Source organism: Triticum urartu, chromosome 2, assembly GCF_003073215.2.
Source record: "Triticum urartu cultivar G1812 chromosome 2, Tu2.1, whole genome shotgun sequence".
Lineage (NCBI taxonomy): Eukaryota > Viridiplantae > Streptophyta > Magnoliopsida > Poales > Poaceae > Triticum > Triticum urartu.
In genome coordinates this window covers 707,715,291-707,777,937 of record NC_053023.1, presented here as the reverse complement: position 1 = coordinate 707,777,937, position 62,647 = coordinate 707,715,291, and the positions used below count along the sequence as shown (strand labels likewise).

The window sequence follows — 62,647 nt, the reverse complement described above, 5'->3', positions numbered from 1 at the left end:
AATCTGCAAGTTGTTCCTCAAGGTTTCCTCGCCAACCTTCAAGTCTCTCCTACCTTGGAAGACCAGATTCGCCAAGCTCAGCTTCTTGATGCTATGGTGAAAAAGGTGAAGATTGGGATTGCCAAGAGTCAACCCAAGTACAAGTGCTACCACCTTGATGACAAGGATACTCTCTTCTTCGAGGATCGTATTGTTGTGCCCAAAGGTGACCTTCATAAAGTGATCATAAACGAGGCTCACAATTCTCTCCTCTCCATCCACCCTGGGAGCACGAAGATGTATCAGCACCTCAAGCAGGCTTATTGGTGGACTCGAATGAAGCGCGAGATTGCTCAGTTCGTGAATGAATGTCATGTCTGCAGAAGAGTGATGGAAGAACACCAAAGGCCAGCTGGTCTCCTCCAACCTCTTGCCATTCCAGAATGGAAGTTTGACCACATTGAGATGGACTTCGTGACTGGGTTTCCAAAGTCCAAACGTGGCAATGATGCTATATTCGTTGTCATCGAGAAACTCACTAAAGTGGCTCACTCTCTACCTATCAAAGAGTCAATCACTGCAGCTCAATTGGTGGAACTCTATACCTCTCGAATTGTCTCTCTGCACGGTATTCCACAAGTGATCTCTTCAGACCGTGGCAGCATCTTTATCTCCAAGTTTTGGGATTCTTTTCAGAAGGCCATGGCACCAACATCCGCTTCAGCACAGCTTTCCATCCTCAAACTAGCGGTCAAGTCGAGCGTGTCAACCAGATTCTTGAAGATATGCTCAGGGCTTGTGTGATCTCCTTCGGCATGAAGTGAGAGGACTATCTTCCATATGCTGAATTCTCCTACAACAACAGTTTTCAAGCAAGTTCGGGCAAGGCCCCATTTGAAATTCTGTATGGCAGGAAGTGCCGTACCCCTCTCAACTGGTCCGAAACCGGCGAACGTCAACTTTTGGGAAATGACTTAATCACAGAGGCAGAGGAAATGTGCAAAGTCATTCGAGATAACCTCAAAGCAGCCCAATCCCGCCAGAAGAGCTACTATGATAGTAAGCACCGTGATTTGGCTTTCGAGATCGGAGATCATGTTTACCTCCGCGTCTCTCCAATGAAAGGTACTCGTCGCTTCGGTATCAAAGGGAAGCTTTCCCCTAGATACGTGGGCCCTTTCAAGATCGTCAGCAAGAGAGGCGATCTCTCCTATCAACTCGAGCTTCCTTCAAACTTTGCAAATGTGCATGACGTGTTCCATGTCTCTCAGCTCCGAAGGTGCTTCAAGACTCCTGACCGCACCGTCAACTTCGAGGACATTGAGCTCCAAGAAGATCTCTCTTATCGTGAGCACCCCGTTGCTTTTCTTGAAGAGACTGAACACAAGACTCGCAACAAGTCAATCAAATTCCTCAAAGTCAAGTGGTCACACCATTCCGACCGTGAAGCTACCTGGGAACGCGAGGATCACCTCCGTTCTGAATACTCGGCGTTCTTTCAGTGCTAGATCTCGGGACGAGATCCTTTCATAGTGGTGGAGTGTTGTAACACCCCGGATATGATTTTCCCAATATGTACTCCAACTCATGCCGTTTCCGGCGTTAAGTTATTTTATTTTCTCGGGTTCAGCTTTTTGCCTCCGTGTGCTGTTGTCGTTGTCATGCATCTCATATCATGTCATCATGTGCATTGCATTTGCATACGTGTTCATCTCATGCATCCGAGCATTTTCCCCGTTGTCCGTTTTGCATTCCGGCGCTTCGTTCTCCTCCGGTGGCCATTTCTACCTTTCTTTCGTGTGTGGGGATTAAACATTTCCGGATTGGACCAAGACTTGCCAAGCGGCCTTGGTTTACTACCGGTAGACCGCCTGTCAAGTTTCGTACCATTTGGACTTCGTTTGATGCTCCAACGGTTAACCGAGGGACCGAGAAGGCCTCGTGTGTGTTGCAGCCCAACACCCCTCCAAGTTGGCCAAAACCCACCAACACCCTCTCCATCATCTAGAGCGTTCGATCACGATTGCGTGGCCGAAAACCGCACCTCATTTGGACACTCCTAGCTCCCTCTACCTCTATATAAAGACCCCTCCGAATTTCTCCTTCTCCTTCCCCCCGAAACCCTAGCTCCACTCATCATCGCGCACCGCCGGACAAAACTGCCACCGACGGACACGTCCGGATCCACCCCGCCGCCGCCACGTGGCGCTCCGCCATTCGCCCGCGCCCCCGTGACCACATCGCCGTCTCCCGCACGATGGGCCCGCAAGGCCCGTCCGGGGCCCTCCCCGGCCCGGCAGCGCCGCCCGCCTGCCGCATCACCGCGCCGCCCGCGCCTTCGTCTTCTCCGGCCGTGGCGCCCCAGCGCCGCCTCGCCTCCATCACCGGCGGCATGCGCCACCGCGCCGCAGCGAGCCCCGCCGGCGACCGCCTCGTCCTTGGCGGTAGGAGCCGCGCCGCCACCGGCCTCCGCCCCGACGTCCTCGCTCCGGTCGCCCTCGTCAACTCCGGCGAGCAATCCGGCCATCCTCGAAGTCCATGCCGCTGCTACAGTAACCGGATCTACATCTGGAATTTGGATCGGTTGACCTTTTTGCCCGAAACCCTAATTATTTGGCTATGTTCATCGCGTCGTAACTTTGCATCCGTAGCTCCATTTTGGGCATATAGCATATCAAAATGTTCGCCTCAGAGAGCACATCATTTCATCTCATTGCATCATTTTCATTTGAGTTCATCTTGATGCCCGAAATGCTGTTAGAAGAATGCTTTTTGAGATAATTGGCAGATCTGCTGCTCCAATTAGATATTTGTCATTTTTGCCATGATTTTTGTGTGCATGATATGCCCCTCAGCTCTACATGAGTTTTCCTATATGTTTTGCCATCTATCCAGAGGTGCAACCCATGTATTTTTGTAATGTGTGTGGTGACTAGCACAAGCTTGCAAAGTGGTGCATTCGTTAATGCTGATTTCAGGGACTTAGCATTTCCACTAAGTCCTTGATCTGTTTATCTCAATATGCCATATGTTCATGTTGTTTGCTAGTGATCCGTGCCTCTTTTGAGGATGGTCAATAAGGATGTTTTGTTAATCTTGTAGTGCTCTATCCATCCATGTATTTTTTGCAATTATGGAGCACCCTAGCTTGAGTCAATCGAGCTCTACTTTTTCCATTTCATGAATCTGGGCATATTGTCTACTTGTTAGCAATTTTGCCGAGGATGTTGTAGTTGATCCGTGCTTGCTATGCTATTGTTCTTGCCATGTCTAGCTTGTATAATGTGTATTATTGATGGGTGTATGCGTAGATTGTCATGACTTGCTCTGTAGTGAGTGCATCGAGCTCGCAAACATGCCTACTTGATATTTGATTTGCATGCTCCAGTTTTTCACTAAGTCTGTGATCTGATTATGTTTTTGCCATGTTCACATGCTTGCAAATGTATTTTCTGATCCCTTTTAGCTCAAGGTCACTAAGGGACTTTTGTTAAGCTCTTTGAGTAGCTCCAATCCATGCTTTACTTTGCCATGTTCAGGTCCTGTAGTATATAGTTTTCATGCTCCAAAGTGTGCTACCTGATCTGAAATTCCAGACAAGTATTAATTTCACTAAGTCTGAAATCTGTTTACCAAATGCATTTTTGCCATGCTTATTTGAACCTGTAAATGGATGAATTGGCCGTAGCTCAGTGTTCCTCTTTTGTTAAGCATCATGAATGGATCCCTGCAATGTATTTTGATGCCATGTTTGGGTGTTTTAGCATGTTCATCTTGATGCATTTAGATGGCTACTTGCTGCAAATCGCAGACCGTTGTCATATTTAAATTGCTTGCCATTTCCAAACCGTAACTCCGATTCCGGCGTTCTTTATATTGTTTTCAAGCGATTTCATCTCACCTTTCCAATGGAACACTTGGATTTCCAAGTTGAGGCCAGGTTCATGCATTCCTTGTCAAATCTTGCATATGCATCGCATATCGCATCCCGCATAGCATACCATGTTTGCATCTTGTTGTTTGAGTTTGCACGTGGTTGATTGTGTCCTTGTTGCTTGTTTGTCTTGTTTGGGTAGATCCAGGAGACGAGTTCGCTAACGAGGAGCCCGTTGAGTTTGCTTTCGAGGATCCAGTCAACTCTGGCAACTTTGTAGGCAAGATGATCATACCCTCGAAATCACTACTATCTTTGCTTTGCTAGATGCTCGCTCTTTTGCTATGCCTATGCTACGATGCCTACCACTTACTTTTCATGCCTCCCAAATTGCCATGGCAAACCTCTAACCCACCATGTCCTAGCAAACCGTTGATTGGCTATGTTACCGCTTTACTCAGCCCCTCTTATAGCGTTGCTATTTGCAGGTGAAGATTGGAGACCGTTCCTTGTTGGAACATTATTTACTTGTTGGGATATCATTATATTATCTTGTTATCTTAATGCATCTATATACTTGGTAAAGGGTGGAAGGCTCGGCCTCTCTCCTAGTGTTTTGTTCCACTCTTGCCGCCCTAGTTTCCGTCGTATCAGTGTTATGTTCCCGGATTTTGCGTTCCTTACGCAGTTGGGTTATAATGAGAACCCCTTGATAGTTCGCCTTGATTAAAGCTTTTCCAGCAATGCCCAACCTTGGTTTTACCATTTGCCACCTAGCCTCTTTTTCCCTTGGGTTTCCGGAGCCCGAGGGTCATCTTATTTAAACCCCCCCCCCCCCGGGGCCAGTGCTCCTCTAAGTGTTGGTCCAAACAGAGCCACTTGCAGCGCCAGCTCGGGGCAACTCGAGGGTTGGTTTTAGTTGTACGTAGTGTTCATCTGAGTGTGCCCTGAGAACGAGATATGTGCAGCTCCTATCGGGATTTGTCGGCACATTCGGGCGGTGTTGCTGGATTTGTTTTAACTTGTCGAAGTGTCTTGTAGAACCGGGATACCGAGTCTAATCGGAATGTCTCGGGAGAAGGTCTATTCCTTCGTTTACTGTGAGAGCTTGTCATGGGCTAAGTTGGGACTCCCCTGCAGGGATTTGAACTTTCGAAAGTCGTGCCCGCGGTTATGGGCAGATGGGAATTTGTTAATGTCCGGTTGTACATAACTTGAACCTTAACTTAATTAAAATGAATCAACTGTGTGAGTTACCATGATGGTCTCTTCTCGGCGGAGTCCGGGAAGTGAACACGGTGTTGGAGTAATGCTTGCCTCAGGTTGTTCTCTAGTTATTCGTTCGCGCTTTGCCTTCTCTTCTCGCTCTCTTTTGCGGACAGGTTAGCCACCATATAAGTTAGTCGCTTGTTGTAGCTCCACATATTTACCTTGCCTTACCTATAAGCTTAAATAGTCTTGATCGCAAGGGTGCGAGATTGCTGAGTCCCTGTGGCTCACAGATTACTTCCAAACCAGATGCAGGGCCTGATGACTCCGTTCCAGATGACGCGCTTGAGCTCAAGTGGGAGTTCGACGAGGACTCTCGTCGTTACTATGTGTCTTTCGCTGATGATCAGTAGTGGTGCCCAGTTGGGGCGATAGGGACCATGTCGCATGTTGGGTTCATCTTTCATTTTGGCGCCATAGTCGGGCCATGAGTGATTGGTTGATGTAATGCTATTTATGTACTCTGATTGACGTGGCGAGTGTAAGCCAACTATGTATCTCCCCTTTTATTATATATATATATATATATATATATATATATATTACATGGGATGTTGTGAAGATTGCCTAACTTGCGACATTGCTTTCAATGCGGTTATGCCTCTAAGTCGTGCCTCGACACGTGGGATATATAGCCGCATCGAGGGCGTTACAAGTTGGTATCAGAGCCTTCCCCGAACTTAGGAGCCCCATTGCTAGATCGTTATTAGCGACCGAGTTGTGTCTAGAAAAATGTTTTGTGTCATTTAGGAATTATATATCAGAGAGTTTAGGAATTATTTTTACTCCCCAGTCCCTTCATCGCTCTGGTAAGGCATACTGACGTAGAGTTTTGACTCTTCTCTTCTCAAATTTCACTAAAAAAAATTTAGGATCACGCGGGTATCTTGGAATCGTTTCGATGGTTTTGTAACGAGAACATTGTTCTTGGTGCCTCCTATCTTTAGGGGTTGTGGCAGTGTCCCGGGGAGTTGAGCTCCAAGGTGTTGTCATCACAATTTTATCGTTGCAGTTCTGGAATACCTGAGTTTAGTACGCCGACATCGAAAATCTCTTTCATGCAGTTCGTTGGTGAGATAACCTCGACGCCACCCAGTACTGGGGACGGAGTTCGGGAGTATCGCCATAAATTGTATAACGGATGCTTTTCGAAGGTTGAGGTAGATGTTTTCCGAAGTTTTTCTCGGTTATGTGTTGAAGGATGGATACAGCTGGATGTAGGATTTGCTAGATTTGGGTGAGATATTATGCTTCCCCTGTATCCCCAACACCTGATTGCATAACCGGAAAGGTTCGGGAGTTTCATAGGTGGGAATTCCTGTAGCTCTAGTTCTTCTTCCACGGATATTTGGTTTGAGATTGGGATTTCTTACCGAGTATTCGTTCTTGATCCATACCTTGTTGATTTATTCCTCTACCTAAATTCTAAGTGGCTTCTCAATTTATGGATATGTGACCATTTCAAGTGGAATGCATTCGTTCATTTTATTTGGATGTGAAGACTATATGTTGCAATTTCTACCCGTTTGATTCAACTTCATTTTAGCTGTCAATGTGCTAACGGTTGTCACCCTCTTCAGGATGGCTCCCGCTAAGAGCACCAATCAGAATCAGAATCAGGATCCGCCACCACCTCCACCTCCTCCGGAGGCATGGCAAGCTGTGATGGCTGCAACCAATGCAAACACACAGTTGATCATGCAAATTCTTCAAGAGCGCTATCAAGCGAACCAAGGCAACAATCAGAATCACTTTGCTACACTCAACCAGTTCCTTGCTAACGGGCCAAAGACTTTCAGCAATTGTGTTGAGGCAGCTGATGCTGACGATTGGCTCGTGGATCTGTGCAAGCATTTCGAGTGCAGTAACGTCAGGCCTGAGGACTTTGTCAAGTTCGCTTCCTTCCAACTCAAAGACCAAGCTGCAGAATGGTTCCAGCAGTACAAGAATTCTAGAGGAGGCCGTGTGATTACCTGGGATGAATTCCGTCAAGATTTCAAAGCTCATCATATCCCTCAGAGCGTGGTTGAAAGAAAGCGTGAGGAATTCCGCAACCTGAAGCAAGGCTCTTTGTCTGTCTATGACTACAACAAGTTGTTTCAGAAGCTCGCCCGCTTTGCTAAGAAGTACGTCCCTGATGAGAAGAGTATGATATACCAGTTCAGGGCTGGTCTCAGAGAAGAAATCCAGCTAGCTCTTGTTCTCTTTGAGCCCTTGAGGTACGATGAGTTCTACAACATGGCATTGAAGCAAGAGACTGCTCAACTGAGTTGTGATCCTTCCAAGAAGCGAGTCAGAGATGCTACTCCTTCTTCCTCTACTCAATTGGCCAAGCAGCAGAAGTATTGGCTTCCTCCTCCTCCGTTCCGTCAGCCGTATCAGAAGAGCAAAGGTGGCAGTGGATCTTCCCCCCCCCCCCACCCCGGCTTTTAGAACAAGACTTCATCTCAAGATCCAAGATCGAGTGCTCCATATCACCGTCCGCTTTCAGAGGTCACGTGCAACAAGTGCCAACAGAAGGGTCACTATGCCAACAAGTGCTTCAACTAGAGACGTCTTCCTCCTCCTCCTGTGAGATCGGGAAGTATAGTTGTGGTAAAGCATAACCCCAAGCACGCCAAGGTCAATTTGCTGAATGCAGCTCAGGCAGAGGACTCGCCAAATGTCATCATGGGTAACCCTCCTGTTAACAATATTCCAGCTAAAGTTCTTTTTGACACCAGTGCATCGCTTTCTTTTATTTCAACACCATTTATTGCCAAGCATGATTTTGTGACCGAAATGATTCCTGTCCCGTTGAAGATTGTGTCTCCGGGCAAGCAAATGACTTCTAACAATTGCGTCCCGGATGTCTCTATCACGTTGGGCGATTACAAGTTTCTTTCTTCTCCGGTGGTTCTTGGTAACTCGGATATTGATCTTATTCTCAGGATGGACTGGCTTTCTAAGCACAAGGCGCATCTTGATTGTGCAGCCAGGCAGATTCAATTGACTTATTCGTCTGAGGATGTAATTGTCTTTGCCGCTCGTGATGCTACCATCCGTCTGTTTTCTCTCAATGAGAAGGGTGAACTGGATGCCATCTCGCAAATTCCAGTCGTTTGCGACTATCAAGACGTCTTTCCAGAAGAGCTTCCAGGAATGCCTCCGCACCGGCCAGTTGAATTCGTCATCGATCTTGAGCCTAGCACGGAACCGGTGTGCAAACGTCCTTACAAGCTCGGACCTGAAGAGTTGAAGGAGCTGAAGAAACAACTCGATGTTCAAGAGAGAATGGGTCTCATCCGACCTAGTTCTTCTGCGTGGGGTTGTGGTGTTCTTTTTGTGAAGAAGAAGGATGGAACGGACGGACTTTGTGTTGACTACCGTCCATTGAACAAGAAGACTATCAAGATCAAATACCCACTTCCCAACATCAACGAGCTGTTCGAACAACTCAAAGGTGCCCAAGTATTCTCCAAGCTTGATCTCCATATGGGTTATTACCAGATTCGAATCCGTGAGCAAGATATTCCCAAGACGGCTTTCAGGACAAGCTTTGGTTCACATGAATACACTGTCATGTCTTTTGGCCTCGTCAACGCTCCTCTGACTTTCTCTCGCATGATGAACTTCATCTTCAATGCCTACACCAATGACTTCGTTTTGGTCTATCTCGACGACATTCTGGTCTTTTCAAAGAACAAGGAAGATCATGCCAAGCACTTGCGTTTGGTACTCGATAAGCTCAGGGAACACAAGTTCTACGCCAAGTTCTCCAAGTGCGAATTTTGGCTCGATGAGGTTCTTTATCTTGGTCATATCATCTCTGCCAAGGGCATTGCGGTGAATCCTGAGAAGGTGTCTGCAATTATGAAATGGGAACCACCTCAGAACGTGAAGCAACTCCGTAGCTTCCTCGATCTCGCAAGCTACTGTCGAAGATTCATTGAAAACTTTTCTAAGATCGCGAAGCCTCTCTCAAATATTCTCCAGAAGCACGTCAAGTACGTTTGGTCTCCGGAATGTGACATCGCTTTCAACACTTTGAAAGAGAAATTGGTCACTGCTCCAGTTCTGACTCCTCCTGATGAATCCAAACCGTACGAGGTCTTTTGCGATGCCTCTCTCCAAGGTCTTGGCGCAGTGTTCATGCAAGAGAAGAAAGTTGTGGCTTATACCTCTTGCCAGTTGAAGCCCAACGAGAAGAACAACCCCACTCATGACCTCGAGTTGGCGGCAGTTGTGCATGCTCTTTTGACTTGGAGACATCTCTTATTGGGAAGAAAAGTGGACATTTTCACTGACCACAAGAGTCTCAAGTACATCTTCACTCAGCCTAATCTCAACCTTAGGCAAACTCGATGGGTCGAAATGATTCAAGAGTATAATCCGAGTATCGAGTATACTCCAGGCAAGGCTAATGTGATTGCTGACGCATTGAGCAGGATGGCTTATTGCAACAGTCTGATTCTCAAGCCTTATCAACCCGAGCTTTGTGAAGCTTTCCGCAAACTTAATCTGCAAGTTGTTCCTCAAGGTTTCCTCGCCAACCTTCAAGTCTCTCCTACCTTGGAAGACCAGATTCGCCAAGCTCAGCTTCTTGATGCTATGGTGAAAAAGGTGAAGATTGGGATTGCCAAGAGTCAACCCAAGTACAAGTGCTACCGCCTTGATGACAAGGATACTCTCTTCTTCGAGGATCATATTGTTGTGCCCAAAGGTGACCTTCGTAAAGTGATCAGGAACGAGGCTCACAATTCTCTCCTCTCCATCCACCCTGGGAGCACGAAGATGTATCAGGACCTCAACCAGGCTTATTGGTGGACTTGAATGAAGCGCGAGATTGCTCAGTTTGTGAATGAATGTGATGTCTGCAGAAGAGTGAAGGCAGAACACCAAAGGGCAGCTAGTCTCCTCCAACCTCTTGCCATTCCAGAATGGAAGTTTGACCACATTGAGATGGACTTCGTGACTGGGTTTCCAAAGTCCAAACGTGGAAATGATGCTATATTCGTTGTCATCGACAGACTCACTAAAGTGGCTCACTTTCTGCCTATCAAAGAGTCAATCACTGCAGCTAAATTGGCGGAACTCTATACCTCTCGAATTGTCTCTCTGCACGGTATTCCATAAGTGATCTCTTCAGACCGTGGCAGCATCTTTACCTCCAAGTTTTTGGATTCTTTTCAGAAGGCCATGGGCACCAACATCCGCTTCAGCACTGCTTTCCATCCTCAAACTAGCGGTCAAGTCGAGCGTGTTAACCAGATTCTTGAAGATATGCTCAAGGCTTGTGTGATCTCCTTCGGCATGAAGTGGGAGGACTGTCTTCCATATGCTGAATTCTCCTACAACAACAGTTTTCAAGCAAGTTCGGGCAAGGCCCTATTTGAAATTCTGTATGGCAGGAAGTGCCGTACCCCTCTCAACTGGTCCGAAACCGGCGAACGTCAACTTCTGGGAAATGACTTAATCACAGAGGCAGAGGAAATGTGCAAAGTCATTCGAGATAACCTCAAAGCAGCCCAATCCCGCCAGAAGAGCTACTATGATAGTAAGCACCGTGATTTGACTTTCGAGATTGAAGATCATGTTTACCTCCGCGTCTCTCCAATGAAAGGTACTCGTCGCTTCGGTATCAAAGGGAAGCTTCCCCTAGATACGTGGGACCTTTCAAGATCGTCAGCAAGAGAGGCGATCTCGCCTATCAACTCGAGCTTCGTTCAAACTTTGCAAATGTGCATGACGTGTTCCATGTGTCTCAGCTCCGAAGGTGCTTCAAGACTCCTGACCGCACCGTCAACTTCGAGGACATTGAGCTCCAAGAAGATCTCTCTTATCGTGAGCACCCCGTTGCTATTCTTGAAGAGACTGAACGCAAGACTCGCAACAAGTCAATCAAATTCCTCAAAGTCAAGTGGTCACACCATTCCGACCGTGAAGCTACCTGGGAACGCGAGGATCACCTCCGTTCTGAATACCCGGCGTTCTTTCAGTCCTAGATCTCGGGACGAGATCCTTTCGTAGTGGTGGACTGTTGTAACACCCCGGGTATGATTTTCCCAATATGTACTCCAACTCTTGCCGTTTCCGGCGTTAAGTTATTTTATTTTCTCGGGTTCGGGTTTTTGCCTCCATGTGTTGTTGTCGTTGTCATGCATCTCATATCATGTCATCATGTGCATTGCATTTGCATACGTGTTCATCTCATGCATTCAAGCATTTTCCCCGTTGTCCGTTTTGCATTCCGGCGCTTCGTTCTCCTCCGGTGGCCATTTCTACCTTTCTTTCGTGTGTGGGGATTGAACATTTCCGGATTGGACCGAGACTTGCCAAGCGGCCTTGGTTTACTACCGGTAGACCGCCTATCAAGTTTCGTACCATTTGGACTTCGTTTGATGCTCCAACGGTTAACCGAGGGACCGAGAAGGCCTCGTGTGTGTTGCAGCCCAACACCCCTCCAAGTTGGCCCAAAACCCACCAAAACCCTCTCCATCATCTAGAGCGTTGGATCATGATCGCGTGGCCGAAAACCGCACCTCATTTGGACACTCCTAGCTCCCTCTACCTCTATATAAAGACCCCTCCGAATTTCTCCTTCTCCTTCCCCCCGAAACCCTAGCTCCACTCATCATCGCGCACCGCCGGACAAAACTGCCACCGACGGACACGTCCAGATCCACCCCGCCGCCACCACGTGGCGCTCCGCCATTCGCCCGCGCCCCCGTGACCACATCGCCGCCTCCCGCGCCGCGGGCCCGCAAGGCCCGTGCGGGGCCCTTCCCGGCCCGGCAGCGCCGCCCGCCTGCCGCATCACCGCACCGCCCGCGCCTTTGTCTTCTCCGGCCGTGGCGCCCCAGCGCCGCCTCGCCTCCATCGTCGGCGGCCCGCGCCACCGCGCCGCTGCGAGCACCGCCGGCGACCGCCTCGTCCTTGGCGGTAGGAGCCACGCCGCCACCGGCCTCCGCCCCGACGTCCTCGCTCCGGCCGCCCTCGTCAACTCCGGCGAGCAATCCGGCCATCCTCGAAGTCCATGTCGCTGCTACAGTAACCGGATCTAGATCTGGAATTTGGATCAGTTGACCTTTTTGCCCGAAACCCTAATTATTTGGCTATGTTCACCGCATCGTTACTTTGCATCCGTAGCTCTGTTTTGGGCATATAGCATATCAAAATGTTCATCTCAGGGAGCACATCATTTCATCTCACTGCATCATTTTCATTTGAGTTCATCTTGATGCCTGAAATGCTGTTAGAAAAATGCTATTTGAGATAATTGGCAGATCTGCTGCTCCAATTAGATATTTGTCATTTTTGCCATGATTTTTGTGTGCATGATATGCCCCTGAGCTCTACATGAGTTTTTCTATATGTTTTGCCATCTATCCAGAGGTGCAACCCATGTATTTTTGTGATGTGTGTGGTGACTAGCACAAGCTTGCAAAGTGGTGCATTCGTTAATGCTGATTTCAGGGACTTAGAATTTCCACTAAGTCCTTGATCTGTTTATCTCAATATGCCATATGTTCATGTTGTTTCCTAGTGATCCGTGCCTCTTTTGAGGATGGTCAGTAAGGATGTTTTGTTAATCTTGTAGTTCTCTATCCATCCATGTCTTTTTTTGCAATTATGGAGCACCCTAGCGTGAGTCAATCGAGCCCTACTTTTGCCATTTCGTGAATCTGGGCAGATTGTCTACTTGTTAGCGATTTTGCCGAGGATGTTGTAGTTGATCCGTGAATGCTATGCTATTGTTCTTGCCATGTCTAGCTTGTATAATGTGTATTATTGATGGGTGTATGCATAGATTGTCATGACTTGCTCTGTAGTGAGTGCATCGAGCTCGCAAACATGCCTACTTGATATTTGATTTGCATGCTCCAGTTTTTCACTAAGTTTGTGATCTGATTATGTTTTTGCCATGTTCACATGCTTGCAAATGTATTTTCTGATCCCTTTTGGCTCAAGGTCACTAAGGAACTTTTGTTAAGATCTTTGAGTAGCTCCATGCCATGCTTTACTTTGCCATGTTCAGGTCCTGTAGCATATAGTTTCTATGCTCCAAATTGTGCTACCTGATCTGAAATTCCAGACAAGTGTTAATTTCACTAAGTCTGAAATCTGTTTACCAAATGCATTTTTGTCATGCTTGTTTGAACCTGTAAATGGATGAATTGGCCGTAGCTAAGTGTTCCTCTTTTGTTAAACATCATGAATGGATCCCTGACATGTATTTTGATGCCATGTTTGGGTGCTGTAGCATGTTCATCTTGATGCATTTAGATGGCTACTTGCTGCAAATTGCAGAGTGTTGTCATATTTAAATTGCTTGCCATTTCCAAACCGTAACTCCGATTCCTGCGTTCTTTATATCGTTTTCAAGCGATTTCATCTCACCTTTCCAGCGGCACACTTAGATTTCCAAGTTGAGGCCAGGCTCATGCATTCCTTGTCAAATCTTGCATATGCATCGCATATCGCATCCCGCATAGCATAACATATTTGCATCTTGTTGTTTGAGTTTGCACATGGTTGATTGTGTCCTTGTTGCTTGTTTGTCTTGTTTGGGTAGAGCTGGGAGACGAGTTCGCTAATGAGGAGCCTGTTGAGTTTGCTTTCGAAGATCCAGTCAACTCTGACAACTTTGCAGGGAAGATGATCATACCCTCGAAATCACTACTATCTTTGCTTTGCTAGATGCTCGCTCTTTTGCTATGCCTATGCTACGATGCCTACCACTTGCTTTGCATGCCTCGCAAATTGACATGTCAAACCTCTAACCCACCATGTCCTAGCAAACCGTTGATTGGCTATGTTACCGCTTTGCTCAGCCCCTCTTATAGTGTTGCTAGTTGCAGGTGAAGATTGGAGACCGTTCCTTGTTGGAACATTATTTACTTGTTGGGATATCATTATATTATCTTGTTATCTTAATGCATCTATATACTTGGTAAAGGGTGGAAGGCTCGGCCTCTCGCCTAGTGTTTTGTTCCACTCTTGCCGCCCTAGTTTCCGTCATATCGGTGTTACGTTCCCGGATTTTGTGTTCCTTACACGGTTGGGTTATAATGGGAACCCCTTGATAGTTTGCCTTGATTAAAGCTTTTCCAGCAATGCCCAACCTTGGTTTTACCATTTGCCACCTAGCCTCTTTTTCCCTTGGGTTTCCGGAGCCCGAGGGTCATCTTATTTAAACCCCCCCCCCCCGGGCCAGTGCTCCTCTAAGTGTTGGTCCAAATAGAGCCACTTGCAGCGCCAGCTCGGGGCAACTCGAGGGTTGGTTTTAGTTGTACGTAGTGTTCATCTGAGTGTGCCCTGAGAACGAGATATGTGCAGCTCCTATCGGGATTTGTCGGCACATTCGGGCGGTGTTGCTGGATTTGTTTTAACTTGTCGAAGTGTCTTGTAGAACCGGGATACCGAGTCTGATCGGAATGTCTCGGGAGAAGGTCTATTCCTTCATTGACCGTGAGAGCTTGTCATGGGCTAAGTTGGGACTCCCCTGCGGGGATTTGAACTTTCGAAAGCCGTGCCCGCGGTTATGGGCAGATGGGAATTTGTTAATGTCCGGTTGTAGATAACTTGAACCTTAACTTAATTAAAATGAATCAACTATGTGAGTTACCGTGATGGTTTCTTCTCGGCGGAGTCCGGGAAGTGAACACGGTGTTGGAGTAATGCTTGCCGCAGGTTGCTCTCTAGTTATTCGTTCGCGCTTTTCCTTCTCTTCTCGCTCTCTTTTGCGAACAGGTTAGCCACCATATAAGTTAGTCGCTTGCTGCAGCTCCACATATTTACCTTGCCTTACCTATAAGCTTAAATAGTCTTGATCGCGAGGGTGCGAGATTGCTGAGTCCCTATGGCTCATAGATTACTTCCAAACCAGATGCAGGGCCTGATGACTCCGTTCCAGATGACGCGCTTGAGCTCAAGTGGGAGTTCGATGAGGACTCTCACCGTTACTATGTGTCTTTCCCTGATGATCAGTAGTGGTGCCCAGTTGGGGCGATCGGGACCGTGTCGCATGTTGGGTTGATCTTTCATTTTGGCGTCGTAGTCGGGCCATGAGTGATTGCTTGATGTAATGCTATTTATGTACTCTGATTGACGTGGCGAGTGTAAGCCAACTATGTATGTCCCCTTTTATTATATATATTACATGGGATGTTGTGAAGATTACCTAACTTGCGACATTGCTTTCGATGCGGTTATGCCTCTAAGTCGTACCTCGACACGTGGGAGATATAGCCTCATCGAGGGTGTTACATGTGGGCCCCTGGTGTTGATTCTTTTGCCAATATTTTTTATAAATTCCAAAAATATTCTCTATGATGTTTCAGGTCATTCCGAGAACTTTTATTTCTACACAAAAATAACACCATGGCAATTCTGCTGAAAACAACGTCAGCCCGGGTTAGTTCCATTCAAACCGTGCAAGTTAGAGTCCAAAACAAGGTCACAAGTGTTTGGAAAAGTAGATATGATGGAGACGTATCAACTCCCCCAAGCTTAAACCTTTGCTTGTCCTCAAGCAATTCAGTTGACAAACTGAAAGTGATAAAGAAAAACTTTTACAAACTCTGTTTGATCTTGTTGTTGTAAATATGTAAAGCCAGCATTCAAGTTTTCAGCAAAGATTATGAACTAACCATATTCACAATAACATTTAGGTCTCATGTTTACTCATATCAATGGCATAATCAACTAGTGAGCAATAATAGTAAATCTCGGATGACAACACTTTCTCAAAACAATCATAATATGATATAACAAGATGGTATCTCGCTAGCCCTTTCTGAGACCGCAAAACATAAATGCAGAGCACCTCTAAAGTTCAAGGACTGACTAAACATTGTAATTCATGGTAAAAGAGATCCAGTCATACTGAATGTAAACTAATAGTAATGCATGCAAATGGCAGTGGTGCTCTCCAACTGGTGCTTTTTAATAAGAGGATGATGACTCAACATAAAAGTAAATAGATAGGCCCTTCTCAGAGGGAAGCAGGGGTTTGTACAGGTGCCAGAGCTCGATTTTGAAATAGAGATAAATAATATTTTGAGTGGTATACTTTCATTGTCAACATAACAACCGAGAGATCTCGATATCTTCCATGCTACACACATTATAGGTGGTTCCCAAACAGAATGGTAAACTTTATACTCCCCCACCACCAACAAACATCAATCCATGGCTTGTCTGAAACAACGGGTGCCTCCAACTAACAACAATCCTGGGGGAGTTTTGTTTGCAATTATTTTAATTTAAGCATGGGACTGGGCATCCCGGTTACCAACCACTTTCTCGTGAATGAGGAGCGGAGTCCACTCCTCTTGAGAATAACCCACCTAGCATGGAAGATATAGACAGCCCTAGTTGATACATGAGCTATTCGAGCATACAAAACAGAATTTCATTTGAAGGTTTAGAGTTTGGCACATACAAATTTAATTGGAACGACGGGTAGATACCGCATATAGGAAGGTATGGTGGACTCATATGGAATAACTTTTGGGGTTTATGGAAGTGGATGCACAAGCAGTATTCCCGCTTAGTACAAGTGAAGGCTAGAAAGAGACTGGGAAGCGGCCAGCTAGAGAGAGACAACAGTCATCAACATGCATTAAAATTAATCAACACTGAGTGCAAGCATGAGTAGGATATAATTCACCATGAACATAAATATCGTGGAGGCTATGTTGATTTTGTTTCAACTACATGCGTGAACATGTGCCAAGTCAAGCCACTCAAATCGTTTAAAGGAGGATACCTCCCTATCATACCACATCACAACCATTTTAATAGCATGCTCGCATGCAAGGTAAACCATTATAAACTCCTAGCTAATTAAGAATGGCATGAGAAACTATAATCTCTAATTGTCATTGCAAACATGTTTCATTCATAATAGGATGAATCAGGAACGATGAACTAATCATATTTACAAAAACAAGATAGGTTGAGTTCATACCAGCTTTTCTCATTTCAATCAGTCCATCATATATCGTCATTATTGCCTTTCACTTGCACGACCGAACGGTGTGGATAATAATAATAGTGCACGTGCATTGGACAAAGTCGGAATCTGCAAGCATTCAATACAAGGGAGAAGACAAGGTAATATGGGCTCTCGGTTAAATCAACAATAGTGCATATGAGAGCCACTCAGCATTTTCTTCATGGTCTTCTCCTCTCGACCCCCAAAGAAAAGAAATGAAACAAAACTATTTACACGGGAAAGCTCCCAACAAGCAAAAGAAGAACGAGAAATATTTTTGGGTTTTCTTTTAATTACTACTACGGGCATGGGAAGTAAAGTAGCTAAAAGCTACAACTAATTTTTTTAGTTTTTATTAAGGTTTTTCAAACACACAAGAAGAAGGCTTAGAAAAGAATTAAGCTACCATGGATAGTACAATGAAACAATATGAGCACCAAAAATTCTCACGAGTGTGTGGAGATGAATGTAATGTCGGTGAGAAATACGTACTCCCCCAAGCTTAGGCTTTTGGCCTAAGTTGGTCTAGGGCCATGGCTCAAAGCTTCCCTCTCTGGTGTACGAAGGAGTGTCCTCTGGATGCCACAGGTTGGTGATCTCCTCTGGATCCCACTGATAAACAGACTATCAATAAGGATCAAGGGGTGGCTCGGGCTCGGGCTCTGGAGCTGGTGTCAAGCTCCAATATGCATGAACGGCCTCCGGCAAAACGAGGTACATGCCTGAAAATATGTTAAACAAAGAGGGTGCATGCAAGGTAATAATCTCACAGTAATTTTTATCAAATATCAATTTATATTTAAGCATCTTCTTCTTATCTTTAACAATGAAATCATGTGCTACCATACTCTTATAATCTGGAAAAATAGGGGGCAGCAACTTTTCCTATTTCTCATAATGCCTAATAGGTATCCTAAAGTGTGCAGCAAGGCGCGAAGCAAAGATGCCTCCGAAGATGGGACCCTTTGTTCGGTTCAGATTTAATCGTTTAGCAACAATAGCGCCTAAACTGAAAGTGGTATCACGTAACAAAGCATGGCGCAAAATAACAATATCAGGGGTGCTGAGATTTCCACTGTTCCCGTGACCAATCAAGCATCTACTAGCAAATATTGCAAAGTAACATAGAAAAAGAAAATGTATGCTAGTAATTCTTGCATCAGAAACTTTCCTCGTTTCCCCTACAGTAATTGTATCAATAAACCCCTCCACATCATTACGATGTGGTTCCTCTATGCTGCCTACAAAGGGGATCTTACAGACTCGGCAAAAATCATATAGTGACATCTCCTTAACCTCGTCATATAAATGGAATTCCACTGAAGGTGGTGATTTCTTAGCATGAAAGTAGAAATTTTGCATGAAAATATTAGTGAGGAGGAGATACTGTTCGCGCTGGTCGCGGAGGAAGTCGATGAGGCCTGCATTCTTAGCCAAATAATAAAAGTCCTCATAAATCCCGGTTGCTCTCAAGAACTCATCACAAGGCCATTTGCATGACCGAACCTCCATAGTGCGACGGAGATTATATTTGGGATTCTTATTCTCTTCACTTTGCTTATCCTTCGAGCTTCGGCTCGAAGAGCCCCTCAACAATCTTTTCATCATTTTCTTTCTCTGAAAAATTTCTAAAATTTTTAGTGACTCAAAATAAAAGTGAACCAAACTCAACAAGATTGATAACAACCACTCCTACAAGTGCCTAGAGGCTGTATCATGCATTAAAACTACTTTTGACCATATAAATTTGACATGCAAGCTCAAGGACAGGGTCACCTAAGCAGCAAAAATTTGCAATAAATAAAGCACTAGAACAAAAACTAATTGGACCATTGGAGGAGTCACATGCCGAAGAACAATCACCAAAGCAGTTTTTTGAATGGAGCTTTGAGCTAGGAGATCGAAAATGGCAGCAAGATGAGCTTGAACTCGGGTTTGAGCTGGTGGATGATTTTTTCTGGAGGAAGACGAAGTGTGTGGGTGCAAGAATAAGTGGAGGGGGCCCACGTGGGCTCCACGAGGCAGGTGGCGTGCCTAGGGGGTGGGCGCACCCTGGACCCTCGTAGTCAGGTGGTGGATTCCCCAGGTGTGTTCTCAGTGCCAAATATTCTTAAATATTCTAAAAAATCATATAAAATTTTCAAGACATTTGGAGAACTTTTATTTTCGGGGTATTTTTTATTGCAAGGATAATTCAAAAAATAGATAGAAATACTATTTTTTTTCTTTATTTAATCTAAATAACAGAAAGTAAAAGGAGGGTACAGAGAGTTTTGCTTTCTAACTTCATCCATATCATGCTCATCAAAAAGGAATCCATTAACAAGGTTGATCAAGTCTTGTTAACAAATTCTTTTCGAACAACATGAAACCGAAGAATTTTCGAATAACACTAAGTTACCTCAACAGGGATATTCACGTCCCCAACAATAAGAATATCATATTTCTTCTTGACAGTAGGAAGAGGAAATTCAAAACCACTAATAGTAAACGTTGAAGTTTTTCTAATAGAATTAATGCTGTGGACTTGAGGTTGTTTCCTCAGAAAGTGTACCGTATGCTCATTACCATTAACATGAAAAGTTACATTTGCTTTGTTGCAATAAATAATAGCCCCTGTAGTATTCAAAAAGGGTCTACCAAGAATAATAGACATACTATCGTCCTCGGGAATATCAAGAATAAAAAAGTCCATTAAAATAGTAACGTTTGCAACCACAATATGCACATCCTCACAAATACCGACAGGTATAGTAGTTGATTTATCAGCCATGTGCAAAGATATTTCTGTAGGTGTCAACTTATTCAAATCATGTCTACGATATAAAGAGAGAGGCATAACACTGACACCGGCTCCAAGATCACATAAAGTAGTTTTAACATAGTTTCTTTTAATGGAGCATGGTATAGTTGGTACTCCTGGATCTCCCAGTTTCTTTGGTATTCCACCCTTAAAAGTATAATTATCAAGCATTGAGGAAATTTCAGCTTCTTGTATCTTTCTTTTATTTGTGACAATATCTTTCATATACTTAGCATAAGGATTCATTTTAAGCATATCAGTCAAATGCATACGCAAAAAGATAGGTCTAATCATTTCAGCAAAGCGCTCAAAATCCTCATCATCCTTTTTCTTGGATGGTTTAGGAGGAAAAGGCATGGGTTTCTGAATCCATGGTTCTCTTTCTTTACCGTGCTTCCTAGAAACGAAGTCTCTCTTATCATAACGTTGATTCTTTGATTGTGGGTTATCAAGATCAACAACAAGTTCAATCTCTACATCATTGTTATTGCTAGGTTGAGCATCAGTATGAACATCATCATTAACATTATCACTAGGTTCATGTTCATTACCCGATTGTGTTTCAGCATCAGAAATAGAAATATCACTGGGATTCTCAGGTGTGTCAACAACAGGTTCACTAGAAGCATGCAAAGTCCTATCATTTTTCCTTTTCTTCTTCTTAGAAGAACTAGGTGCATCAACATTAGTTCTCTGAGAATCTTGCTCAATTCTCTTAGGGTGACCCTCAGGATACAAAGGTCCCTGTGTCATTTTACCCCCTCTAGTCACAACTCTAACAGCATTATCATTTTTCTTATTATCTAATTCACTGAGCAAATCATTCTGAGCTTTAAGCACTTGTTCTACTTGAGTGGTAACCATAGAAGCATGTTTACTAATAAGTTTAAGTTCACCTTTAACTCTAGACATATAATCACTCAAGTGTTCAATCATATACGCATTACGTTTCACTTGTCTACCAACATAAGCATTGAAGTTTTCTTGTTTAACAATAAAATTATCAAACTCATCCAAGCATTGGCTAGCAGGCTTATTACGAGGAATATCACCTTCATCAAATCTATAGAGAGAATGTACCTTTACTACCTGTGTCGGGTTATCAAGACCATGTATTTCTTCAATAGGTGGTAAATTCTTGACATCTTCAGCTTTAATACATTTTTCTTTCATAGATTTCTTTGCCTCTTGCATATCTTCGGGACTGAGAAATAGAATAACCCTTTTCTTCGGAGTTGTCTTAGGAGTTGGTCAGGAAGTGTCCAATCATTTTCATTACTCAACATATTATTCAATAGCAATTCATCTTGATCAACAGTTCTTTCCCTGAAAACACAACCAGCACAACTATCCAGGTGGTCTCTGGAAGCATCGGTTAGTCCATTATAAAAGATATCAAGTATTTCATTTTTCTTGAGAGGATGATCAGGCAAAGCATAAAGTAATCGGACAAGCCTCCCCCGAGCTTGTGGGAGACTATCTTCTTCAATTTGCACAAAATTATATATTTCCCTTAAGGCAGCTTGTTTCTTATGAGCGAGGAAATATTTAGCAGAGAAGTAATAAATCATATCCTGGGGACTACGCACACAACCAGGATCAAGAGAATTAAACCATGTTTTAGCATCACCCTCTAATGAGAATGGAAATAACTTAAGGATAAAGTAATAGTGAGTTTTCTCATCATTAGTGAACAGAGTGGCTATATCATTTAATTTAGTAAGATGTGCCACAACGGTTTTACATTCATAGCCATAAAAAGGATCATATTCAACCAAAGTAATTAACTCACGATCGACAAAGAAATCATAATCCTTATCGGCAATATAGATAGGTGAAGTAGCAAAAGCAAGGTCATGTTTCATTCTAGCATTCAAGGATTTATCTTTCAGCTTAGCTAACAATTTCTTAAGATCATATCTATCATTGCAAGCTAAAAAGTCTCTATCAGTTTCTTCATCCATAACATAACCCTCAGGCACAACAGGCAATTCATATCTAGGGGGAGAATCTTCATCATCACTTTAATCAATATTATTAGTTTCAATAATTTCATTCTCTCTAACCCTAGCAAGTTGTTCATCAAGAAATTCACCTAATGGCACAGTATTATCTAGCATAGAAGTAGTTTCATCATAAATCTCATGCAAAGCAGAACTGGCATCATCAATAACATGCGACATATCAGAATGAATAGCAGGTGTAGGTGTCACAAGTTTACTCATAACAGAAGGTGAATCAAGTGCATAGCTAGATGGCAGTTCCTTACCTCCCCTCGTAGTTGAGGGATAAATCTTGGTTCTTTCATCTTTCAAGTTCTTCATAGTGATCAACAGATATAAATCCCAAGTGACTCAAAGAATAGAGCTATGCTCCCCGGCAACGGCGCCAGAAAATAGTCTTGATAACCCACAAGTATAGGGGATCGCAACAGTTTTTGAGGGTAGAGTATTCAACCCAAATTTATTGATTCGACACAAGGGGAGCCAAAGAATATTCTCAAGTATTAACAGTTGAGTTGCCAATTCAACCGCACCTGAAAGACTTAATATCTGCAGCAAAGTATTTAGTAGCAAAGTAATATGGAAGTAGCGGTAATGGTGGCAAAAGTAACAGTAGCAGTATTTGTAGTGATTGTAACAATGGAAACGGAAAAGTAACTAAGCAAAGATCAATATGTGAAAAGCTCGTAGGCAATGGATCAATGATGGATAATTATGTCGGATGCGATTCCTCGTGCAACAGTTATAACATAGGGTGACACAGAACTAGCTCCAGTTCATCAATGTAATGTAGGCATGTATTCCGAATATAGTCATACGTGCTTATGGAAAAGGACTTGCATGACATGTTTTGTCCTACCCTCCCGTTGCAGTGGGGTCCTATCGGAAACTAAGGGATATTATGGCCTCCTTTTAATAGAGTACCGGAACAAAGCATTAACACTTAGTGAATACATGAACTCCTCAAACTACGGTCATCATCGGGAGTGGTCCCGATTATTGTCACTTCGGGGTTACCGGATCATAACACATAGTAGGTGACTATTGAATTGCAAAATAGGATCAAGAACTCACATATATTCATGAAAACATAATAGGTTCAAATCTGAAATCATGGCACTCGGGCCCTAGTGACAAGCATTAAGCATAGCAAAGCCATAGCAACATCAATCTCAGAACATAATGGATATATACTAGGGATCAAACTCTAACAAAACTAACTCGGTTACATGATAAATCTCATCCAACCCATCACTGTCCAGCAATCCTACGATGGAATTACTCACGCACGATGCTGAGCATCATGAAATTGGTGATGGAGGAAGGTTGATGATGATGATGGTGACAGATTCCCCTCTCCGGAGCCCCGAACGGACTCCAGATCAGCCCTCCCGAGAGTGATTAGGGCTTGGTGGCGGCTCCGTATCGTAAAATGCGATGAATCCTTGTCTCTAATTTTTTCTCCCCGAATGTGAATATATAGAGTTAGAGTTGAGGTCGGTGGAGGCTCAGGTGCCCACGAAACAGGGGGCGCACCCAGGGGGGTGGGCTCGCCCCCCACCCTCGTGGACAGGGTGTGGGCCGCTGGTGTTGATTCATTCGCTATTATTTTTTATAAATTCCAAAAATATTCTCCGTGAAGTTTCATGTCATTCCAGAACTTTTATTTCTGCACAAAAATAACACCATGGCAATTCTGCTGAAAACAGCGTCAGTCCGGGTTAATTCCATTCAAATCATGGAAGTTAGAGTCCAAAACAAGGTCAGAAGTGTTTGGATAAGTAGATACGATGGAGACATATCAGCTCACGTGAAGAAAGAGGTCGGTCGGCGTTTGTGGCGGCTCGCATGCAAAAAGAGGTCGGTCAGTGCATCGTGGCGGAGGGTAGCAACGCATGCAGGTAGGCTAGCTATGTGCATGCATAGTAGGCTAGTTGGACTTGTCATGCATGCATAACAGGCTTCTATCGGTGCGGTGCATGCATGGCCCAACATTCTAACCACGGCCCAATGGGCGAACAGCGACACCGTCCGACGCGACCCCACTCATCATGACCGGGCGACACAGTCAGCGCGGCCCAAGTAGTCGGAGTTAACGGTTAAAGCACTGACACGATGGCATCCACCGTTTGTGACCATTTCTGAGGGTTTCAGACAAGAGAGTGGGGAAAAGTGAGCAAATGTTAATAGTATGGGGATGAATGAGTATGGCAAAGGAGCCAGGGGCACAAATGTAAAAATCCCTTAGTTATTTGCTACAGCTTTCTTCATGTCAAGTATCAGTTCCTCAAACCATGAGATAATGCCACTCTTGGATACCAGAGGAATACTTTATGTGCTATCAAACATCACTTTGTAATTGGGTGATCATAAAGGTACTCTATAGGTATTTTCAAAGGTGTTTGTTGGGTTGCATGGATTGAGACTGGGATTTGTTGCTCCATGTGACGGAGAGATATCCCTAGGACCTTTTGGTAATATAACATCACAATAAGCTTTCAAGCATGTGACTAATGAGTTCAGTAATGGGATCTTGTATTACGAAACAAGTAAAGAGACTTGCCGGTAATGAGATTGAACTAGGTATGGAGATACCGACGATTGAATCTAGGGCAAGTAACATATCACCGGACAAAGGGAATTGCATACAGGATTGATAGAATCCTTGACATCATGGTTCAACTAATATGGGCATCCAGGTCCCGCTATTGGTTATTGACCGGAGAGGAGTCTTGGTCATGTCTACATGATTCTTGAACCCGTAGGGTCGCACACTTAACGTTCGGTAGCGCTAGGGTAGTATTGAGATATTAATAGTGGAAATTATGAAGGTTGTTTGGAGTCCTGGATGGGATCCGGAATGTTACGAGGAGCTCCGAGATAGTCCAAAGGTAAATATTTGTATATGGAAAGTTGTTATCGGGGTTCCAGAAAAGTTAGGTTTTTTCGGTATTGTACCGGGAAGCATCCAGAAGGTTACAGAGGACTCTGGAGGGTCCGGAAGTCCGTAAAGGGTTCCACCACATCCCATACAGTAGCATGGGCTGGAGGGGGCACCCTAGCCTTTTTGGGCCAGGTGCATCAGCCCCTACAAGGCCCATGCACCTAGGGAAGGGAAACCCTAATGGGGAGGCCCCTCCACTTGGCTAGGAGGGCACTCCTCCCCCTTGGCCGCTGCCCCCTTCCTTGGGAGGGGGATAGGGATATACCTCCCCTCCCTCACCCTTATATATAGTGGGAAGGCGCAGGGGGCATCCAACCCTTCTGCGCTTGCCCCGTTTTTCTCCTGTTACTCCTCCATGTTCAGTCAGCGTTCGGTGAAGCCGGAATTCCGTTGACACCACCACCACCATGTCGTTGTGTTGGTTCAGATCTCATCTACCTCATCTCCCTCTCTTTTTGGATCAAGAAGGAGAGGACGCCACCGAGCCGTACGTGTGCTAAACTCGGAGGTGTTGTCTGTTCGGCACTAGATCAGATTGGATTGCGATTGGATCGTGAAGAGTACGACTACATCAACCGCGTTACGACGCTAATGCTTTCAGTCTACAAGGGTATGTAGACACACTCCCCTCTCATTGCTATACTTCTCCATAGATAGATCTTGGGTGTTCATAGGAATTTTTTTTATTTTCGTGCTTTGTTCCCCATCAGTGGTATCATGAGCTAGATCTATGCGTAGATGTATATGCACGAGTAGAACACAATGAAGTTGTGGGTGTTGATGTTCATATTGCTCACTTCCTTTTTCTTATTTGGATTAGGTGTTATTGTGGGATGAAGTGGCTCATACTAACCTTACTTTCCACGCACAAGAGACCGGTTCCACTAACTCACATGCAACTTGTATTGCATAAAACTGGCATTGCGGGTGTCTGTCTCTCCTACTTTAGTTGAACCTGATTTGACAAAGGCGGTCCTTGCAGAAGGTTAAAAGGTAACTTGAATATAACCGTTGTAGTTTTTCTTAGATAAGAACGGTTCTTACAGTTTTCCCTAGCAGCCACGGAAAAATTGCAACAACAAAGTATTGGAAGTCTAACTTGTTTTTGCCGGGTATGTTGTGAAGTTGTATGGCCAAAATGTGATGTGATATATGTTGATGTATGAGATGATCATGTTTTTTAATAGGTTAACGATGTGCATGTCGATGAGTATGGCAACCAACCGGAGCCAAAGGGTTGTTTTTAATTTATTGTATGACATGTGTGTCAATGATTTAACGCCATGTAATTGCTTTACTTTATCGCTATGCGTTAGCAATAGTTGTAGAAGCAATAGTTGGTGGATGAAACACGTGACGACAGAATGATGGAGATCATAGTGTTATGCCGGTGATGATGGAGATCATGCCAGGTGCATTGGAGATGGAGATCAAAATCACAAGATGATAATGGCTATATCATGTCACATATATCTATTACATATGATGTTTATCTTTTATGCATCTTATTTTGCTTAGGATGAGGTAGCATTACAAGATGACCCCCTTCACTTAATTTCAATATAAAAGGTGTTCTCCCCAAGTATGCACCATTGCAAAAGTTTGTCTTTCAAAGTACCTCATGATGATCGGGTGTGATAGACTCTACGTTCACATACAACGGGTGTAAGCCAGTTTTACACATGCAGAATACTTGGGTTAAACTTGACGATCCTAGCATGTACATACATGGCCTCGGAACACAGAGGAATGGAAGGTCTAACATGAGTCATATAGTAGATATGATCAACATGGAGATGTTCACCATCGATGACTACCCCATCTCACGTGATGATCGGACATGGGTTATTTGATATGGATCATGTAACACTTAGACAACTTGAGGGATGTTGATTTAAGTGGGAGTTCACTAGTAATTTGATTAACTGAACCAATTATCGTGAACATAGTCTAAATGTTTTCGCAAATTATGTCAAGCTCTCTTGGTAAGTGGAAATCGGTAAGGAAAAATTTATATTACGTGCTGAAATTTATTGTCACTTGTTACTATGGAAGACAATCCTTTGAGGGGTTTGTTCGGGGTATCTTCACCTCGATCGGAAGCACAAAGAGTTGCCCCTCAACCTACTGCACCTACTGAAAATATTAGTTATGAGATTCCTTCGGGTATGAAAGAGCAACTACTAGCTAATTCTTATGCAGGAGACGGAAGAACACATGCCGATATGCATTTGATACATGTGGATGAAATTTGTGGATTGTTTAAGCTTGCAGGTTTGCCCGGAGATGAATTCAATATGAAGGTTTTACCTTTATCTTTGGGGGAGAAATCACTGACATGGTATAGGCTATGTGATGATATTGGATCTTGGAACTGGAATCATTTGAAATTGGAATTTCACCAAAAGTCCTATGCATCTAGTTCATTGTGATCAGAATTTATATATATATATATATATATATATAGGGTCACGCTATTCGTCACCCTGGGTGAGGAATAGTTATTCTTCACCCCCCCTCTATTTTACCATCAATACACCGTAATTTTACGTTCCGTAAGTTTTGTCTTATTTCTGACGCAAAAAGAGACCGTAAGAAATATATAATCGCCGTAAAAAACATTTTATGTTATGTAAAATTATAAACGTAAAAACATATTCTAAAATACACATAAACTGCAAATTTTCTTGTCTTATGACCTATATTTTTATTTACTTATGTCAAATTTTATGTAGTGAATCAATAGAAATGTAACTATTTGAATTTCAAACGTAATTTAATTATGAAATGATCGTAAGATTACCTCGGGTGAAGAATAACTTATTCTGCACCCTGGGTGATGAATAGTAACACTATATATATATATATATATATAATTTGTCTCATGAAGGAGAAGGTATCGCTCTAGCTTGGGGGAGGCTTAAGTCAATGTTATATTGATGCCCCAATCATGAGCTCTTAAGAGAAATTATCATTCAGAATTTTTATGTTCAGCTTTCTCATAATGATCAATCCATGCTCGATACTTCCTGTGTTGGTTCTTTAATGAAGAAGACTATTGAATTCAGGTGGGATCTTTTAGAAAGAATTAAACATAACTATGAAGACTGGGAACTCGACGAAGGTAAAGAGTCAGGTATTAAGCTTGAGTATGATTGTGTTAAATCTTTTATGAATAACGATGCTTTCACAAGTTTAGCACTAAATATGGACCTAACTCTGAGATAGTAGCCTCTTTTTGTAAATCATTTGCTACTCATGTTGATCTCTCTAAGGAGAAGTGGTTTACACCTATTAGAGAAGAAATTAAAGAACCAGATATAATTAAAGATGAAACTATTATTTACAATGTTGATCTAGTTCTGCCTACTGCTTATATTGAAAACTCACCTTTCCCTGTCACGATAAAGGAACATGCTAAGGTATCAACACTGGTTCGCAAAAGCAATATTAAAGCACCTAAACCCTCTGAACAAATTAAAGTGGAACCTAGTGTTGCTATGGTTAAAGATCTCTTGGTCGATAATATTGATGGGCATGTTATTTACTTCTGTGATGAAGCTGCTAGAATTGCCAACCCCGATGAAAATGATAAACATAGACTTGTTGTTGGCATGCTTGTCGTCTCAGTTAAAATAGGAGATCATTGCTCTCATGGCTTATGTCATTTAGGTGCTAGTGTGAGTGCTATCCCTTTTACTTTATACCAAGAAATTATGAATGATATAGCACCCGCTGAAATAGAAGCCATAGATGTCACTATTAAACTTGCTAATTGATACATCTCCAATGTATTTACAATTTTTGATTGTTTCATGTTGTTATATTATCTTTCTTGGATGTTGTACAATCATTTTATAATCATTTTATATCATTTTTGGGACTGGCCTATTGACATAATGCCTAGTGCCAGTTGTTGTTTTTTGCTTGTTTCGTACATCGCAGGAAATCAATATCAAACGAACTCCAAATGCAGCAAAACTTTTTGTGGAATTTTTATGGACCAGAAGACACCCAATGGGCTGGAGAAGCACCTGGGGATGCCCCGAGGGAGCAAAACCCACCAGGGTGTGCTTGGGCCCCCACGCGCGCCCAGGTGGGTTGTGCCCACCTCGGTGGCCTCCCGCACCACCTCTTTGCTCTATAAATACCCCAATATTCCAGAAATCCTAGGGGGGTTAATGAAAATAATTTCCAGCCACCGCAAGTTCCAGAAACACTAGATCCAATCTAGACACCATCACGGAGGGGTTCATCATTCTCATTGGTGCCTCTCCGATGATGTGTGAGTAGTCTTTTGTAGACCTATGGGTCCGTAGTTCGTAGCTAGATGGCTTCCTCTCTCTCTCTCTTGATTCTCAATACAATGGTCTCTTGGAGATCTATTTGATGTAACTCTTTTTACGGTGTGTTTGTTGGGATCCGATGAACTTTGAGTTTATGATCAGATCTATGTTTTTTACATGAAAGTTATTTGAGTTCTTTGATCTCTTATATGCATGATTACGTATAGCCTCGTATTTCTTCTTCAAATCTTTGGTTTATTAGGCCAACTAGATCATTTTTTCTTGCCATGGGAAGAGGTGCTTTGTGATGGGTTCGATCTTACGGTGCTTGATCCCAGTGACAGAAGGGGAACCGACACGTATGTATCATTGCTATTAAGGATAACAAGATGGGGTCTATTTCTACATAAATAGATCTTGTCTACATCATGTCATCGTTCTTATTGCATTACTCCATTTCTCCATGAACTTAATGCACTAGATGCATGCTGGATAGCGGTCGATCTGTGGAGTAATAGTAGTAGATGCAGGCAGGAGTCGGTCTACTAATCTTGGACGTGATGCCTATATAATGATCATTACCTAGATATCATCATGATTATTTGAAGTTCTATCAATTTCCCAACAGTAATTTGTTTACCCACCATTGCTATTTTCTCGAGAGAAGCCACTAGTGAAATATACGGCCCTCGGGTCTCTTCTTTATTATATTTGCCTTCGCGATCTATTTTTATTTGCTTTTATTTTCAGATCTATTAATACAAAAATACAAAAATACCTTGATGCTTTTCTTTTATATTTATTTTATCTCGCGATCCCGCGAGATCTATTTATCCAATCCACTACAATTTTACCTATCTTTTTACCCATGAGGAATTGACAACCCCTCTCTTACGTCTGGTTGCAGGTATTTGTTCTTTGTGTGCAGGAGCTGTTTATGTGGTGTTGCGTGGTTCTCCTACTGGTTCGGTAACCTTGGTCTCATCACTGAGGGAAATACCTACCGTAGATGTGCTGCAGCATCCCTTCCTTTTTGGGGTAATACCGACGTAGTTCAAGCTGCATCAAAAGGAATTTCTGGTGACGTTGCCGGAGAGGATTCGTCACCCGTCAACTAGCCAATTTCTGGCGCCATTGCCGGGGAGACATCATCAACATCTACCAGTTTCCTAATCAGAAATATCCTCTCCTTGCAATTTACATTATTTGCCATTTGCCTCTCATTTTCCTCTCCCCCACTTCACAAAAAATTTCCGTTTTATTCGCCCTCTTTTTCGTTCACCATTTTCTCGTCAGATCTGTTTTTGAGTGCAATCTTGTTGCGTAGTCACAATGACTCAAGAGAACACCAAGTTGTGTGATTTCTCCAATACCAACAACAATGATTTTATTAGCACTACGATTCCTCCTCCCGCCACTAGTGCGAAGTCTTGTGATATTAATACTGATTTGTTGAATCTTGTTATGAAAGATCAATTTTCCGGCACTCCTAATGAGGATGCCGCGTCCCATCTTAACACATTCGTGGAATTATGCAATATGCAAAAGAAAAAAGATGTGGACAATCATATTGTGAAGTTGAAATTATTGCCGATTTCTTTGCGAGATTGTGTAAAAAATTGGTTTTCTTTTTTGCCTCGCAATAGTATCGATTCTTGGGATAAGTGCAAAGATGCTTTTATTACTAAATATTTTCCGCCTGCAAAAATTATTTCCCTTAGAACCCAGATCATGAATTTCAAGCAACTTGAACAAGAGCATGTTGCACAATCTTGGGAAAGGATGAAATTAATGCTAAGGAATTGCCCAACTCATGGGTTAAATCTTTGGATGATCATACAAAAATTTTATGCGGGGTTGAATTTTGTTTCTCATAATCTTTTGGATTCCGCCACGGGTGGTACTTTTATGGAAATTACTTTGGGTGAATCCACCAGATTGCTTTATAATATTATGGCAAATTATTCGCGATGGCATACCGAAAGAGTTCCTACTAGTAAAAGAGTTAATTCAGTTGAAGAAATTTCTTCTTTGAGTGAAAAAGTTGATGCTCTTATGAAATTGTTGGTAATAAAAGTGCTCCTATTGATTTTAATGATGTTCCTTTGTCTACTTTGATTAAGCAAAATAGTGATGCCATAGATGTGAATTTTATCTCGCGAAATAATTTCAATGACAATGCTTATAGAGGTAATTTTAATCCTAGACCTATTCCTAGTAATTCCTCTAATAATTATGGCAATCCTTCTTATAATAATAATAATAATAATAATAATAATAATAATAATAATAGGAACACCTCTGATCTTGAGAATAATATTAAAGAATGTATCTCTCCATAATAATAAAGCACGGATTGAGTCTCCGGGTTCACCGTCGCAGCAAGTTTGCAGAAAGGTCCTTGTGCTTTTTGGTAAATGAACCCGCAGTCCCTATTTGAGTGGATCTGAGAAAACGTTTTTTTTTGCAAACTAATCCCTGCATTTTGTAAAAATTCCTTTCGCTCTCCTTTCTTCTATCTTATCCTCTTCATCGCACCGATGGCTGCCCCTCCCCTCCCGTCGGCTCTCTCAGCGTCTCCCTCCCCTGCCCTGGCTCTGGCTCCCCCCTCTACCTCCAGCCCTCTCGGTCCCTTCTCCGTCTCCGGCCTCCCCAGGCCCCCTGTAGGCGCCTAGGCGCCTAGCGTCCTCCACGGCTGCTGCCAGCGCCTCCACTCTCCGTTCCTCTTTGTTGTGCACGGCAGCAGGAGGGGCCCTGATGGGAGCGCGCTTCTGCCCCCCGTCGCGGCGCTCCCCTCGCCGACCGCGTTGAGAGTACACCTGCCGGTCTCAGTGTCCACCTCAAACGCCCTGATCCACCACAAGGACACCCTGATCTACAAGGCCATCCCGGTGCCCATGCCCGACGGCAGGGCGATGGTGGCCGTCATCTACTTCCAGCCGCACCGCCAACAGTGGGCCACGGATCGACCCGGCAAGAGCACCTGGAAATCTGTGAGGCCGAGCAACATCCTGGTCATGGTGGACCTGGCGCTCCACCGCGGGCAACTCTACGCCAACACCCGCTTCAGGGTTGTGTACGTCTTCCTAGAGTTGCACGGGCTGGGCTCCGCGTCCCCGATATCATCCCGTCCGTGATGCGAAGGCCAACCTCGCGCGTGGAGAGCAACTTCCTCGTGCAGACCCCCGGCGGTGGGGCGCTGATCCAAGTGGAGCTCGTCGAGGCGGCCGTGGGTGAGGAGTTCATGGTTCGCGTGCTGGACGAGTGCGGTGGGACATGGGAGGAGGAGGACGACATTGGCAACGTTGCGGTGCCCATGGACGCATCCGGCACGGTGGCTGTGTCCACAAGGGAGTGCCCCGGGCTAAGGCCCAGCACCGTCTACTACAGGGACATCAACAGTGGTGAGACACGGGTTCGGGCGTACAGCCTCGCCGGCAAGCACAAGAAGGTCGAGGTCGTTGAGTCCCTCTCCAGGGCGAAGGGAAACAAGCGGTCGTGCTTCTGGTTCACGTCGCTCTATTCATAGTGATAGTGAGTCCTGATCATGATCAACGTTCGTTTTTAGCCTGATCGTCTGATCGTGATGCAATGTCTGCGAGTTGTGCAATGTTCATCGAGAGTCTGTAGTATCTCTTTGAGCACAACTTATTCACCTAAACCTTCTCCAGTTAAGCGGCACTCCAGATTTGACAAAGATGCTCTTAAAAATATAGATATGATTAACATTTTAGTCTTGTTCAGTTTGATTCATACTGCTTCTATATGATCACCTGTAGGAAAAACTGTCTATGCCAATGGTGGGCTCTATGCCGAGTATTATTTCAGAATAACTATGTGGACTTTCTTCTTTACCATTTGTATGACCCTTTTTTGTATGATTACTTTTTGCATAGTAAGCTCTTCCATGATTACTAATAGTCTAAACGTTGTTTTATTCTCCAGGTTGTTTGCATACTTAAATAGACAGTCATACACACACAGACTTGCTTAGTTTGGTCTCTTTACATATATCACTGTTATTTCCTTCCACAAACACTTTTTAGATTCATTTTGACACACTTCTGACTTTCTGAGTGTTGTCACACATAATGACTGCGGTTCGCGCAACATGTAACCATTCCAGTTAATGTTAATTGAGAATTGTTGTTTCGCATCACACTAGCAAGATAGGAACACAAAAGACAAGATTAGTATTGCAATACTTTTTTATTATGTGCGACGGCACCCATTTTTGTTTTTTGTCACAGACACATCAATCTGCATATAGGATGTGGCATTTGACCTTGATAACATCAAGAAATTGTCAATGGGCTGCACTCAAGCCAGAGAATTGGCCTTTGCAGGTGCTTATCTTTTGTTATTGTCTTCTTACACTATCTAGAATGTTACTAGCATTAGAACTGTCATTAACCCTACTGCTATCCTTCTTTCCTTTTAACTTAACCTTGACAGAGGCAAACAAACATGTTGATGATGTGGAAAGATGTCAAGCACATTCTTCAGAATGATAAACTATTGGGTGACAGAGTGGAGAAAATCGTCAAAGAGTGTGATGCCTACACGAGTTCTACAAGAAAGTAGATGTATCTCCCCACAAGGAAATGGCGGTGGTTGATATCGACAAATAATGAGAATTCCATGATGAAAAAGATGTAGTGACATGTTGGAACTGCTAAAGTGAGGAGTGTCCAGTAGGTCCCTAAATGATCCTAATAACCTCCTCCAGTCATGTTAATCTTTTGATGAGATGGAATTGGCATTTGGTTGACGGATCCTTAAAGCACTTTTTTTGTTGCAAATCACTATGTAGTTTACCAATATTTTATAGTTCTTTTATTGCAGAACATGGAAAAACCTATGATATAAGCCTTCTGTAGCAATGCACCGGTATTTAGCTCACAAAGAAGTGGCAAAAAGGCTAGAGTGGTGGAGGCAAGAAAATAATTTTGAGTAGCCAACAAAGAAAAAAGCTCTTTGTGAAATCAGAATAAAGTCAAAAATAGAGTGCTTCATTTCATACAACTGTTTCTTGTGTTATTACTTTCATAGTGAGTGCAAGTTTGCAATCACATATATGCAGAGGTCGGCTACTAATGGGTTCTAGGTTGCCGGGAGTGAGGAAATTATATTAGCCAAGGAGTGAGCCCTCTATTTTGTGGTGTAGCAGCATTGTCTATTACAATGTACATTCTATTATTTTTCCTTCTCTTTTTATAATTGCAACTGAAGGAATTTTTGCTAAAATAAATTGGGTGCATTACAAGCTTATGTTGAGTGTGTTAATTCCTATCATTTTGTTGTCATGGAGACCTGAAAAATGACATTTTTCTTCCATTTCCCTGTTCTTCATTTCCAGATCTGAACCGTGTTGTTGCTTATCAATTCTCACATCCATTTTTATCAGTTCACAAGGATGTGCATCCCTTCTTACATGGGGAACCAAATAACAAGAACGGGCAGAGCAGGCTTCCAACCTCCTCGAAGGAAGACGATTATGGTGCGTGACCTCAAGCAATTGTTAGTTTAGATTGGTAACAATAATTGAAAATCCTATATATTGATTTTGTTTTGCAATTAGCGGTACTAAATATTGCTCTAGGCACAAGAATAGTGGAAGGTTGCCGGTTCATAGGAAATGTAGTTCTTTTTGTTTCCAGCATGTTAGAAGTTGCATGTGTAGAACTAATGAAGTCGATAATCCAATTATGTGCCAGTACCTTCAAGTGCTGGTTTATTTGTCTTAGTGTCATTGCTCTTTATGTCACTGGAAAAAATAGCGCGCTATAGCGCCGCTAATAGCACACTATAGCGTGTAGAGAATTACCTCGCTAAATTAATTTATGTACAATGTCTCGCTAATAGCACGTTGTAGCGCGCTATACCACACTAATAGCATATTTTCAGGGCCCGCGCTATTTTTTTCATTTTGTAGAGACATGGTTTTCCTCATTCTTAAGTTATTTTCCTTCGCAACCAACATTGTTTTTCCAAGGTTGTGATAAAAATGGATGAGGTCGTCCTTCTACAAGCCATCATGAGGTGTTATATGATCTTTGTTACATGGCATGACGTTCAAGGAAGCAAAGGCACTCTGAGGTTGTCATTTGATAATTTTCATACTACGGTTTTTGCATAGAATTATAATGTAGCAAGTAATTTCGGCCTATGGTCATCTTTTTTATATCAAGATGAATACCTGATAATCCAAAAAAATAAGAGAAAAGCAAACTCATTCATTGTGTAGTTTTTGCTGATATACATTTTACCTTGGCGTGTCGTCTTCGGATAGCACCGTATGGATGTTGGCGTGCCGCATTGATGGACGTTTGTATGGACACATGAACTTTCTCTCCCGTTACAACGCACGGGCATTTGTGCCATATTATATATATATATATATATATATATATATATATATATTATATATATAGGGTCGCGCTATTCGTCATCCTGGTTGAGGAATAGTTATTCTTCACCCCTCTATTTTACCATCAATGCACCGTAATTTTACGTTCCGTAAGTTTTGTCTTATTTCCGACGTAAAAAGAGACCGTAAGAAAATATATAATCGCCGTAAAAAATATTTTATGTTATGTAAAATTACAAACGTAAAAACATAGTCTAAAATACACATAAACTACAAATTTTCTTGTCTTATGACCTATATTTTTATTTTTTTATGTCAAATTTTACGTAGTGAATCAATAGGAATGTAACTATTTGAATTCTAAACGTAATTTAATTATGAAATGATCGTAAGATTACCTCGAGTGAAGAATAACTTATTCTGCACCCTGGATGATGAATAGTAACACTATATATATATATAGGACAGCACTATTCTAATCCTGGGATTAGAATAGTTATTTGGATCACAGCAGCCCCTATATAGGGCCCGACAGGGCCCTCCCAAACTTATGAACTGCTGTCGGCCCGGCAGGATCCACTGGATCCCGAGGCTCCCCGACAGGATCCACCTGATCCCGATCCCGAGCCGCCCCAGCCCCCCTCCTCCCCTCGATCCCTCGACCTTCCCCCGTGGTCACCGCCGATCTTCGCCGGATCCGCCGCCTCCCCCCGTCTCCAGCTCCTGGCCGGCCGGATCCACCGCCTCCCCCCGTCTCCAACTCCTGGCCGGCCGGATCCGGCCCCTCCCCTCCTTCCCCAGATCCTGGCCGACCACCGCGTGAGCGAGCGACGGCGGACGCCGACGCGAGGGAGCCCGCGTCACCTGGACGCGGCAAAGCCGCCATGGACTTCCGTAAGCCGCATCCTCCTTCCATATTCACCGCCGGACGCATTGGTAGAGAAGATGACAGCCCCGACGCAAGCTATGGCGAACGGTGTGGTGAACGGGGCAACTCCGTAGCGAAGGCGGCATCGGAGGCGCCTTCAAATCCAGCAGCGGTACCTGAACTTCCTCCCACTTGTCGCCTTCTTCTTCAATCTTCCCTTGCCTGACCTTCTTGCTTCGTGTAGATGAACTTCACGCCCTATGCAAGTCATGGATTGCCATGCGGTTCCTCTCCTAGCTCTCCGACAAATTGCTCACAAGGTGGCCTATCAGCTGCTGGAAAAAGGTTGGCCAAACTTCTAGCCAGGGTATGGTTGAACTTCTTCCCTCTGCTTGTTATTTTCTTACTGCCATGAGAAGTTCAGGTGGTGTGTAGCACCAGTCCATGAGAAGTTCAGGCTGCCAAAAATAGTAGTAAATCTGCCTGAACTTCAAATCCATGAGAAGTTCAGGTACATCTATGAGCATCAGTCCATGGGAAGTTCAGGCTGCCAAAAATAGTAGTAAATCTGCCTAAACTTCACATCCATGAGAAGTTCAGGTACATCTGTGAGCATCAGTCCATGAGAAGTTCAGGCTGCCAAAAATAATAGTAAATCTGCCTGAACTTCACATCCATGAGAAGTTCAGGTACATCTGTGAGCATCAGTCCATGAGAAGTTCAGGCTGCCAAAAATAGTAGTAAATATGCCTAAACTTCACATCCATCAGAAGCTCAGGTACATCTCTGAGCATCAGTCCAGGCTACAAAAGCTTTTTTTAAATCTGCCTGCTGTAACATGTGAAGTTCATGTAGTCTGTGAGCATCAGTCCAGGCTGCAAATAGCTTTATATATGAGAAGTTCAGGCTGTGAATAATGCTAAGTTTAGTTAGAAAGGTATAGCCAGATGTAACTTGTGTGCTAATAAACATTTTTTTTCTTTTTTGACAGGAAGACGAGAGACGCATGAAGAAGCTCAGAAGTTCCCTGCAGCAAGTACTCAATCCCAAGCCCGTACGCGTTGCACCGACCCCCCTCCCCCCCTGCTCGGCCTCGCGCTACCGCATTTTTCAATAGGCCCATTTAAAACCTAAAATAGCAAACATAATTATAATTAAAGAAGTTCAAATAGAAAAGATATAGAAGTTTGGGACAGTTATTCAATGAAGATCTTGAGCATTTTAGAAAACAGACCCCGACCTCGCTGCTTTGAATGGTAAAGAGCCTCTGCAAAGCATTATCTAGAAAAATTGAGCAACTCTCCCTTCTAATGCGGAAATAAAGGTGAACAGAGGCCTATCAGAACAGAGAACCAACTTGGGTCATAAACGAACTGCTTTTGTCCGTTGTCATTCCAAGAAGAAACATCCATTATCGTCCTTCAATACCACAACAACAACAATTACAGTAACGTAATTAAACACACTTGATACTTATTCATTGTATTGACATGTATAATCAGAGTACAGTTGTAACATACTTGTCAGTATCAAGTAATTTCACTGCAGCCTCGAAGTAGTCAAAGAAATCTGGGGAGATCTCCATGTCATTTGTTAACCAATTAACCATGGAAATGAGATGGCATGCGGAAACATCTAAGAACAAGAACCATCAAGGAGATCAGACCTTCCAGAATGATTACTCGGCGGAAATCATGCTTAATGAATAGCTCATCCAAGGCCCATTTATAATGGTCTAAGTTAAGAAACATCATTAGGACAAGAACCGGTCATATCATCAACTCTAAAGAAAACACTCATCAATTCAGGACCACCTACTAGCTATCTTGTAATATGCAACTTTTTCTCTTGGTCTTTCAGTGCGCACAGGCTCAGGATCCACATGCTGCAACACATCAAAGGCAAAAAGAACACCGAGTTCTAGCTAAACAAAAACAAATCTACACTGAGTAATAGATTTTTTCAAAACCTCAAATTAACATTTTAAAAACGATTAGCATACAGAAGTTCGGGATAGTTATTCACTGAAGATCGAACAACTACTATAAGTACGAAAACATACTAGAAAAAATAAGAAATATACGCATATCCGTAGGCCAATTACATGGTTGCTCATGGGACTATCAAAAAAATCCAAAGCAATGCAAAAGAAAGAAAATAACATAAAAAAGAAAGAAACACATAGGGCTTGCTCCATTACCTTGCAAAGAAGGAAAACAGAAGTTCAAGTATGAACAGTACAAAAGTCCAGCTTGTACAACAACCCTTAGATGATCTGGAAAAAGTGCATGCATACTTGGACTAATCCCATGATTGACCACGAGACAAACTCTAAAAATAATATCTCAAGAACTAAAATTATAAAAAATGAAAAAAAGAAAATATATAGCACCATGCACCTTTGCCTTGCAAAATATGGAATGCAATGTGGAAAACCAGAAGTTCAACCATTAATTAGAAAGAAGTCCAGCATCTACTGAAGATAGTGGATCATCAAAAATAACAAACCATCGACTGAAGTCAAGCATCTACTTACAGCACAGAAGTTCAGGTGCGAAAGTTCTAGCAGTCCAGCTTGTACAACAGAACGAAAATTGATTGAAACAACAACCCCAATTAAATTTGGTTCCTAGATTTAATCGTTTGGGTCAATTCCGACACGTCAAAAGCCATTTTGAATGTCGTCATACTCTAGATAAAACTTTCAAAAAAGATCCGCCATCAATCAGTGCGCTCGAACAACAAACCGCGATGGGAGGCAGAAAGTGCAATCCGCAATTTCTAAATGAATGAGCCAGCCAAATCGAATTAATGAAACGGGGAGGATTCAACCGCCATTTCAAACGTCATCATGCTCCGGATAAATAAGAAAATGATCCCCATCATACTGTCCCTCGAACAAAAAACCACGGCGGGAGGCAGAAGATCCAATCGCCGGATTTCGATTTGTATGAGCTCACATATTCAAATTAACAACATGGGCAGCATTTTGTCTCACTAATGCACACAAATCCACACCCAATTTGAACAGAAAACCTACAAATCTACAACAGCGGCCGAAATCAATCCCGCAGACGAAGAACAGAGGTGGCGGAACACCAAATCGAATTCGTTCGAAAATAACAAAAAATCATGAAGTAAACTCATACCTAAACCCAATTCCCATCCTATTAGGGATCCTAGAACATCCAGTACATGCAAAACACTTGTGACAGACCCATGTTCATCACCGCCCGAGAGCAAATACGCCAACGAGCTAGATTTCTAATCAAAACAAGCATTTAGATTCTAAAAACCGTGTAAACATTACACTTACATCGCCAACAACACGAACGATCAGAAAAACTCGCAGTAGAAGGCATGGTTGAGAGGATAGCCCGAAGGTCGGGTTCGTATAGAGGGAAGGTCAGGCGCGTTACTCAGGCAGTTCAGGTTGTGATCAGAATATTATTCTGATCCCTTGATCAGAATAGTGTTTATATATATATATATAAACGTCCATGGCACTCCAGCGGGGCGCGGACCAGAGAGAAGAGAAAGGGATTACAGAAAGGAGAGAAAACGAGGCGCAGCTCCAGAGCTCACTCACCTCGCTGGTCTGACCTTGCTGGGCGACAATGACCCGAGAAGGGGAGGCACGGGAAGACTAAGGGCGCGCGCGGGTGAGGAGGATCCAGGTAGTAGAAGAGGGCAGTCTGCAGAGAAGATGGGCGCGTAGGGCAGGTCCTAAGCGATGGCGAGCTTGTGGATAAGATAACACACGCACTGCTCGCTGGGCTAGATGGCTACTGGCTTTTTAAAATCAAACTTAGATGTTGTGGCCGCACCGATTAGAAGCTCCTGGATGTCGCTCTACGTGCTAGCATCGAGTACAATTAGTTCTTTTTTATGGACCGAGTACTATTAGTTGGCTGCTATTTGTTTGTACGACCATGGTTTAATGTTCATGCCTATCATATCTTATGAATGCATTAATAGTTACAGTAATTAAAATACATGTGAATGGAGTTTAAATAATTTGGTACTCCAAAAAGTTCCAAAAACTAAAAGAAGAGAACTTTAAATCAAATTTTTAATAAATCATAAAATGTATGTGGATTCAAAAAAATCTTCGCAATTTTGGAAACAAATGTTTGGAAAATAAAAAAATGTTGATATTTTTTCTAAAAAGTTCATGTATTAAAACTATTAATGAAATTGACCAAAATGTTATTGGTGATACATCATTATTGTCTTTGGAGATTATGATTTTTTTCCTTCTCCCGTTGCAACGCACGGGCCTTTTTGCTAGTCAATACTCAAAAAGTTTTCAATGCTACAATACAAAAAAAGTTGAATAAGATTGATGATATCTCTAGAAGTATTGATAGAATTTCTCATGATGTAGAAAATCTCAAGATGAAAAATTTTGTGCCTAAGGTTGAGGAATCAATTAAGGCTCTTTATGTTTCTATGGATGAAAGTAAGAAAAGAACCACTATGCTTGGAGCTAGAAGAGAATTTTTAGAAAAAGCGTTTTCTAGTGATTGCTTTCATAAAAGTAGTGAAGATCTTAAAATGATTGGTGTTTCCTCTATTGATTCCTTGTTTAGTAAGATTAAGATTGATAATAAAGGGACTAAAGAAGATTCAACTTTAGCTAGAAGACGTCCCCATAATTCAAGCGTGAAAATCTTGTTGAAAAAATTGATAAAGGTGGGTTTGAAGAGGTCAAAACTTTAACTAGTGATGTGCCCACTCTTTTGGATTACAAAGACTTTAATTATGATAGTTACTCTTTGATTGATTGTATTTCTTTGTTGCAGTCCATGATAAACTCACCCCATGCTTATGAACAAAATAACACTTTTACTAAACATATTATTGATGCTATGATGAAAGCTTTAGAAGAAAAGTTAGAATTAAAGATTTTAGTTTATAGAAAATTGCATGATGAATGGGAACCTACCATCAAAGTCAAGATTAAAAATTATGAGTGTTTTTCTTTATGTAACTTGGGTGCTAGTGTTTCTACAATTCCCAAATCTTTATGTGATGTGCTTGGTCTTACCGATATTGAAGAGTGTTCTCTAAATTTGCACTTGGCGGATTCTACTATTAAAAAACCTATGGGAAGAATTAATAATGTTCTTATTCTTGAAAATAGAAATTATGTGCCCATATATTTTATTGTTCTTGATATTGATTGCAATCTGTCTTGTCCAATTATTCTTGGTAGATCGTTTTTACGTATTATTGGTGTCGTGATTGATATGAAAGAAGGCAATATTAAATTTCAATTTCCACTAAGGAAGGGTATGGGAAAATTCCCTAGAACTAGAATTAATCCACCTTGTGAATCAACCATGAGGGCATCATATGGATCTAGAAACAAAGATGATAATACATAGATCCTTCGCATTATGCCTAGCTAGGGGCATAAAACGATAGCGCTTGTTGGCAGGCAACCCAATGAACAAAATTTATTTTTGTCTTTTTTCTGTTCTTGAGTGTTTGCACAATTATGCTACTGTTATGATTGTGTTTTCGTGTTTTAATTAGTGTTTGTGCGATGCAAAGCCTTTGGGATCATGTTGGGTGATAGTTGATTTGATCTTGCTGAAAAACAGAAACTTTTGCGCCCAGAAAAACAATTTTTCATTTTTAACAGAGGCGCGATAAAACACTAATTGTTTTTGCAGAAGATTAATATAAAAATTTATCACGTTGTCCTAATTTTTCGGAACTTTTGGAGTGACAGAAGTATTCAAAATTTCCAGATTGCTACAAACTGTTCTGTTTTTGATAGATTATGTTTTCTTTGCGTTGTGTGCTTGTTTTGATGATTCTATGGTTTCCTTTGAAGAGTTTTTGCCATAGAAAAGTTGGAATATAGTAGATATAATTCAAAAATAAAATATGAACGGGTTTGCAACAGTACTTATAGTAGTGATTTTCTTTCTTATACTAACGGATCTCATGAAGGTTTTGCTGAGTTTTGTGTGACTGAAGTTTTCAAGTTTTGGGTAACATTACGATGGATGATGGAATAAGGATTAGCAAAAGGAAAAACTTGGGGATTCCCATGGCACCCCAAGATAATTTTCAAGAAGTATCAAGCAACTAAGCTTGGGGATGCCCTCGAGTGGCATCCCCTCTTTCTTCTAACGACCATCAGTATTTTACTTGAAACTATATTTTTATTCGTCACATATTATGAGTTTTGCTTGGAGAGTCTTGTATGATATGAGTCTTTGCTTGTTTTGCTTTGTATTTTTAGTCATGAATCCTTGCTGGACACACCTATTTGAGAGAGCCAAAATTATGCTATGACTTGTTAGAATTGCTCTTTATGCTTCACTTAAATCTTTTTGAGCAATGGAATTGCTCTAGTGCTTCACTTATATCTTTTTGAGAACAGTGTGCTTTAGTATTTTTGAAGAAATGCTCTCATGCTTCACTTAGATTTATTTGAGAGTTAGTAAAAAATTTAAGAAATTCTCTATTGCTTCACTTAAAATATTTTGAGTGAAGAAAAAAAGTATGCTCATGTTCTTCACTTAGATTTGTTTGATTTATCAAAAGCAACATATGAAACTAGTCTCAAAGTGATAGATATCCAAGGAGGATATAATAAAAAGTTTCATGAAGATCATTGGATAAAATAAACTTGATTCCTTGTAATAGTTTTGCGATATGTTGATATAATATGTGAGTCATGTTGATGAGTAATTATGCGTTAGTAAGAATATTGGTGTTAAGGTTTGTGGTTCCCTATGGAAGCACGAAAGTCAATAGTTATGCAATGAAATTACATCCTACTTGTGGTGCATTATTCGGTGTTAGTTATTCTTAATGCTCGCTTATGAGATTTTTCATTTCTTGGTTGGATGCTTCTCAATCTTTTGCTAGCCTTCATTTTGCACTAAGTATGATCACTACTTGTGCATCCAAAACACTTTAAACCAGTTTTGCCACATGAGTACACTATACCTACCTATATGCGGTATTCTTTTGCCGTTCTAAGAAAATTTGTATGTGCCATATCTACTTTTCAAAATAAACTTCTCTTTTGTGGCTTGTACCGCTCATGAAACGGTAGGGGGTGGCTGATACATTTCCATGCTAGATGAGTTATTCTCAAGATGAGTGTTTATTCACTCGTCATTACACAAGAGTATGGCAAAGGTATTAGGGATGCCCAGTACCGAAATGAAAAATGAATTTACTTTATGTTGTCAACTAATAAATTCCTTGGAAAGTGTTGGTATGGAAGGCACCCGTGGATGCGGTTAGCCATGGAAAGTGAAAGTATGGTGGAAAAAGGAATAAACTTTATTTTCTGTTTGGGAACCGCCTATGATATATCTAGCATGGAAAGTATTGGTAACTACTTCATTGTTTTCGTTGACAGGAAAAGCATGCCACCCAAAATGTTTTATCTCTGTCTTTTTCATTTTGAGCTCTGGCACCTCTACAATTCCCTACTTCCCTCTGCGAAGGGCCTTTCTATTTACTTTATGCAATTTTTATTTTTACTTGAGTCTCCATCTTCTCTTATAAAGCACCAACTAAGGGGCACTATGATTGTACTTGAGCATTGGGTGTAGCTAATATACGAGTGTGTTTCATGAATGGATCAATGATTGAGCATATTGGGCTAGGGATAACTTGCTTTAGCGTTGATATTTTGAAAGACATGGTTGCTTGTTGATATGCTTGAGTATTAAAGTCCTCATGTCAAAACTAGACTATTGCTTTGAACCATATAAAAGTCCAATTGTCCATGCTATAAAGAAAGAATATGTGATGAACATGTTAGGCAGCATTCCATATCAAAAATTCTGTTTTTACCATTTACCTACTCGAGCACGAGCAGGAATTAAGCTTGGGGATGCCGATACGTCTCCAACGTATCTATAATTTTTGATTGTTCCATGTTGTTATATTACCATTCTTGGATGTTTTAGAATCATTTTATATCATTTTTTGGGAATAACCTATTGACATAGTGCCCAGTGCCAGTTGTTATTTTTTGCTTGTTTTTTACATCGCATGAAATCAATATCAAACGGAGTCCAAATGCAGCGAAACTTTTTGTGGAATTTTTATGGACCAGAAGACACTCAATGGGCTCCCAGGCATGCCCATGTGGGTTGTGCCCACCTCGGTAGCCTCCTGCACCGCCTCTTTGCTCTATAAATACCCCAATATTCCAGAAAACCTAGGGGAGTCGACGAAAATCAATTCCAGCTGCCGCAAGTTCTAGAAACACCAGATCCAATCTAGACACCATCACAGAGGGGTTCATCATCCTCATTGGTGCCTCTCCGATGATGCGTGAGTAGTCTTTTGTAGACCTATGGGTCTGTAGTTAGTAGCTAGATGGCTTCCTCTCTCTCTCTCTCTTGATTCTCAATACAATGGTCTCTTGGAGATCTATTTGATGTAACTCTTTCTACGGTGTGTTTGTTGGGATCTGATGAACTTTGAGTTTATGATCATATCTATGTTTTTATCCATAAAAGTTACTAGCACAAATGCCCGTGCGTTGCAACGGGAATAAAAGTGAGGAGTTTGTTTCGGACACACCGGAGTCCAATTTTGACTCCTCATGCTACCGTCAAGAATCACGGTTCTTTCTTTGTGGTTATCGTTCCACTCTCAGAAGCACACTATCTTGTTCTGCTTCGAAATTTAATCGGTATCGTGGAGGTACTGGGTATATACGTGGTCTAAGCCCGTCTCTCCGGTTATGATGATTAGAGCAGCAGGCTCAAAATTGTCAAGACCATGGAAATTAGAAATTTAAAACTTGATTGTCATTACATGTGCTCCGGTGTAATAACATCATAAATTACCAGACTGCCTTAGGAGTTTTTGTCTCTGGCACCACAGTTAGAATGGTTGACAATATGCGCATCACCAGCCTGATGAAAGTTGTGGTTGTTATGACGGGCATGGCCAAGAGGATATATGATGCGCAATAACATCCATGAACAACATTTCTCATGGTTCTTGTCTTTTTTTCCTTAACCTGTGCTATATTTGATTATTTGGCACAAGAAAAATTGTAATTCTTTCGCTCCAACTACGACCAACATGCCTCGTAATCTTCCAAAAGATGTCCCTTATGATTTTTTTTTCAAAAAAAATAGTGTATTATCTCCTTGCTGTCGTGTGACTGAAGGAAACTGAATGTGGAAATTGAAGTGTATATAGACTGACCCACTCAGAGTGTATACAGAAATATTTTTGTCCAAGTTTTTAGTGCCACACTGTACCTGCAATGTCCATCTGCATCTACACGGCTATGTCTAATCTAAGCAAGAATGCAAACTGAAGCAAGAAACTACCAACGAAACTGAGAGAAAAGCATGTAGCCAAACCTGGAGGTGCTTCATTCGGGAGGAGGCTTATTGCCTAGATGCAGGTGACGTCGAGGTCGCATGTACTCTCCTTCACTCAGACAATATCACTGGTGCGTCCTCTCATCCCCTCCTCAAATTGCAAGGCTATCTCGCCCCGGGTGGCAGGTTGTCAGGGATCAGCGGAGACACACGAAGCCTCGGCTAACGACCGCCGTGCATGGACAGGCCCATCTCGCTTTCATGGCTGCCGTAGTGGCTCCCGGGCTTCTCCGTGGCTCCTCCACTCCGCGTCCGCAGCCCGAGCTCAGCAGCCAACGACTCACCGGGGTATGGCGCGGCGGTACTCGAAGGTGCAGATCTCCGTAGCGCCAACACGGTGGCCAGTTTGTGGGAGCACCGAAGGGCGATAGCCCAGCTCCCTGCCCAGCGAAATTAGCCATAGCGCCGCGCCGAGGAAACTCCTAATGTTGTTATGCACGGTGATGACGATTTCTCAATCGGTGACCACACTTGTGCCATGCCCGAAGCCTTGTTCTGAGAAATATGCACATTTTGTTCCTTCGAGTTGCACCACTTGAGATCATGACCAGGCTGCAACCTACTTTTCACTACAATTTTTTCATCTATTGGCAGCTTTGGGAGGAGCTTTTATCCATGATGGGCTACAATTTGTTCATCTATTGCCATGCACTTTCTGACCCAAGTACATGTTGTTCTCTGATTCTGCATATACTGCAAGCATAGTTGGCAAGGAAAAGCTCCACCTGAGTTCCTGACAACTCCGGAGGACACCACATCAAGATGTAGATGGTACTGGGAAGAACCCCTTATTGTCGGAAGCACTTGCCGCCCACTGTCATGTTGATTACTCGTAGTACAACTCCAGCATCGAACTACTTGTATCACCGCAAACTCCCTTTTCTTGAAGACAAGTGTGTGTACCTACTCACGGAAGCTCCTTTGGTTGCTGAGCACATGCCCGCAGCACCACCACAATGGCATGGCCGAGCAGACCACCAGCGAGTCCCTTTCCTTCATGCCAAATGCAGGTGAAAAGTATTGCTACTTCATCATGAAAACCACCATCGGAGTAGCCATGTAGGCCAACACCATGGTCGCCCACGTGATGTGGTTCTTGACGAGAGTTTTGTCAAACAACTTGCAGGTGATCATCAGGTCTAAGGCAAGCAGTAGCCTGTTGGATAGCGGCAATTGGAGACAACGATTTGGGCATGAACGGCGGCGACCTCAGCATTGTAGACGGAAGCCATGAGGAGGAAGCAAACGTGAGGCCTCGGCATTGTCGGCCTTGAAACGGAGCGCATCCATCAGGCGGACTACATCACGACCACCTGAGGTCGCTATGGCCTTCACCTTCTGCCGCGCTAGCGCCAACCGCTCCGGCCCCTGACCTCGCCCCTCATGGACGCCCTGGATAGGGACCTCCTCGATCCTCCTCCTCCCTCTGCCCCGCGAGCTCCTCCACGCCTCCCTCGCCAAGCTCGGTGCCCGTCGGTCAATGGTCGGCAGTGGGAGGGTCGTGCCCATGATGTAGTGGACAGTGACGTCACGACCGCGCGGTCTCAAAGGAGGACCGAGGCATCGACGGTTTCTTCGCCCTCAGATTTGACGGAGGAGGAAAGGGGAACGACGACGAGGCGGCGCAGGAGATGCAGGAAACTGTGGAGCTGGGCAGACATGGTTTTTTTGACAAAACTTGTTTGCTATATAAAAGGCAAACTTCCTTTGTTTTCTCACATAGTATGCTACGTAGGTGGGCTGGTTCAGTATATCTATACCTACTATTAAAGGGATTAGGTATTCTTGGTTTGGTTTAGTCCTTTTTGTTTGGTTCACACACGCTAAGCAATCTGAGCCAGGTACTTTGTATGTTGATGGGCCTTTTCTGGGCTTTCATAGAGATCGTGAAAAATAATTGGGTCAAAATAAATCAACATGTTGGAATTGAAAATAGGACCTCTTGTCTAGCTCTTTGATGTAACAACCAACGACCTATGCACCTTTCACATTTATTAATCCCAACTCGCTCTGAATATACGAGTGGCAGTCATCATGTTTAGGGCGAGCTAATTAAGTGAATGAGCTAATAAAGGAAGGATTGTGGGATGAAATAGAATATTTAAACGGATGTGGCTAATTAAAGAAAGGATTATGCATAAACCGATGAAATAACTAAAAGAAAGATTGTGGTCTTAATAAATTCTACATGAAGGATTTGAGGTAAAATAGTAGGATGATTAAAAGGAAGGATCTGTAGGCTTCAATGTGTTGGGGCTACTAAATTAGAAAAGGAAGGATTTGATTACCGACTAAATGACTGAGGACGCCATGGTAATTAATGAAAGGATTACACTTAAATGTCATTCAAAAGGATTATGCTCGGCAAACAAAATATGAACATTGCTAATTTGTAATGTATTTTTTTATGTTCATTTTGTAGAAGGATGCTGCGTTACAGCATATTCTTCATAGTGAATCCGGTTGACGGTGTCCTGGACTAGGGGGTACTCACCACGTCATCTCCCGATCTGTTAGATTGGGCCGAGGACCCCCATGGCCGTATACTCATGGGCCAATTCGGACAGTTGCCGCATACAGGGAAGATTCCACAAGACTTGGCGATCAAGACAAGGATTCCTCCCCACCAGCGTATTCGGCTAGGACTCTTGTTATCCTAGGCCTCTGGTGCATTATATAAACCGGGGCCAGGCTAGTCGATAGACGACATACAGAACAACAATCATACCATAGGCTAGCTTCTAGGGTTTAGCCTCTACGATCTCGTGGTAGATCTACTCTTGTACTACCCATATCATCAATATTAATCAAGCAGGACGTAGGGTTTTACCTCCATTAAGAGGGCCCGAACCTAGGTAAAACTTTGTGTCCCTTGCCTCCTGTTACCATCCGGCCTAGACGCACAGTTCGGGACTCCCTACCCGAGATCCGCCGGTTTTGACACCGACATTGGTGCTTTCATTGAGAGTTCTGCTGTGTGATCGATAAAAGGATCGATGGCTCGCCTGCAGATCAACTGCGACTTCGGCGTCTTCGTCACCAGTTTGACTGGTCACCTTTGTTCGACCAAGAATTGCGCCCCATGTTCGGATCACCATGTTCGGACGAGGGCCTTCATCAAACATCAACTCCGATCTCTATCAAGATCACGGAGGAATCATCTATGGAGCTCGGGGGCTCAACGTCAACATTGCCCTCAAGCGACCATGCTGTTTTTTTGGACAGTGAACTCGTATCTGCCACCACCACCTCCTCGAGTATCGCTTTGACGATCGCTTTGGTGGAATTGTGCGGAATTGAGTCTATAACAACCCTGGAAAATTTCGTTGAGTTCCGAGGGAGGAATCTCTGGCAATCCACGATATACCGGAGCCCTGTCAAATCTGGATGGGAATTTGGATGAGTTTAGGGTGTGGTGTCCAGCTTCTAGCTCGGACGTCCTTTGGAAGATCCAACCGTTGATCGGCTGCGGAATTCCTATATCTACCACCTCTCAAAATTTCAGCTCGATCCGGCCATCCAAACTCCAGGAACCTTCCGATTAGTGCATCACTTTTCGGATTTGTTTTCTGAGCGAAAACGAATCCGACCCGAGTTCATCTTTTTTATGAACGGGATTTCGGACATCCCTTTTGAAGGAAGTTTTGTATGGGGTATTGTGTTTTGTTCCCGAACATATCCCACTAACTTTAAGATCTTTTGAACATGATCTTCAACATCATGCTGGTGTCAAACCAGTCCGGCAATATTACTCCACGGCTGCCGACCTGCGCTAGACATGTCGTCACTTTGTTGAGCCGAGCTCAACTTCTTCGGATCATTATCTCGGCAAGCCGAACAAGAGTCCGGCATCGCGAAGGATAAATCATCACCAACATCGCCGCCCCACGGATTACACAGAGCAGGCATACCGGCATCGCCGCATGTCGGCGTTCTGGGAACGGGGGTCCCCAGACTTGCCTGCCTGCGGCCTGCGGCGTGGCTCGAGGAGGGGCCCAGCACGGCCCATCTTCATCAACACTCACCCAAGACCCTCGCGAGGGGCCAAGCCTCGCGGGGCGGACGACACGGAGCTTCCTCAGGCACGACCTCATCAGGCTGGCTCGTGAGGAGGGGGAGAGATCAAGGCGGGGTACCTCACGAGGTGCCCGTGACGCAAGCCATGACGACCAAGGGCGCCAGGCGGGCGCTAGCCCGCGCAGTGTCCTCCTTTCCTCTTTGGTGCAAAGGGAGCAAGCGCAGGCGAGAGCATCAATCAAAGGCACCCGTTTTGGTGCAACGAGACCAAGACCAGTCCAACGGCAGGGAGGAAGTCATTGTGGAGCCTTTGGCAGGCGAGGACCAACTTTAGTCAGGATAAGTGTACCAGATGTTCCCCTTCAAAATGGCCAATTGTTGGCACCCTTCCCGCTCAATATTTGGGAAGAGGCCCAGGGCCTTTGCCTATAAATAGGACTAGCCACCCCCAGGGTAGGGGGGCAATCAAGAAGGGAGAATCTAGAAGCCAAGAGAGAAACTAGCTAGGATCGGATCGAGTAGCATCACAGAGAGAGAGAGAAGGGCGACTAAACTCCTCCTAGCAGTTCATCCCCCCAGCCAAGAACAGACCCTCGCGAGGCTGTTCTTCCTTGTATTGCTCATCATCATCAGCCCAAGAGGCAATCCACCACACCACACACTGGAGTAGGGTATTACACCACAACGGTGGCCCGAACCAGTATAAACCCTGTGTCTCTTGTGCTGTTCTTTCCATAGCCTAGATCTTAGCGAGGCGGAGGGGTGCAGGTAGGTAGAAGGCGAAATCTCCGCGCGCACCCCAGTGTTTGAACCTCAAGGGTCTGCCGGAACCCGAAATCCGACATTTGGCGCGCCAGGTAGGGGTGCACCGGAGTTTTCCCTTCCGCCACCGCCATGACCTGCCCCGCGATGAGTAGCGCGTCGCCCGCTCCGGCCACCGGCGCCAGCACGGGGGCTTGGGGGATCCGAGCCCTGGCCCCAGCCCTGCAACGGGTAGGGTGGCCAGACAAGTTCAAGCCAACGACGCCGCCGCGCTACAGCGGCGCGACTGATCCGCTGGCCTTCTTGCTGGCATACGAGGAGGCCATCCTCGAAGCTGGAGGTGATGATAGGGTCATGGCCAACTGGTTTCCAATGGCCCTCACCGGCGCTCCGCGCGCATGGCTGCTCCACCTGCCGGCAGTCTCCGTGGCCTCTTAGGAAGAGCTCCGCAGCCTCTTCCTCGCCCACCACGCTACACCAACACACCCAGTCGTCGCGGCCCTCCTGGGCGGCTCGCAAGCGCCGCCTAAAAGTCAGCACGTCAAGCCATTCATCCGTCGGGTCAGCGTCGCTTCCACGCGGCAGGGGGCTCCCCCGGAGCGGGCGGCGCCCAAGGCCGGCCTGACCTTCAGCTCGGAGAACCACCCCTCCAACTCGGCCTGCTCGGGTGCGCTCCCCATGCTGTGCACCCCCACCATCTGCCAGGTGGCCGTCACCAGAACTCTCATCGATGGCAGCGTGGGCCTCAGCGTGCTCTCGGTTGAGGCCTTCAACCTCCTCTGCATACCCCTGGAACGGCTGCAACCCAGCCGGCCCTTCTCAGGCGTTGGGGGCGGGTCATCCAGCTCCTTGGGACAGATCCAGCTCCCAGTAACCTTCGGCACCTACGACAACTTCGGCACGGAGCTGGTCGACTTCGACATCGCCCCCATCGGCCTCCCCTACAACGCCATCCTCGGCTATCTAGTGCTGGCCCAGTTCATGGCCGCGACGCACCCGGCGTACAACCTCATGAAGATGCCCGGGAGCAGCGGTGTCCTCACCGTGCACGGGAACACCGGAGACGCGCTGCGAGTGCTCGAGCTCGCCTTCAAGACGGCGGCGTTGGCACAGCCCGCCGACTCGGAGACCCCCGAGCCCAAGGGGGCTGCACCCGCCAAGAAGAAACAGTTATTCACCCAAGACAAGGCAGAAACCAAGCAGATACCCGTCGATGAGGACGGGTCCACCAATGCCACTTTCTCCATAGGCGCCAACCTCGAGCCCGAGCAGGAGGAGGCCCTGGTCAGGTTCCTGCGCGCGAACAAGAAGAAGGCAAGGCGGCAGTCCACAGAAAAGCAGGCCTTCATCGTCCAAGAGACCCACCAGCTAGAAGCAGCTGGGGTCATTCGCGAGGTCCGATACCCGGATTGGTTAGCCAACCCTGTCGTTGTGCCAAAGAATGGAGGGAAGGAGCGCATGTGTGTCGACTTCACCAACCTCAACAAGGCATGCCCGCAAGATCCGTTCCTGCTCCCCCGCATCGACCAGATCGTCGATTCCACTGCAGAATGAGACCTGCTATGCTTCTTGGATGCCTTCTCTGGGTATCACCAGATCAAGATGGCGGTAGAAGACATCGAAAAGACAGCCTTCCTAACCCCGTGTGGGGTGTACTGCTACACATGCATGCCATTTGGGTTGCGTAACGCAGGGGCGACCTTTCAGCGGCTGATGCACATCACCTTGGGCCCGCAGCTCAGGAAGAACGTCGAGGCTTAACTCGATGACATAGTGGTGAAGTCTCGGGAGGCCAGGACCCTGATACAAGACCTGGAGGAAACCTTCGCGAGCCTCAACACCGTGAACCTGCGGCTCAACCCAGAGAAGTGTGTGTTTGGAGTCCCCTCGGGCAAGCTCTTGGGTTTCCTCATGTCCCACCGAGGCATCGAGGCTAACCCAGAAAAGGTCAAGGCTGTCGAGGACATGAGCCCGCCAAACACCCTCAGAGAAATGCAGAAGCTCACTGGGCGCGTGACCGTGCTAGGGCGCTTCATCTCCAAGTTGGGGGAGCGAGCGCTGCCTTTCTTCTAGCTAATGAAGAAAAAGGGGCCCTTTGAGTGGACTGAAGAGGCCGACAAGGCGTTCCAGGATCTCAAGAGATACCTGACCAGCCCACCGGTCATGGTGGCTCCGCGCCCTCAAGAGCCCCTGGTGCTTTACCTCGCCGCCACTCCCTACTCCGCCAGCGCAGCCCTGGTGGCGGTTAGGGAGGAGCGTCGAATCAAAACCACGGCAGCAGCCCGGGACAAGGCAAAACAGGAACAAGGAAGGCCTACAGAAACCGCCACCGCGGCTAAGGAGGATCAGCCACCGCAGAGGAGTGCACCGGAGGCGGAAGGGGCCCCTCTCCCAGATGGCCAGCCTCCGGAGGCCCCATCGCCTCAGGAGGTGCCATGGTCTCCGGGGGGCGTCACCAGCACTGATGCACACAACCTCGTCGAGCACCCAGTGTACTTCGTCAGCACGGTGTTGCGGGACGTGAGGGCACGGTACCCCATGACTCAGAAGCTCCTCCTCGCGCTACTGGTGGCCTCGCGCAAGCTGCGGCACTATTTTCAGGGTCACCCCACCAAGGTCGTCTCGTCATACCCCTTGGAGAGAGTGCTCAGGAGCCCTGGAAGGGTCGCTGAGTGGAACATAGAACTGCAAGCGTTTCAGCTCGAATTCAGCACGACCAGAGTCATCAAGGGAGCAGCATTAGCGGATTTTGTGGCAGAATGGACGGAGGCCCCAGGCCTCAAGGCCGACGAGGATCGGTCCCTCTCACCGGGAAGCGAGGCACCAGAAGGCTGGGTCATGTACTTCGATGGGGCGTTCTCCAGGCATGGCGCTGGGGTTGGGGTGGTGCTCATATCGCCCACTCAGGACAAGCTCTACTATGCTATACAGCTCTATTTCCAGCAAGGTGAAAAGGTCTCCAACAACATAGCGGAGTATGAAGGTCTAATAGCATGCTTGAAGGCCGCAGCTGCCCTGGGGGTGAAATGCCTCACCATCAAGGGCGATTCGCAGCTCCTTGTCAATTTCTGCAACAAGGTGTACGAGCCGAAAGATGAGCACATGGAAGCCTACCTTGCGGAGGTCCGTAGGATGGAGAAGCAGTTCTGGGGGTTGGAGTTGCAGCATGTGCCCCATGGCACCAATCAGGAGGCCGACAACATCGCCAAACGGGCGTCCAGGCGGTTACCTCAGGAGCCTGGCGTCTTCGAGGAGCGGCTCTTCAAGCCCTCAGCCCTGCCGTCATTGTCAAACACGGCTCAGCCTTGGGAGGAGCTCCCCCAGCCACCTGCCTCGGGAGCCCCGGTCTGTGGCCCGGCCTCAGGAGCACGCCTGCTCCTGACGATGGAACCCCAGGAGGGGTGCTGGATCACGGAGCTCCAGAGTTACTTAACATAAGGGACCCTACCGGAGAAGGAGGAGGAAGCAGAGCGTGTGGCACGGCTGGCCACGGCATACTGCATCAAGGATGGAGAGCTCTACCGGAAGCGACCAAACAATGTATCCCTGCGCTGCATCTCCAGGGAGCAAGGAAAGGAACTGCGGGAAGATATACACGGCGGAGACTGTGGACATCATTCATCATCACGGACCCTCGTTGGCAAGGCGTTCCGCAGTGGGTTTTATTGGCCCACCGCACTCAATGACGCTATCGAACTGGTGAAGGCTTGTGAGGCCTGCCAGTTCCACGCCAAGCAGATCCATCAGCCGGCAGGAGGCCTGCAGACTATACCCCTTTCGTGGTCGTTCTCAGTCTGGGGGCTGGACATCCTGGGCCCGTTTCCTCGGGCGCCAGGGGGCTACCGCTACCTCTACGTCGCCGTGGACAATTTCACCAAGTGGGCTGAAGTAGAGGCCGTCCGCACCATCCCCGCGAGTTCCGCGGTTAAGTTCATCAGGGGCATCGTGAGCCGGTTCGGGGTGCCGAACCGCATTATCATAGACAACGGTTCGCAGTTCACCAGTAACCTCTTCAAAACATACTATGCTAACCTTGGAACGCAGATATGGTACGCTTTGGTGGCGCACCCCCGAAGCAACGGCCAGGCCGAGTGAGCCAACGCAGAGGTCCTGAGGGGCCTCAAGACCAGGACGTTCAAGAAGAAGCTGGAGGCCTGCGGCACAGGTTGGTACGACGAGCTTCAGTCCGTGTTGTGGTCCATCCGCACAACCGCGACCAAGCTGACTGGAGAGACCCCGTTCTTCCTGGTCTACGGAGCCGAAGCGGTCCTCCCTCACGAGGTCAGACGTCGCTCCGCATGGGTCCTGGCGTTCGACGAGGCGCAGCAGGACGCCATGCGGGGGATGGACCTCGTGCTGGGGGAGGAACGTCGCCGAGAGGCCGCGCTGCGAGCGGCGAGGTACCAACAAGCACTGCGACGATATCACTGCCGCAACATCCGCCCCAGAACTCACGAAGTAGGCGACCTCGTGCTTAGGCGGGTTCTCTCCAGGGAGGGACTGCACAAGCTCTCTCCCATGTGGGAGGGCCCGTTCAAGGTTGTTCATGTTTCCAGGCCTGGCTCCGCGCGCTTGGAGACTCAGGAGGGGGTGCCGGTCCAGAACGCATGGAACATCCAGCACCTCCGGAGGTTCTACCCCTAAAAAGTCCTAGAGCCTGTGAAGAAGGCGAATGCCTGTGAAGATTATCCTTTTTGGAAAAGGCCCAGAGCCTGTGAAGAAGGCGAATGCCTGTGAAGATTATCCTTTTTGGAAAAGGCCCAGAGCCTGTGAAGAAGGCGAATGCCTATGAAGATTATCCTTTTTGGAAAAGGCCCAGAGCCTGTGAAGAAGGCGAATTCCTGTGAAGATTATCCTTTTTGGAAAAGGACCAGAGCCTGTGAAGAAGGTGAATGCCTGTGAAGCTGTCACATTTGGGAAAAGGCCCGGAGCCTGTGAAGAGGGCAAATGCCCGTGAAGCCTGCTCCCCCCAAGAAAGGCCAGGAGCCTGTGAAGAAGGCCAACGCCTGTGAAGCTCGCCGCCTGTGACACTCTCACGTAATAATGAGTTGGGGCTGTACACGCACCGGAGTCTCAGGAGCGCCGGCCTCAGGCCCTGGGGCTCCCTCCCACGCCCAGTGGCAGCACTTAGCTCCGCGCTGGTGAGAAGACATCGAAGACTAGATTTGGTGCCGGACGTGGCTTTTTCATTTGCTTTCCGCAGTTGGCTTGTTCATTCTCATTCGAAGTTTTATTGAAGTTGTTGTCGTCTTTGACTTGTGGTTCTTCGACTTTTCACTCTCCTACCTCGATTTCTCTTATGCAAGGCCTCGCGAGGGGGGTAGCCGAGCGCCCTCGTGAGTGTTTCCGTCCTAGTCGTTCAAAGGTTTCGCGACTTGGGTCCATTACAGGAGCACCCCTCCAGTCCGTGCCCCACGGGCACCGTGACACGAACACAGGGCCTGGGTCAGTCGCCCCCCCCCACGGCTGGGGCCAAGAACTATCCACGCGCGGGCACGTAGCCGGAAGGCACGATAACGGAAGCAAAGCGATGATTAACAGCAATAACCCAAACACGCCCCCGCGGGGCTCCACGCTACTGTCTTTTTATGCGGGAAAAGGAAAAGAAAGAACAAATCAGCCGCAGCTCGCCTCACACCGGCCTGCAGGGAAGACTCGAGCTGCCTCCTGGGCTCAGGCAGACTCCCTCTCGCGCTTCACCGAGGCGCAACGGCGGGCAGACGCGCTACCACCTCCCAAGAAGGTACGACGGCATGGAGGCTGACCGCGGCCACCGCTAGAAGAGTCGCCGCCTGAAGAAGAACCGGTGAAGCTTGGGGAACCCTGAGCGCTGGCAATCACGCGAGCACTGTCCTCTCCATCATCGTCGGGGCTGGGTCCCCGGCTGCGGTCGTCGTCCTCAGGGCAGCACCCTGCGCGGCGACCATCTTCCCCAAACACCCTCACGTAGAGGGTGGCATCGCCATCAAACTTGAAGTGCAGGGTGCAACGGCGGCTCAGGCCACGCGCGCGGGCAAACGTCTGCCAACCGCGGGTCAAGGCCAGGCTCCCGGCCGCGGAGACCTCCAGTGAAGCCCATGAGGCCCGGCTGCAGCAGCCGTCTGCCTGAAGCCAGAGGCCGCCCGGGGCGCCGGCCAGGAGCTCGCCGAGGAGGAAGCGAGGAAGTTGAAGCCGGGTGCTAGTCGGTTCAGCCGACCACACAACGAACTCCGGCAGCACCTCTGCAGCGCGAAAGCGCGGCCTAGGGGAACGCGCGACCGAAGCGCGCGCCCCGGCCGCAGTAGTCCTCCCGTCACCATGCTGGAAATCATCTCCACGGCCGCGGGAGCTGCCGTGGAGGCCACAGGATGTTTGCGAGGGCGCCCTCGGCCGCGCTTGGGCGAGGGAGAGGCAGGCTCAACCTGGCGAGCCTTCCCCTTCTCTGCGGCCGAGAACCTCCTCGACGGAGCCATGAAGAAGAAGGAGAAGCAAGGGGGTATGAACTGGAAGGGCGCGCGCCGCTCCGTACTTACAGCCGGCGAGGGCCAACCGTCGGCCCCCACAATCGCAGGTAATCATGACCTGCTTTGCATGCAGGGACTTGTCCAATCCGTGTAGTTGCCAAGGCGCCATGGGGAAGTGGAGACGCCCACGTCCAATCAACCGCCACACGGCGCCCAAGGCCGCAGGCTGTTAGGGCCCGTGGCGCTTCGCTCTTGCCCTTTCGCCTCCCTGCACGGCCAAGTCCGGGCGCGCCTTGGGCCCGGGGGCTACTGTCAGCGTTCTGGGAACGGGGGTCCCCAGACTTGCCTGCCTGCGGCCTGCGGCGTGGCTCGAGGAGGGGCCCAGCACGGCCCATCTTCATCAACACAGACCCAAGACCCTCGCGAGGGGCCAAGCCTCACGGGGCGGACAACACGGAGCTTCCTCGGGCATGGCCTCATCAGGCCGGCTCGCGAGGAGGCGGAGAGATCAAGGCAGGGTACCTCACGAGGTGCCCGTGACGCAAGCCATGATGACCAAGGGCGCCAGGCGGGCGCCAGGCCGCGCAGTGTCCTCCTGTCCTCTTTGGTGCAAAGGGAGCAAGCGCAGGCGAGAGCATCAAGCAAAGGCACCTGTTTCGGTGCAATGAGACCAAGACCAGTCCAACGGCAGGGAGGAAGTCATTGTGGAGCCCAAGCCAGCGTCACCACCAGAGCCTTTGGCAGGCGAGGACCAACTTTAGTCAGGATAAGTGTACCAGATGTTCCCCTTCAAAATGGCCAATTGTTGGCGCCCTTCCCGCTTAATATTTGGTAAGAGGCCCAGGGCCTTTGCCTATAAATAGGACTAGCCACCCCCAGGGTAGGGGGGCAATCAAGAAGGGAGAATCTAGAAGCCAAGAGAGAAACTAGCTAGGATCGGATCGAGTAGCATCACACACACAGAGAGAGAGAGAAGGGCGACTGAACTCCTCCTAGCAGTTCATCCCCCCAGCCAAGAACAGACCCTCGCGAGGTTGTTCTTCCTTGTATTGCTCATCATCATCAGCCCAAGAGGCAATCCACCACACCACACACTGGAGTAGGGTATTACACCACAACGGTGGCCCGAACCAGTATAAACCCTGTGTCTCTTGTGCTGTTCTTTCCATAGCTTAGATCTTAGCGAGGCGGAGGGGTGCAGGTAGGTAGAAGGAGAAATCTCCGCGCGCACCCCAGTGTTCGAACCTCAAGGGTCTGCCGGAACCCGAAATCCGACACCGCACGGTCGCTTCATCGAGCCGGCATCGACCACGTCATGACCTGCGTCGGCAGGACCGCACTATTGCTTCTTCAAGCTGGTGTCTGTCACGCCGACCTACTTCGACTCATCGGCTGACATCGAGGCTTCGACATCTCGGCTGGACCGGGGGCTTCGCCATATCTTCATCAACCTATACTCCGGAGACTTCGGCGTCACTAGCCGACTAGCTCCGTCACGTTAACTGGACCGAGGGCTTTGCCTCGGCGAGCCGACCTTCGCCAGCATCGCCGTGCCGTCGCTTTATCGCCCATTAGGCAATGGGTGCGCGGATCGAGTCCCAATTTTGGGAATCACCTTCCTTCGGATTGCTACAACAAATAAACCAGGTGCTATTAATCCCAGTATTTTTTGCTTGTTTGGGTTCATTTTTCCCAAGGAATTATTACTCTGGTTTGTCCATGATATGTACACAGGTCTATCAAATGGTGACCGCATTAACGACGGTCGCGTGGGGGTTCGATCAGTTTCCGTACATAGTCCGGCGAACGCCGCATCCAGAGCTCAGACCGACCTGTGAATTCAGGCTTTGCCATGCCTTTACTACATCACGCCGACGCCCTGCATCGACATTAACTTCGGCGCCAGGCCATATTTCTTCTATTCCTCACTTTGCATAAATTATTTATTATGCAACATTTTTTTATTATCATTATTACTATTATCTCCGGTTTGCACTATTTTTTGTGCACAGGAAAATGATCCGGGGACTTCGGCGTCACTCTGTCGGTCTGCATTGACCGTGCTATGTCACCACTTCGGCGTGTCGAGCTCTCCGCTCCGCCACCTCGGGACCAGCTTGGGGGATGGAACCTTGCCCCGCACCAAGCTCGGACCGCGTCATCAATACCGAACACATTAACCAGCTAAGTCGCTTTCATGCTCAAAGTTTTAATTTTTAACTTGTGTTCGGTTCGACCAAGCATTATACTTTTTTGGAAAAAAGTTGCTTGTAAAAAATTTCCTTGTCCAAACTTTGTTTGTGACGCATAAATTCAAATACCCAATTCATTTGGGGGCTTCCTTCATGAAGCTTTTCCACTTGCATATGATTATACTTGTACGGCTTCGTTCCTTGTTCGTGTATTACGCCACAATATGCACCATATTGACTTAAGCGATTTGCAAGCTGGGTTGCCTCGCTCCTGTGTTTACCCCTACGTTCCCGATTGTTCGGCTAGGGAGTAAAGGGAGCACCTCTGCGATTGTCACGATCGGGTCGCCCGAGCCGGACCTCAGACTGGGTGAAGCCAAAAGCTAGCGCTCTTATAGTTTTCAATGATGGTCGGCACACAACGGAACTCATGAGTACAAAAAATCTATTGCACAAGTCTCATAATAACAATGAGCACCGAAGAAAGGTATCGGTGCGGGTACTATTTTCTTCGAAGATGCTTCTTACACTTCACGGTAATATAGCATAAGTTCCATGAGCGCGCTTTGTCTGTTACAACCTTATGGCCTGATTGCCTGGTTATTGGAAACACCATCGATATTCTCGACCGATGGAGTACATAACACTTTTCGGTCCTTGACCAAAGAGGGAGAAGCTGACGGTCGGTTAAGACGCGTTTAAAGTTCGGTCGAACATAGATATGATATAAGTACTTCGGTACATGCAATCATTCTTCTACCCAAGTCACTTGGGGGCTCTTAAGTTTATTTGAGCCGTTTTATAATAAGTGTTCTTCTTCTTAGTCGTTGCAAAGTTTTATTATTATTATTTATCACTCCTTTTTTCGACACGAGTGTGCGGTCACTAGCCGGGGAGCCTAATTTCTCTCTCAAAGCCGCTAGAATTTAGTTTGCTAAACTGGCCTGATGAGAAGTACTCCGCCCTCGGGATAGGAGGTTGAAGCCGCAGGCTGACCCACTCGAAGTCTTGAGATAGGATGTATCATGTTAAAGCATGACAGAAGCACTTCTTTTTCTAAGACCAACTTTCAGATTGGCACCGAACACTTGATATTGTTCGGACGTCATGTTTTTACTGACGTTTCTTGGTTTTCCAAGCTTTTTGGCACTTTTAAACTATTTGTGCTTTTTCCAGCATTAGTCTCGCAGTGCAACGCCGGACACCTTTAGGGATTCGGCAAAAACATTCTCAGATATTGCTATATATGCATTGGTTTCCAATTGTGTCTTCGGTCAATAGTTGGGTTGCCCGGCTCCTACACATGCTTCCTACGTTCCGTTTTGTTCGGCTAGGCGTGCAAAGGGAGAACCACTGCGATTGTGCTTCCAGCTCACATGGTTAAGCACCTCAGTGGAGAAAGCCGAAAACTGACTTTCACAATAAGCGTAAACTGGTCAGCGATGCGATGACTATGTTAAATGATGGGTCGTTCATAACATTGGCCGAAGTGTTTACGGCTTGACCCCGACTGTTGCCGAACGCTACCGGGGGCTATTAACTGGCCTCCCAAACTAAATCCTCAATATTTTGCTCTTACATTAGAGCTGAGGTTTAATGATCATGCTTAGCATGACAACCCAAAGAAAGGAACCGATAGCGGAACTATTTTCTTTGGAAGACATTTCTTCTGTTAAACAGTAATATAACTCTCTGCGTACCTTTGTTTATAAAACCGTATGGCCAGATTGCCTTGTTTGTTGTAAATCTATTCCCTCATAAAGGCTTTATAAAGTAGGACAAACACTCCTCGGCTACTGGCCGAGGAGGTGGAAGCCGATGGTCGGTCAAAAAAGTTTTGTACAATGCAGATCCGAGCATTAATGACGTAAAGTACTTGGATACATAGAGTCATTACACATAATTTGTGATTTTACTATGGATATTGATCCTTAATTCGGCCACCTGTGCCCGCATTAAGGCTCGGGGGCTACTGGGCTTCGGGCTTATTATTTACAAATATTAAAGGGGCACATTGATCCCCTGATCTGGTGTTACCACCCGACCAGTGTCTCGGGGGCTACTGCATTGCTTGTCCAATGCAGAAAATTTTATGTGCAATATAGTTTCCGAGGAGATTTTGATCCTCAGGTTGGTCGGCCGCACCCAACCTGAGTCTCGAGGACTGAGCACGCCGCTTTTAGTGTCCCGAAGTATTCTGCCGAGCTTGGACTTGATCCTCAGGCCAATTTTGCAAATCAACCTGAGTCTCAGCGGCTACTGGGATCAGCGGTCTTACGTCATCCTTCAGGTGCATCTCGGGTTTTAGATCGATACACACCTTGAGGGCTACTGGCTATATATCTCGGCAGAGAATAAAGTGCACCAATCAAAAATATTGACAAAAATCGGCCCACATTCGGGGTGGTGCACCACCTCGGAAGCAGTTCGGCATAAAGCTCGGGCGCTAGTGGCTGGCTCCATAGAGGGCATTTCCGGTATTAAGCTCGGCTAAAGTCCTTCAAACTTCTTTGAACCAAGGTGATTTACGACACCTCGGATATAGTCCGGCGTTGGAGCTCGGATACACAGTCCGGCGTTGGAGCTCGGATACATAGTCTGGCGTTGGAGCTCGGATACAGTCCGGCGTTGGAGCTCGAATACATAGTCCGGCGTTGGAGCTCGGATACATTCCGGCGTTAGAGCTGGGAAGCGGTCCGGTGTTGGTGCTCGGCTGCGAAAGATACCTCGAATGCAGTCCGGCGTTGGAGCTCGGACGCAAAAGGACGTTGCCGCCCAGGAACAAATTCAAACCCGAGGTGTGGCATAAAAATAACAAGGCACTGATAAAGGCCGGAAACTTAAAGGGGCTCCTCGGATACCCGATGTGTGAACTCGTCGAATGCATTTCGGCGATCCTCGAGATCGAAGATGAGAAGATTTGTTGAACCAGTTTTCAATACCGTCAACCGAAGATGAAGAACAGTTCAGAAGAATCGAGGAGCGTGCCTAACTTGAAGACCGGTTCAGGGGGCTACTGACGGTGTCCTGGACTAGGGGGTACTCACCACGTCATCTCCCGATCTGTTAGATTGGGCCGAGGACCCCCATGGCCGTATACTCATGGGCCAGTTCGAACAGCTGCCTCATACAGGGAAGATTCCACAAGACTTGGCGATCAAGACAAGGACTCCTCCCCACCGGTGTATTCGGCTAGGACTCTTGTTATCCTAAGCCTCTGGTGCATTATATAAACCGGGGCCAGGCTAGTCGATAGACGACATACAGAACAACAATCATACCATAGGCTAGCTTCTAGGGTTTAGCCTCTCCGATCTTGTGGTAGATCTACTCTTGTACTACCCATATCATCAATATTAATCAAGCAGGACATAGGGTTTTACCTCCATCAAGAGGGCCCGAACCTGGGTAAAACTTCGTGTCCCTTGCCTCCTATTACCATCCGGCCTAGACGCACAGTTCGGGACT

General features: G+C 45.7%; 1 pseudogene; it reads left to right on the top strand.

The window, feature by feature from the left end:
* Nucleotides 1–2,236: 2,236 nt before the first annotated feature.
* Nucleotides 2,237–32,667, top strand: LOC125538069 (annotated as a pseudogene).
* Nucleotides 32,668–62,647: the final 29,980 nt, after the last annotated feature.